At 41.1% G+C, this 60,948-nt stretch overlaps 2 protein-coding genes across 3 annotated transcripts; both read left to right on the top strand.

Annotated features, from left to right (window-relative positions):
• Positions 1–1,201: 1,201 nt before the first annotated feature.
• LOC131738193 (uncharacterized) lies at positions 1,202–23,573 on the top strand. The gene is made up of 24 exons (XM_059032560.1): positions 1,202–1,261; positions 1,841–1,911; positions 3,522–3,615; positions 3,833–3,995; positions 4,782–4,918; positions 5,274–5,347; positions 5,700–5,879; positions 6,157–6,350; positions 6,759–6,877; positions 7,853–7,953; positions 9,034–9,192; positions 10,359–10,564; positions 11,389–11,519; positions 11,825–11,955; positions 12,542–12,712; positions 13,799–14,013; positions 14,844–14,980; positions 17,643–17,763; positions 18,078–21,026; positions 21,186–21,289; positions 21,507–21,610; positions 22,174–22,373; positions 22,797–22,927; positions 23,393–23,573. Exons 2-24 carry the CDS (start codon positions 1,843–1,845, stop codon positions 23,569–23,571), a joined length of 6,069 nt encoding a protein of 2,022 aa, XP_058888543.1. The 5' UTR covers positions 1,202–1,261; positions 1,841–1,842; the 3' UTR covers positions 23,572–23,573.
• Positions 23,574–23,843: 270 nt separating this feature from the next.
• Positions 23,844–59,692, top strand: LOC117413121 (glucosylceramide transporter ABCA12). Of its 2 annotated transcripts, none has more exons than XM_034924513.2 (50): positions 23,844–23,915; positions 24,328–24,504; positions 24,866–25,065; positions 25,297–25,433; positions 25,845–25,959; positions 26,248–27,291; positions 27,521–27,624; positions 28,263–28,369; positions 28,494–28,753; positions 29,341–29,420; positions 30,088–30,218; positions 30,752–30,922; positions 31,259–31,423; positions 31,788–31,983; positions 33,075–33,214; positions 33,534–33,653; positions 34,051–34,141; positions 34,606–34,785; positions 35,042–35,357; positions 36,935–37,049; positions 37,631–37,960; positions 39,147–39,216; positions 39,390–39,524; positions 39,801–39,956; positions 40,242–40,425; positions 40,860–41,078; positions 41,448–41,644; positions 42,073–42,230; positions 42,721–42,957; positions 46,374–46,512; positions 46,871–47,117; positions 47,682–47,771; positions 48,671–48,764; positions 49,121–49,248; positions 50,157–50,244; positions 50,852–50,960; positions 51,234–51,288; positions 51,602–51,779; positions 52,193–52,308; positions 53,334–53,493; positions 53,668–53,921; positions 54,355–54,556; positions 54,649–54,758; positions 55,090–55,240; positions 55,594–55,728; positions 56,237–56,340; positions 56,880–56,972; positions 57,059–57,164; positions 57,891–58,028; positions 58,172–59,692. In XM_034924513.2, exons 2-50 carry the CDS (start codon positions 24,385–24,387, stop codon positions 58,253–58,255), a joined length of 8,259 nt encoding a protein of 2,752 aa, XP_034780404.2. In that variant the 5' UTR covers positions 23,844–23,915; positions 24,328–24,384; the 3' UTR covers positions 58,256–59,692. The 2 variants fall into 2 exon arrangements, with proteins under 2 accessions (XP_034780404.2, XP_058888542.1); XM_059032559.1 differs by having other exon boundaries at positions 24,328–24,516.
• The last annotated feature ends 1,256 nt before the right edge of the window (positions 59,693–60,948 follow it).

The raw sequence follows: 60,948 nt of genomic DNA, 5'->3' as shown, positions 1-60,948 counted from the left end.
TCCAGTAAAAACCCAACTGTATAAATGGGTAATTGTATGTAAAAAAAATAATAATGTGAAATCTTGTAACAATTGTAAGTCGCCCTGGATAAGGGCGTCTGCTAAGAAATAAATAATAATAATAATAATACTGCCTTACACATTTTGTGAGTCATTGCATTAGTGGAGATGAGGGAGAAGGTGCGCAATGAATAATAAGGAATGACAGGAATTGTAGCATATTTTAGAAACGTATTTATGTAGGAAAAATATATAACTTCGCTTTTTAAATAAATGTTTCCCCAGAGCCTGCAGCAGGCGAAAAACAGCTGGTTTTCAGCGGGTTCCTGTCATTAGTAAAACCCGGCATAACTTGAAACGGTGTCCTCGTATTTCATGGTGATATTTTATCGGTTTTGATCTGCTTTTCCGTGGCGGAACATCATGTGCCTGTTACTCCCCGTCAATTATACATGTTCTTTTAACTGGTTGAACTCTAAATTGACTGAGTGTAACGACGGATTTGTTTGTGTATTGCTTCGATTTTCCGATAAAATGCTAAAAAATGTGTTCGGTGAAATGTTTACCACAACACTGAAATACCGACACTTGAGTATAGAGCCCAGTGTCACACAGGCTTAATACAGAGTTATTTAATAAGTATAGTGTAATATATAAAATATAATAAGCCTAAATATTAAAGGAAATTGTGACAAACCTGACAATCAGTACTGGCATCTAAAGAAACAGCAACACAAAGAAAGTACACCAGCAGAGCTAGCGTACAGATACTGCTAGAAGATGTAAGCTACGCATTTTAATAAGGACACCTTTTTTTTAAGAGGATGAACAGGACTGACAATTGCAAATAAAACAAATGCTGCTAGCGGGCCATAACATGAAACCAAGCTAAAAAAAAAACAAAACAAAAAGGGGACAGGTAATAGCAGGTAGTGTTTCTCCAAGTTCAATGGCGGAAACAACTGTGGTCCTTCTGTCGTATTTTAAACGCCAGGTAAATTAACAGGAGTGTAGTAGTGTGAGCAACGTTATATAAAACGATACCTCTGTCCTATATTCTGCAGCTGACGTCGTACTAACCTGATAGGACATCGTCCTGGTATACAGAAACGAGCCCAGATGTCTTATTGCGTCACACATAGGTACAGTGTGGGCGGTGTAGGTATAAAACAGGTGCACTACTAACTCGAATTCTATTCACCTGGTCTGTTTTGGGTAGACGGTAAAACCAGTTAAGCGTGATACATTGGTGGAAAACAAGGTAAAGATATTTTTTATTTGCTATTGTTATTATTTCCATGTAATCAAAGACCAGTGTTCAAATCACTTCAGTGAAACAACATATTGAAGCGGGTGGGTAATCGTATGACATTACAAAGATAGCAGCTTAGATTAAAAAATAAAACCATCATTGCAATCCCGCTTTTGTTTGCTGTTGATGCGTTTCCTGCGGATACTGTGCGAAATATTTAATAATATGGTTGTTATTGCTGTGTTTTTGTTTTTAGTTAAGAATTTAAGTAATTTGCACGAAAATTTCAGTTTCTCCAAATCAAATGTAACACAGAATAAACAGTTTATATTGATATTTTAGACTTGAGTCAGTGTCACGTGAGGTTTTTATTGTTGTTTAACGAAATCATCTTTTTTGACGTGGTTCCCAAATCAAATTATCATATGTTATTGCATAAGTTATTTTCTAACGCTGTTTATTTTACCTATTATTCATGGAAACACAGCCTGTTCGAATTATTGTGTGTAGCGAGAAATGTGCTTTGTTTTTAATTTAATGGACAGTAATTTTTATTTTTCATTTATTTCTTATTTTATTTTCGTTTAGAAATGGCTTCATTTCTGCAGCAGTTGCGACTGCTACTGTGGAAAAACTGTCTGAGTGTTTGGAGACAGCCGGTAAGAAAACTTTATATATAAGTGTTTGGCAATTAATTATAAATACATTTTAAAACAAAATAAATGAAAACATATTTAATTAATTTATTATTATTATTATTATTATTATTATTATTATTATTATTATTATTATTATAGATTCCAAAATGTTGTTAATTATTAGTGTTATTCCTGTTAATGTGAATTGTGTAATGCTGTCCCATTTGAAGACAGGAACCTGTGAATTGTGTAATACTGTTCCAGTTGAAGACAGCATCCTGTGAATTGTGTAATGCTGTCCCAGTTGAAGACAGCATCCTGTGAATTGTGTAATGCTGTTCCAGTTGAAGACAGCATCCTGTGAATTGTGTAATGCTGTCCAAGTTGAAGACAACAGCCTGTGAATTGTGTAATGCTGCCCCAGTTGAAGACATCATCCTGTGAATTGTGTAATGCTGTCCCAGTTGAAGACAGCATCCTGTGAATTGTGTAATGCTGTTCCAGTTGAAGACATCATCCTGTGAATTGTGTAATGCTGTCCCAGTTGAAGACAGCATCCTGTGAATTGTGTAATGCTGTCCCAGTTGAAGACAGCAGCCTGTGAATTGTGTAATGCTGCCCCAGTTGAAGACATCATCCTGTGAATTGTGTAATGCTGTCCCAGTTGAAGACAGCATCCTGTGAATTGTGTAATGCTGTCCCAGTTGAAGACAGCATCCTGTGAATTGTGTAATGCTGTCCCAGTTGAAGACAGCATCCTGTGAATTGTGTAATGCTGTTCCAGTTGAAGACAGCATCCTGTGAATTGTGTAATGCTGTCCCAGTTGAAGATAGCATCCTGTGAATTGTGTAATGCTGTCCCAGTTGAAGACAGCATCCTGTGAATTGTGTAATGCTGTCCCAGTTGAAGACAGCATCCTGTGAATTGTGTAATGCTGTTCCAGTTGAAGACATCATCCTGTGAATTGTGTAATGCTGTCCCAGTTGAAGACAGCATCCTGTGAATTGTGTAATGCTGTCCCAGTTGAAGACAGCATCCTGTGAATTGTGTAATGCTGTCCCAGTTGAAGACAGCATCCTGTGAATTGTGTAATGCTGTCCCAGTTGAAGACAGCATCCTGTGAATTGTGTAATGCTGTTCCAGTTGAAGACAGCATCCTGTGAATTGTGTAATGCTGTTCCAGTTGAAGACAGCATCCTGTGAATTGTGTAATGCTGTTCCACTTGAAGACAGCATCCTGTGAATTGTGTAATGCTGTTCCAGTTGAAGACAGCATCCTCTGAATTGTGTAATGCTGTCCCAGTTGAAGACAGCATCCTCTGAATTGTGTAATGCTGTTCCAGTTGAAGACAGCATCCTGTGAATTGTGTAATGCTGTCCCAGTTGAAGACAGCATCCTGTGAATTGTGTAATGCTGTCCCAGTTGAAGACAGCATCCTGTGAATTGTGTAATGCTGTTCCAGTTGAAGACAGCATCCTGTGAATTGTGTAATGCTGTTCCAGTTGAAGACAGCATCCTGTGAATTGTGTAATGCTGTCCCAGTTGAAGACAGCATCCTGTGAATTGTGTAATGCTGTCCCAGTTGAAGGTGCTCATGACTTGGACCTGTCATTTTCTTATCTATTGCAGGTCTGGTCTCTAGCACTTATCATCTGGCCTCTAATAATCTTTATAATCCTAGCCATCACCCGGTCCAAGTTCCCACCTGAAAAACAATCTGCCTGTGAGTACCTGATTCATGTTAGTGGTGATTTGTATTCTCAGTGGCAAACTGAGAATGGCTGATTTAGTTTTAAAGAGGGGTTGTGTTTGAGAGGCCTCTGTGACGGATTGTATATTTTTCAGAGGGTTGTGTTTGAGAGGCCGCTGTGTTGTATATTTTTCAGAGGGTTGTGTTTGAAAAGCCTCTGTGACGGATTACCCTTTGTTTTTCTTTGCAGGTTATGTGGCCCCTCGTAACCTCCCCAGCGCCGGCTTCTTCCCCTTCCTCCAGACACTCTTGTGTGACGCTGACAGCTCTTGCAAGAACAAATCGCTTCAGCCACAGACTAATAAGATGATGTTCTCAAAAAGTTTAAACTGGACCCCTGAAGATGCCAATTGGTAAGACAATTGAGAAGGGAGGGAGGGAGTATAGTAGGACAGCAGTTATCTTTCTCCTCCCATTAAATACCAGGCTATTAAACTGAAAACAAATTACCAGTTGCACACCACCCAATAATATGTCAGGTGATCTGTCCTTCACTCACCGTTACAGCTGAGTACCAATCAATTGCAATTGACTTCCATATTGAGGGAAGGACAGCTTTTCTTGTTTTGAAATCAACACATTAGTGAATGGATTTATTTAATACCAAATGATCTCCTGCTGGTTGAAATTGATGTTCCTGTTTCTTACATTTAAACTACCAATATTACATTACTGATAACTACCAGTATCAACATCCTTAAAGCAGATCCCTTACAAATACCAGTATCAACATCCTTAAAGCAGATCCCTTACAAATACCAGTATCAACATCCTTAAAGCAGGACCCTTACAAATACCAGTATCAACATCCTTAAAGCAGGTCCCTTACAAATACCACCCGTAGCATCCAATCTGGAGCTTCTATCTGGCTGATGATTTGAAAGTCTTAGTAGAATCAAGTTGTTTCAGTGGCTATTTATACTTCTTGCTGCTCTTTTAGTGAGGAATTCTGCACTGAATTAATGACTTATATACAATTGTGTTGATAATAAATAAGAATTATTAGCCCATTCCTTAAACTCAGTTGTACACAGATTTTACTAATGTTACCTCTAGGGCAGCTGTAGGTGTTGTTGGTGTGTGACCTTCAGCCCCTCATCTCAGTGACCTCTTGCCTTGCTTTCTTGGTATTTTTGCAGGATGGCCAGCTTTCCCTTAAACGGAGAGTTTTTTGAGAAACTGGGCATTGGTGGGGGACGATCGGCTGAGCAGAGGAGCAGTTCGGAGTTACTCACACAGCTGACTGACATGCATAACATCTGGACCACAATGATAAGTATGCTACATTATTGATATATTTTCTTCTGAATGAAAGTATTTGAGTATTCAGAATTTAAACAGCATTGAGGCTGCATGTAAACGTAATGAACGTGTGTAGTCTGTACAAAACAGTAAGTCACAATTTAGGGAACTGTTATCCGGTTGTGATAATACTCCGTTAGGACATTCGCATGTGAATGTTGATGAGGTACCACCCCCTGCAGGACGAAGGCCAGTGGTGCAGGTGCACCATGCAGAGAGTCCTGTGGAATCCCCTGCGGTGTCAAAGCCAGGGTGCAATCCTGCTCTGACTCAGTCTGCACAACATGCACTCATGCCAGCTCTGGTAACAGACTCCTTTCATCTTTCAGATGCTGATTTCCAAAGCCTGGCAAACATCACCTCCAATATTGACACACTCAACCAGACAGTACAGGTTGAACAGGTACTGGTCATGTGTAACAGATTCAGTGCAGGGTCTACCAGTGAAATGAGATGGTCTTTAAAATAACAGCATCATATTTAACAGATAAACCAGACAGTACAGGTTGATCAGGTACTGGTCATGTGTAACAGATTCAGTGCAGGGTCTACCAGTGAAATGAGATGGTCTTTAAAATAACAGCATTATATTTAACAGATAAAGTGATTTAGATTATGCTAAATATTTAAACCACCTTAAGTTTTGAAAGAGAGACACACAAAGAAAAAAAAGAAATATTCCCTTGGTTAAAAGAAAGTTTCTCTCATTTATTTTTGGTGAGTTTGTAATGATCCCCTCTTGTTTTGAAATGCAGGACGGGGTAAATGAAATGCTGGTCTCTGCTGATTTTCTGAAGAAGGTTTTGTGCAATTACACTCTCCCCTATGTCAAAAAGACTGGCAACAGCGCTGTGGACTTCATGGGGGACAGTTACATGACGTTCTGTCTGTCAAATGGCCCTTTCCTAGAAGCATGCCTCTTTACAATGAATCAGGTGGAGTTATGTTTTATTGGTCTGAACATTAACCAAGAAATAAAAATATTAGGACCATGAGTTATTTTCACTCCAAGCTATATATGGGAATTGGGAGCAGGGGGTGTTTGGATAACCAAATTACAACTGTGAAATTGTTTCAATGACTTTCACAAACAAGACATGCTACTTAAAAAATGATTCAGCCCCTTTCATTGGAATATACTTTACTAGGATACAAATCCTGTTAATTAGTGGGGGTGCTGGTTACTGACTTGATATTTGTTATTATTCTCAGATGTTCACAAGGGTTATGACGGAAAATCCAGTGGAGGTTTTAAACACAAGCGTGATAGTCCTGGGGGTGATAGCAGAGCTGCAGAACAAGTCTGTTGTCTGGGAGACGCTGCTAGACTTGCCCTATCTCTTCCTTCCTGGGAGTCTGGATGAGAAAGTGCAGCTAGGGATTAAACTGCTGGAGAATATGAACAGGTGAGAGAAGCAGGCTGACATCCATAGCATTAGAAACAAACCACTCGGGAATGTAATTCAAGATCTCTTTAACAGGCTCATGTTCTAAAAAAAAAAAAAAAACTGCATATGAGTTTATTAAAGACTGCAGCAAACGCTTACTCACAGATGCACTGAAATGAAACACAGTAGTACAATTAGACCACAGTAGTTCATTCATTCATTCCCAGAAATAAATAAATAAAAATAACCTGGTTATGTGTATTATTTAAATAATTTCAATGAAACTGTACAGTCAAAGTATACTGTTATCAATAGCAATGTTCACAAGCGGACAAGTATCTTTCTGTCCTTTGTCAGTTTTGCACTTTTCTCTATTCTTTTTATTTGCACCTCAACGTGAACATGTCTTCCCACTCCTTGCTTTAGCATACTGCAGATTGTACAGAAAGGATACCCCCAGGCTAATATCCCTCTGAAGTCTGTGACCCCCACCATCGATGAAGCCATTCACTTCCTACAGTACATTCTCCACTGGCCTGGAAGAGGTATACCACTTTATTACATTATTTATGTTTGTACTACTGGTAAGTATTTCTATAAGTGCTGTCCCACGCTTTACCACGTTGTCCCACACTGTCCCACACTGTACCACGCTGTCCCTGCTTTACCATCCTCTCCCAGGCGGTACAGCGTGGGACAGCAAGGAACAGTCTGGGAGAGGATGGTAAAGCATGGGGCAGCATGGGACAGCAAGGAACAATGATGTCCCATGCTGTCCTTTCCTGTCCTATGCTATGTCATGCTTCCCCGCACTTTACCGTGCTGTCCCATGCTTTACCATGCTGCCCCATGCTTTACCATCCTCTCCCAGACTGTCCCACGCTGTACCATGATGTCCCATGCTGTCCCTTCCTGTCCCATGCTATGTCACACTGCCCTGCGCTTTACCATGCTGTCCCACACTGTCCCTTGCTGTCCCATGCTTTACCGTGCTGTCCCATGCTTTACCATGCTGTCCCGTGCTGTCCCATACTTTACCATGCTTTACTGTGCTGTCCCATGCTTCCCCGTGCTTTACCTTACTGTCCCACTCTGTCCCTTCCTGTTCCATGCTGTCCCATGCTATATCATGCTGCCCTACGCTTTACCGTGTTGTCCCATGCTGTCCAACACCGTCCCATGCTTTACCGCGCTGTCCCATCCTGTCCCACGCTTACAATTCTCATGCATTAAGTGATGCATCTCCACTGGAACTGTTTGTGTTTGTATTAGACAGAAGTGCTGTAGTATAAGACTATGTTGCTGTACTGTGACCTTGGCATACTGCTTCAAGTTTGGTGAACTCCAGTATAAAACCTTTGTTTAGATATGCTCTGCAATTTTAAATTTTTTTAAAAGTCCTAGCACAGACCCCTACTGCTTGGAACAAAACAAGAACCATCTTCTGAAGTCTTCTTTGTAATCACTCTATGTATATGTTGTACATCCTATATAACATATATGTGCATGTTTCTTTTCAGGTGTTAATATTTCCCTGCAAGATGTTCTGAGTGGACAGCCTCACATTTCAACCAGCCAAGAACAAGCTCTGCTGGACACTGTTGTCATTCCGTTAGACAAGGTTGGTTCTTTTCTGTCAGATATGGTATGCTTTTAATACTGTTTATAGTTGAAGTCCGTCTCTCACATAAAAAATCATTTTTTGGTTTTGGGGTCATACTTGGTTTACTTTCACAATGAGCAAGAAATTAAATCTCCAATTTTGTGATCAATTTTATGCCACTGAGAGACGTAAAACTATCAATAATTCCGGAAAATACCGACAACGCACAGATGATGCACGAAGTTGGCGTGACGTCACTAGGGGAACACATACCAGGAGTAGAGGAGAGATATACATTGCTTCAGACTGAAAGCGATCATTACGAATTTCTCCAACGTTTTGAGTAGTCTGTGTCACAATAAGGACAGCGGGAGTGTGGTGTGTAATGAAATAAATTGTGGGGAGGAAGAATAAGTGGTTTGAGGCCCGATTCTGAACTGTTTTGAACCTCCAGCAGGAGATAATAACAACGCTGGCATGATTGTTACAGTTACAGCGCAAAGGTATAAATGATTTTGTTATATATATTAGAACACTTTTCTAGTGTAGTTTAATAAAATCTAATCAATTGTAATGTGAAATAGGTGACATATGGACTTTAAGGGACAACAGGGTGCATTGACTATAAAAGGAGATAACCCTCTTGCCCTCTGGTGAGTGGATACAACTTGATGGTTTTATACTAGAAAGGGATGTATCCTTTTAGATGTTATATGAGAAGTGCTTGGGTCCTTCCCTTTAAGGTCCTGGATTTTAATAGAAACCTCAGTTAGGGGCTTTGTGTCTTCCCTGGGTATCAGAAGTAAACAGTGCCCTTTATGTTGCAAGGCAAAAGTCAACTGTAAAGACATTCATATGGGTATAAGAACTTAAGAAAAGTTTGGGAAGGAGAAGAGGCCGTTTGGCACATGAATGCTTGTTCGGTGGATCTAATTTAATAGGACGGACTCTAGTTGTTTTTAATTGTTTTAATGCTGCTCTGTTGATTGTTTAATCTGTTGCTACTTCACTCGGTATGCTGCTACATGCCTCCTGGCATGGTCCGTGGTCTTGACGGGTAACAAAGATAGCATGTGTGTTTTTTTGGGTTTTTTTTAGGCGCTTCTTCTGGTGGATTTCAATGCCTTCAGTTCTTATATCTGCCTGGGTCTTAATGGATCTGGGGCTCCAACAAAAGACAGCCTCAACAGTCTCTGCGCAAACAACGGGCTGCAGCCTGTATTTGAGAGGATCGACAGGAACAAAGTGGCAGAGCAGGTATGAGGATGGCATGCACAGTGCAGAACATCTGAGAGTTAGTAGCTTGTCATGTGAATTTTATTCATTTATTTTACATTTCCATATTTGAGGGTGTTTCCCTTCATTCCGAGTGGGTCTGAGTTATGTTGCTCCAGCACTGAGTTAATATATGTATATATTTTATAAATCTGCCTTTACCTGTCATTGAGCTTGACAATCCTAAATATTGGGACTGAACACCCACCCTCATTCCATTCAAATCAATTCTGCCAGCCCACCTACAGTCCCTGCTCTGTCTAGGTATACTGTGAGTATAGAGTAGGAGGTGCTGGAAGAGATCAAAGCCAGGCAAAGGGATATTTAGAGAGAAATGAGAATTTCTGTGCAACAGAACCCAGAACTGCTCACACTGAACATGAAGATACATATTAGATAAATGTAAAAATTCACACATGACATTAGAAGCTTTTAACTCATTCAAACAAAACACTTTATAACCAAACCAGAAATAAACAACTTGGATATTAATATTGGTTGCTTCTAAGTATACTTAAGTTGTTTCTTATTTATTTTGAATTGGATATTGATTTTTTTTTCTCCTTCTAGAAAAAAAGGCTCTACAGGTGATTTGAAATAAATATCTTCTAGAATCTGTGGCTGGTTGTATAAAACACCTTGAGAGTTGTGTTTAAGTGCATCACTTAAAGATAGCATTTCCACGTAACTCTGGTATTGACTGAAATGTGTTGAGCTGCTAGCTTTCTGCAACACCCTTAAACTCAAGGAAGAGTTAAGGGAAACGTTTAAGGGGCAGGGACTTCAGGTGTTTTATGCAACTGGCCACTGGCCCTTTAAATTAATTTTTATTTAAATATTATTTTAAATCTTTTTTCCAGGAGAGAACGTATTGAAGTTGACATTGATTGTGTCCCCTGTAGCGGGCAGTGTTGTGCGATTGTGTCCCCTGTAGCAGGCAGTGTTGTGCGATTGTGTCCCCAGTAGCGGGCAGTGTTGTGCGATTGTGTCCATTGTCGCTGAGATGAGATGAGGTTAAAAGCTCTATAACCAGGAATGCAGACGAGCCTGGCTCTTTTGCATTGTGGTTAAGACGCTTGGAAGACACATAGGAAAACTGCCACTCTGCACTCCTAACATACTCTGCTGTCTTTGCTTTCATTGTGCAGATCTTTCTGGCGTGGAGCCGAGGAGTCTCCAGGTCAGATGTGCGCTTTGCTATTCTCAGAGTGAACAACCTGCTGAGTCTCTTCCTACCTGGCAGTGAAGACATCACCTCCACCCTCACCAACACCAGCACGGTGCTCAACGACTGGCTCCTGGCTGTTACCGACAGCATCCTGCTGTCCATGAACAAGACAACCAGGGAAATCACGTGAGAAACAGAAACACACATCTGCAATATCTGCTTTTACTGCATTCTCTGTGATCTGCTGTGGCTGTGGACGGAGGGTTAATTGGTTCAGGGTTGGAACAAAGGCCAGGAGTGGAAAGGCCAGCTTTTGGCACCCCGGATCTAGAGAGCCCTGTAGAGCTTGTTTCTCCAGCGCTTACAATTAAATTAAACAACAACAACAAACCCCATCGCATGCTGGATTTCATAAAGGAGAATGGCTTAGTTGTCAGTGTCTGCTTTTTGGTCTAATTTATTATTTCTTTCTTAGCAGACGCCCTTATCCAGGGCGACTTAGTCGTAAGCAAAAATACATTTGGATAGTAAATGTAAATGTTGGGCCGAGCACCCTATTTGTACTCTGTGAAGAAAATATTCCATTGTCGAGTGTGCCTTTATCATATCTGGACTATGATTATGATGATAACATACAGACAGATCTCTAGAAAAACAAGCACAAATCTATTGGATATTGGGCTCCCTTGCATCACAGTACATAAATCGTAATTATTTCATATTCATTTTCACACAAGAATCATCATAATTGTTTTAATTAAAAATTCTCCTGTCTAGAGCAGCATGTAGTGAAGCATAGTTAAAGAATCATTATGCATAGGTAATCATTGTAAAGCTCAAAGAGAAGTGGTAAAGCAGGGTGTGAAACATGGAAAACCATAATAAAGTATTGCAAATGCATAGCATTAGGAAAACTTGGGACATTGCATTATTTTTGTTGCATCGTTTTTATCAGGCTGTCCAAAGCAAGCAGTACATGTTGTGGTTTGTGTCTTGGCTGTCTGGTGCAGATTCGTGGACATGACGACCGCAGTGCTCCATACCCTGAGAGAGCTCCCAGGCTGGCCCTCCGTTCAGAGGGCGCTCGGGGTGGCAGTGGGGATAATGGAGTTCGCCACTGACCTCCTGAAGACACAGACAGGTGAGGGGCACGGGCTCCTAGCACTGCAAGGAAAAGGAATAGAGAACCTCACTGGATATCTTCAGTTTGATCTGTTTCGGTTGCGCTGCTAGATGACCATACAGATCACTGCACGCTGGTGTCAGATGCCAACAGGAAGGCAATTTATTGAACTTGATCTATTTTTACATCACCTGCTTTACAGAATACTTATTGTAAACCAGCTGGATATCCTAGTATGTGTTTCTCGTCAGATTCTCTATTACAGTTTAATTAATGTATTATTATTATTATTATTATTATTATTATTATATTACCCTATACAGATATCCTGAGCCATGCAGAGGCAGTTGCCATCAATGTGCAGAGCATGATTCAGTCATTGCTAAGCAACAACACTTTTTTTGATGCCTGGGTTGGAAAGAACATAAATGCAACCTTGGAAACAATACAGGAGGTGAGGTGTTTTTTATATATATTTACACCGGAAGTAAAAAAAAAAATAAATAAATAAATTCTTGTGTTACATGCAAAAAAAATTGCCATCCTCATATGAGATCATTGTGTTACCTTTCCTGCATAGTGACCTCATGTGAGGATGCCAAAACCAGGCCATTGCAGTGAATTCCAAATAACATAAAGATATGCATGCATGGGCATACCATAGTAAGTCTAAACTGGCTAAAAGACTTACTATCTGCTGTCCTCATATGATGCTACCTTGCATTTGAGTGGAAGACATTTTTAACCCTGAAGCAATTGAAAGCCTTTTTTTAAACATCCTCATTTGAGGTCCTTATGCAGGAGAGGTTTCATGTGTTCTCAGTAGCTCAGTCTTTTATTTTCCATATGCAATCTGCCAGTGCTAAGCTACTGTCTATAAATGATCCCATCTTGCAATCCAGTTGCAGGAGGGCAGGCGATGCATGTGAATGGTGCTGTTCAGAATCGTTATGTGTTCCTCAAGGCGCTGCAGTCAGTAGAGCAGGCGATGCATGTGAGTGATGCTGTTCATTTCTCAGAATCGTTATGTGTTCTTCAAGGTGCTGCAGCCAGGGCGGCAGGTGGCCTGTTCCAGCCTCACTGCTCCGTGGGCTGACCTCTTTACCCAGGTAACCCTTGTGAAGGAAGACTGGCCTGCCTTGTTATGCAACCAGAATCCGTCCCTCCTGCTCATGAGGCTTCAGAAAACAGTGGACCCACTCATCACTAAAGTAAGTGAACAGAGGAAACAAAAGAGTTTCCATGGAGGCATTTGCACCTAAGAAGCAATCAAGCCATTCACACTATGAGTAAATACACTTCACACTATGAGTAAATACACTTAAGCCAATAATACATTCATCTGATTGAATGGGGTTTCCATATATTTTTTTTTTATGTGTTTCAATTATGGAAGGATAAAGAAGTCCTGTATTAAATGGATTCCATTTTTTTTTTATCCCTGTGACAATGAGAATCGAACAGCTTTGTTGTTCATTCATTATTATTTTGTTATAGAAGGAGAAACAAGTTACATACACTTTGTCTTTTACAGTGTTACAACATGCTGACTCACAGTAGGGTGTAGGCTTTATTTTAAGAAACACTTTGTGTGTTGTAACAGCCTTGCCAGAGACAGGAGCGGCTTACTGTAATGCCAAGAATGTGAAAATAATATGGAACCAGTTTTTTGGCCCAAAACCAAAGCGCTTTAATAGAAGGATTTTCAGCTGAACACCTTTGCAATGACTTGTCATGTTTTACCGTGCTTACGGCCGTTGAACATAGAGGTGCAACACCAGAACACTAGATTGTGGGTGAAATTTCCATTCTTTATTATTTATTATTGAAAGAACAAAGTTAAAAACAAAGCAAACTGTTTGTTCATACCACGTTTCTCTGTGCAATTCCAGATTTGCTTTGTGCACAAATATGTGTTATGGTCCTTTCAGTTGTGCTTTTACCATAGTTCTTTTTTTACTATACTCTGCTTGTATTAACAATAAACAAACACACTTCAACCCAAGCTTCAATAAGTAACAGGATAAGAAAAAAATATATATAGAATGCAATGTTATAGCCCAAAATGTGAGATGGGGTGCTCATGATCTTGCATCTAAACTGTTGTATAGATGGACACTGTTGCCCTGTACAGTAGCTGTGCAGGCACCCTTGCATTTCCTGTCATGCGGTAGCGTTGTCGATATCGGCTGCAGTTGATTGAGTTGAATAAATATTTGAACAGCCCTCGACCATTGCTGTACGGTATCTCATTCGTTACAATGCCAGAGTGTGACTCTTTTCTGTATGTTCTGTAGGTGTACATGCTGATTGATTTGATTAATGGAACTCAAACAAGTGAGGTGACCGCTCCCCAGATCCTCTCTGCATGGGAAACTCTGGAAACATCCTATCTGAAGTGCATTGAGGTCATCGGCAGGGTCACTCAGATCCTGGGCTCGGAGTACTGGCGAGCCTGGGCTAGAAACACCGGAGCCATGACTGCGAACTGGACTGCAATGCTGCAGGAGAGGTCAGCATCTGAAACCCACTGGAGCTGCTCGCTAATATAATATCATATGCAAGTGCATAAGAACACTAGAAATGTGGGGAACTGGAACAGGCAATCCTGACCTATCGAGTTTAGTCCCTTGCTAGGAAACTATTTTCTCTGTGTGATGAAATCTAATGCCTAGGACAGAATCAGATTTTTTTTTTTAATGTTCCACGTATTCCACACATTCATAACCCTACCTTTCCACTTTCTGCTCTGAGCTCATGTTTACTCACCTTCTGTTTGTGTTCCCACGTCTCCTGCTGACTGTTCCAGGTTCTAAGTGTGGTTCTTAAGGTCTTTATATAACCCTTTAGGGTTTTTACTCAAATTAAAGTGGTTGCAGCTAATGAAATAACCAAAAGAAAGAAATCCATATTATAAAACTAGCACTAAAGTGAGCTGCAGGTACGAGCATTTAAACAGGTTCCAAAAGGCAAATAATCTGTTGCAATTCTTTTGACAAATGTTTGGATTGGAGGAAGCTGATGACAAAACGTAATAGTTTCTTCTAGGATTTCTAGAGGTGAAACGTAACATAAGCACACATTTGAGGTAATTGTTAAATATATTTTTTACCTAAAGAAAGAAAATTTGAACAAATTTTCATTAACATGTAAAGGGATTTATTTAAATGTAGCCCTGTTGATTAAATGGTAATAATAGCACAAGTTTATGGAATTTATTCACACAGTGGTATTTTTAGGTGTTTTTGAGTTTCCTCTTAAGTTTGTAAGTTTAATTGAATAGTATAATCTCTTATAAAAGTGTCCTTTGTGTTTTGTCATGATTTGTCTTCCACCTGCTAGGACACTGGAAGAAGTTGAGCAGCTGGGTTTTGAACTTCAGGCCAGCGTTCTGTGGCCCACAGTGAAACCATACTTTGACACAGCATACTGGATTGTGGCTTACTCCAGTCAGCCGAACGCCACCGTACCACCCAACTGTAAGTTAGCAATAGCAGCTTGAACAATTATTAAATTTACATTATGGGCAATATTTTTGTCCTGTTCTTGAAAAGCAGAAAAAAAATCCTGTTAATGTTACAAAATGTGTTTTACCTCTTCAAAAAATAGGAGTTTATTAAAGACTGGAGTAAAAGCTTTGAAAATATATCCCAAAATTCTGAATGAATGTTATGTCCTGTAATTTATTTCCATGTCATACCTTACTTGCACATTTCATTTTGTTCTGTAAGAAGATTAAATACCCTTCCAAACGCATCAAGTGAAGGCTTATAAATAGGGCTTCTGTTTTTCGGGTTTTATTAATTGTATTTTTCGGGGCTTATTTTGGGCTTATTTCGAGTTTTATGTAAATCGGTTTTCTTCTGGGCTTTCGTTTGATATACTGTATGAAATTAGTGTTTTTGGTTACTTTTCCAAAATGCTTGAGCGTTTTTTTTTTTTTTTGGTGTGTGTGTGTCAAAATATGTATAGTAACTTTACAGTACTTGCACACTTAAGTTGTAACTTCTTTCCTTTGCTGTCTTCCACAACGAAATCCCTCTGGTCTCAGGAACATTCTTCTGGGGTTTTTGTGTGTAGGCATTTTTGTACATTTCGCCACAAGTCTGTTTTAAATCCTCTGTGTCTTAACTGTAATACAGCTTTAAATCCCGCTAACAAGCCTCCATCCTGATTGTAATCTCGTTTTAAATCTCGCAAGCGAAGTCTCCAATAGAAATGTAGGAATGTGCTGTCACTCAGTAGTTGGGGCGGGTTTAAAGTATTCAGAACTAATCAATGATAGATACAAGTCAGGAAGGCGGGACATTGACCAGCAACACAGGGAAATGTATTTATTATTGTTTTTGTAGTAGGTTTTATTTTTTTTAATGTGAAAAGGGTAAAGTCAACGTGAATAGATGAACCATTTCCACAGTTTTTCTGGCGTTTATTGGCTATCCACCAATTTAATTTTTTTTTGTATCTGGGGGGGTGGTGTTTTATCGGGTTTTATCGGTTAAAACCGAACATCAGAAGCCCTACTTGCAGGGTAAAAAAATCTCATTTTTATCAGGAATGCCTGCTTCTTAAAACAAAACAAAAAAAGAGGTTGAACTATATTAACCCTCCTGGTGTTTACCCCCAGGACTCATTTACATTTGACTTACTAACTACAAAATGTAATAAAAAATCCAGAGGAGAAAGGGCTGCAAAAAATGCTCTCAAATGCACAACAACGTATTGCTTGTTATTTTAAAATGGACACATTTCAGGTGAAACAGAGAGCATCACAACACAGTATACAAGTGCTGATGGCTGCTGTTTCTGAAACGTGTTGGTTTTAAATAATAAGCAGCATGTTTCAGTGCTTTGAAATTGACCGTGCAAGTCAATGTGGTTTCGTGATGCACTGTAAAAACTTGTTGACTTTTCCTCACGAGTGTTTTTTTTTTTTTTTACAGGATTGCTTTTCATATTCATGCTCTCTCACTCTCTTGTTGTTCATCTTGAATCTGAAAAAAAACAAAAACAAATTTGCAACTTGCATAGATTACAAGATAATGTGCTATGGGAATATCTGTGCAAGATACAAAGATTACAGATTCATCCCATGCAAAGCCAATCCCTTCATTAGTGTTATGTGTATCAGTAAAGGGGCTTCGCACCATGTCATGTATTCCTCACCTGTTTATTACCCTAATTAATTGCATTCTGTAATTGATGTTTCTGCTTACATCATTATTGTCGCTGAATTACTAATTAATCATTTTTTCAACCATCTACAAACTTCACTTAACACGTTTTTATAAAATGATCCAATTTGTCTGCTAGACTTGTCTATGTATTTAGCTATGTGATAGCATTACCACAGTCCTTGTAATTGCATATTGTAAGTCACATCCCCATGGGAGCCTATTAGCAACAACTACACTTATACTTTCGCTGAGTGTAGATCTCACACTCGGAATGTCAATGACAACACATTCTAAACGTTTAAACCACAACAGGTTCTGTATAAACAGATTAAGTATCTTAATGTCAGAATGTCGTCTGTTTTAATGACATATAATGTGTTTGGTGGCTACCTCTAATCAAGAGGGTGCTTTCTCTTGCACTCTTTGAATGACAGACCCTGACACATCCAAGACTGTGCGAGGAATACACTCTCAACTTGATTACACGTAGCCACTGAACACTTAGAAACATACAGAGTGGTTTGGAACAGTGAATGTTTCCTGAGTTCTGGAATGATCAAGTATCATGAAGATTTATGGGCAGTACAGTATTAAGAATAGTAGACCTTGAAGAGTAAGTAGCAGGGTTTTGAAAAATATAGCGTTATACTTCCCCATGTGTTGCTACAACTGTTTAAATAATGTACCTGTAATTCTTCTTTTCATTAACATCCTGACAACTTTTTACACTTATAACTTTAAAGTGTCTTTCAAAGCGCTTTTCAAAATGTCTGCTGTAGTCCTGATAAGAATGAAAAGAAAAATTACAGATATGATATTTAAACAGTTTTCAGAACCCCGCTACTTGCTCTACAGTCACTGTGAAAATTATCCTATTATATACTATATATAGCTTTATTGAGAAATACAGATTTTGCAGCATGTTCTTGTTTGATATGCACTATAGATCCCTTGTGTCTTTTAGGTACTTTCATCAATTCAGCCATGTCCCTGGATTGCAGCTCTGCGTTCAGCTGGAAGCAGTTTGTCCTAATGACTGTGGCGCTCTGTGAAGAAGTGGCCAAAGATCAGACATCGCTACTGAGGTAGCCAGATCATATCTATCAAGAGCATTCCTTTGTATAAACTACGTGTCCAGCCTGTGTACCTGTTCATTGTACCGAGGTGACCCTGTAGCTTCTGGAGAGTAGTTCATAATACAAGTACAGGCTGTGTGGATTGGGGAAACTTATACAAGAGAAAATCAAGTTTACCTGATCCGTGGTGCTCCAAAATCTCTTACATTTCTTAGAATAGTAACTTTATTTCTATGTACTAATTAAGTCATTGTTTTATTACTCAGTTTGTTTGGGGTGACTATTTTATTAACGCAACCTTTTTTTTTTTTTTTTAACTGTAGGATACTTCGTGCAAGTGTATTATTTGTTCAGGACAGTTTCCAGAATTATGCGGCTGAGCTGCTAAGGCAGTATTTGACTGAGCAAGCGAATAACCAGCCCCTTAGGAATGAAGTCCTCAAAGAGCTAATGGGGATAATCGTGCAGCTGGGGGAATCGAGCATTGAGTTACTGGCCAACGCAACTTCACTGGATCATCTCAACAGCAACATCTCCACAACGTTCCTACACAGCATGCTGGAGACCTTCCACTTGCTGCCTTTGGAGGCCATATGGAAGGAAGGGGGTTCCAGCAGCACAGAGATTGTCAGCAGTGTTTTACAGGCCGTGGAAAACAACAAGAAGTTGTTGGCAGCTTTAAATATGGGTCCCATAAACAGTACTAACCCCTCAATCCACAAGCTGGATTCGTTGCTTGAAAAATGGCTGTCAGGGGGTGGCGGTCTCCGGCCGCTAACTTTTAGCATTGGAGAAACCCTCATCAAGTTCTCCTCCTTGAATTTATCTGAACAGGCCTTCTTCAAAGAAGTGCTGCAGCCCTTGTTGCAAGCTAATCTAAACGGGTCTCAAGCTACTCAGCTTGTGCTGCAGATTCTTGGGGTGTTCGATCAAGTGGCCCAATCCCGGGATGAGCCTCTAGCGCTACTGAACGGGTATCTCAAGCAACTTCAAAACTTCCTCAACTCTGATGTGAAACCAGAGGCTCTGCTGCTAATACAGAACCCTTACATCCAAACTAACAGCAACTTCTCCCTGCTGCTCAGTTATGACCAACATCAAGTCGCCCTGGACATGCTCCCTTTCCTCTCCCCCGCTGCTGTGCAGAAATGGGTCTCAATCGGTGCCGATGCTCCCTTGACAGTGCTGCAGCAATTTGTTCTATTCCTACCTGACAGCCAAGCAGTGGAATTGGGAAACATAGTCAACAACACAGCAAGGCTATTTGAGGCAGTGAACTTGTGCACAATGACTTCTCCCAACTGCACGGCTGTCATTTACGAAACTTTGAACGTGCTTATGCAGGCTGCAGAAGCTTTACATGACATCAACAACAACAACAACAGTTTATCCATTCTGGTTGAACTAGCCTCCCGATTCAATAATTCCGAATTCAGTTTAAAACTGCAGGAAAACATGTCCCTTGTTTTGACCACTGATCTGATTTCCATGCTCATTCCTCTGGGAGCAACAACAAACAGTTCTGTTCCAGCATCCGCTGTGTACCTGACAGTAGCTCAAACACTCGCCTTCCTTAAACAGGTTGTGTCTACCCCGGATTTCAATATGATCACTCTTCAGGAGGCACTGGAAACCTCAAACCTCAACATAACTGAACTCAACAATATTCTCCATGCAGTGGGTGCGCCCAATGCATCAGAGCTGGTTTTAGAAATTAGCAACATTGTTGGCGTTCAAGAGTGCTATAAGCTAAGACCAAATGACTCTTTGTCTTGTACTCTGGAGCTTGCAAACAAGCTGATGGATTTGCTTCAGCAAATGGACTTAACAAAGGAAATCAAAGGCAGGATTTCAGCTGTGAAGTCCATATTGCAGTACTGGACAGAAGAATTAAACGGGAAGAGCAGTTTGCCAAGACAGCTGGAAGGTCTTTATGATTTTACGTCGGTGTCCTTGCAAGATGGATCTCTGGTTAACGGGATCAGAACAACCGTGACCTTGATTTCCGATAGCCTGATGAAAATAAAATCCAGCATGGGACAGCTTGGCATTGAATCCCCAGAGCAGTTTGATACTGGAGTTCAGATATTGGATGAGTTCATTCAGATGTTTGTAAATGGAACCTATCCCTACAATATGACCACCAAGACCGCCATTAACAATCTGCGATTGGAAGACATCGGACTGTACCTGGAAATAACAGAATGGTACCTCAACAAGCTGGAAAACATAACCCTCCAAAACAACATTTCAGGGAGTCTCTATCCACTTTTTCGAATTACTGAAATGGCTTTGGCAAATGCGGTATCCAGCATTCAGCTGTCTTCTAGCCTGCTTTCTATGGTGAACTTGACCAAAGACTTCGTTCAGTCTATTCTTCCTTTTGATGTGTCAGACCTGAGGAAGGTCCTACAGTTCTTTACCCAGACCATCATGCCAAATGTGAAGATATTCATGGACCGGCTCTTAAGTACTTTGCCTCAAAACAGCACAGACCCATTCTTAAAAGAACAGTTCAGACAAGACTATTCAGAACTGCTAGACTTTGCTTCAGCCTTGCTGGAACCTTTAGCTCTGGTCAACATCTCCACTGCCTCGGTTTCTATTGAGGACATTGTCACCCGACTAGAAACCATGAGAAAAAACGATTCTGAATATAACATGGATCCACTTTTCAGTCTACTGTCAAAAGATGTTGAAATGGCAGTGAAAGTGTTTAAATTATTACAAGAAGGGATAAAAGTCCTTGCCACATTCAAGTCAGAAGGAGACGCCAACCAGACTCTGTTCAATCTGTCAAGCCAGATGATGGCGTTTGACAAGTTAATTGATTATATACAGCTACTCCTACCTGCTGAAAAAAGCCCATATGTTGACATGGCTGTCCGCATTTTTGAAATGCTTTGGGACACTGTGATTGTAGCCACCGGACCAGGAGAGCGCAACACCGAAGACATCCAAAGCTTGTTTTTAGATGAAGCAAAGCTCCTTCTGAACAGCACGGCTCCCCTCACAGAGCAGCTGCCTGAAGCTGTGGTCACTGACTTGTTTGCTGTGCTGCAAGGCTCCATGCAGCTGGCCCTCTCTTCCAGCGAGTCAGGCTTTCCCAAAGACAGGAACCTCACCACTGAAGTGATTGGAAGACTCCAGAACCTTGTGAGAGCACTCATCCCACAGCCTGCTGCTTCCATTCTAATACCCATGTTAGAAACTGTGAAAATATACTTTAAGACTATCTCCCAAGATGATGGCCCTGACACTTGGAACCTGATGTACGTGAGATGTATTTATTTGTTAATTTATTAAATATTGAATATATACATTTTCCCATACAGTGTAGTTAAATATATGCTTTTACAAAATGTGTATCAACTTTGAAGACAACTGTGTATTATTACATTTAAATATCAACATTTTCTTTTTTTTTTCAGTATTGAGCAAGAATTGCATTACTTTTTGCCAAATGACAGTAACTGGAGTGACTACATCAGCCTGCTTCAGAATATCTCAGCATGGCTGTCCCAACAAAGCCAAGGTACAGTAACATGAGTACCGGAATACAGCTGTTTGGGTACCAAGCTGAAATCCCAAAGATCACAGGAAGTGTATTGAAATGTCCTCCTGGTAAACAGTAGATTTAACAGTGTTGTAACCCTGTCGTGGAGGGGACGGGGCGGTAGTGTGCAAGAACAGCATCATGCTTCCAGAATAGTTGTCGGGGAAATAAAGGGAGATTTTGCTTTCATTGACAGGGAATACCACGAGTCTGGGAATCGCTGGCTATCTCCTGGAGAGGATCCTTGATGGTGAAGGAATATCAGACAATACATCACTTACTGAGATGCTCTTTGAGAAGGTATCATGTGTCCACTTTACTAACAATCTCTTTTTAGTTTTATTCAGATTTTATGACACAACCTGGAAAGTATTTCAACACACACAAAAAAAAAGTCTGGCTGCCCAGTGATTGCTATAATCAATTAAGTTCAAGCATCACTATGAACATAAGAACTATCTCATGGGTCTCAGCTGTCAAGTGGCATATTAAAATGCAAATGTTCCGGACTATTGCATTGTTAAACACAATTAACATAGATATGGTAAATGCACATGTAGTTAAATAGAAACTCTGTTTCATCTACTGTCCTGCTGCTTTACTGTGTAGCTACATTGAAATGTGGTTCTCTTAAAATGACATGTTACCTACATTTCCTGATCTCTATTTTTGTCAGATACGGATAGTACTTGAGAAACGGTGAGGAATTTGACAAAAAATGTAAGGAATATGATTATGGCTGCCTAGAAACAACCAACTGGTGAAGTCATTATACTGTCCTGGAGCTTTCAAGATCTCCTCCATTGTACTGTGCTGGAGCCCTCGAGGTCTAATCAGATCATGCGTTTGCGCTATGTTTGCAGGCGTTGGCAGGCTGGGGAGATGCCTCTCATGAGAGTCCCAGCCCCCTGCTCCAGACTTGGCTCCACACTCTTGCTTCACTCTTTCCTGATGTGGGGCATGCTATGGGACCGCTTAACATCACAGAAGCTAGGGCTGAGAGAATTCTCCCAGTTCTCATCCGGCTAGCGAGTGGGGCCGTGGAGAAGGATCTCTGGAAAATGTGAGCCTAACCTCCTTTTTTTTTTTTGTGGGTATTTTAATAATTCACACAGATTACATTGTTTTGTTGCAAACCTTATATATTTGTGGATAAACTTTATTCTCCACCCAAACAAGCTTTATTCGCTGCATATAAATTATTATCCATAACTATAAAACAATAGAAGACTATATAGAAATACTAAAAGAACCTTCGTTTTAAACATAAATCGGATTTGTTTTATTATTTTTAGTTGAACATCATGGGTCAGAAATAACCTGGGGAATTCCACATTTCTTCACTTCTGCAGATTTCCCCACTGGAAAGATGCTTGTGTTTTTTTCTGTTCCCGCGATGTGCAATTAACATAGTAACATGTGTATTAAAAATATTTATTTTGAAAAAGAACTAATAATAATAGTAACACATTTTGTCTATGTAAAGGATGTCAGCTATCCTGGAGGCAGTGTTATCTTCGTTAAAGGAGACTCCAGCCTGGGAACCAGTACAGGACATTCTGTCCCTAGAACAAGCCCTCTCCAGTGTGGTTGTCCAGTCTCTCAAAGTGGAAACAGGTAAGATAGACAACTATTCTTTTTAAATGAATTTGTAGACCTGTTAATCATCCTTTGGAATTCCCCTACATAATCTTCCATGTAGAACAATGAAACTATTAGATTAGTCACAATATAATTGTCTTGTTTAACAGATGTCAAAATAGACTAACTTATAATGAGCTGCCAGGACGACACCAAAGGCATGTAACCTGTTCCTGGATGCAGGTAGAAATGTGCCATTGTGTTCCTTTGTTGCTGTTATCCAAAGGAATGTGGTAACACTGGTATTCTCTCACTTCTCACCTGTGTAGTTGTTTGTTTGTAGATGGGAGTGAGGTTAAAGTCATTCTATCATCACCATGTCTTGCTAACTACAGTTTCAATGTCATTCTGCCAATGTAATGTAACCCAGCTGTGTTGTGTTTGTTTTAATGAAGACGTCAAAGACAACACCCATGCTAAACAAGTGGCTTCTCCCCTCAGAACTCAATCTGTATGTGAAAGTATTTCTGGGTAATCTCACCGCCAGCCTGAAACGAGTCATACAGGACAGTGGTGGCATTTTGACTGAATCCATTCGACCAATCCTACATGCAGTGTCCGAAACCGCCAGCATCATTAGGGAGGTAAGGTCTGCTTTACCGACAGATCTGTCAATTTGACTGAATCCATTCGACCAATCCTACATGCAGTGTCCGAAACCGCCAGCATCATTAGGGAGGTAAGGTCTGCTTTACCGACAGATCTGTCAATTTGACTGAATCCATTCGACCAATCCTACATGCAGTGTCCGAAACCGCCAGCATCATTAGGGAGGTAAGGTCTGCTTTACCGACAGATCTGTCAATTTGACTGAATCCATTCGACCAATCCTACATGCAGTGTCCGAAACCGCCAGCATCATTAGGGAGGTAAGGTCTGCTTTACCGACAGATCTGTCAATTTGACTGAATCCATTCGACCAATCCTACATGCAGTGTCCGAAACCGCCAGCATCATTAGGGAGGTAAGGTCTGCTTTACCGACAGATCTGTCAATTGCAGTAGGCTTCCTCATTAAGTGAATCAAGAGAAGTCTCCCTGCTGCTTAACCTTGTCCATGCAAGTTATATTATAACAGCTGCATTAATGCAATTCTCATATTGCTGAAGAGATCTATCATTACAGATGGGATATAGTTCCTTTTTTTTCCCCCGCAAACACCAGTCTAGTTACACAGTAGTACAGTAGTTGTGTGTGTCTCAATACAATGCCCTTGTAGAAAGGTGATTGGGTGGAGCAGTACTCAGTTGTTTAGTTTTATTTCCACCCATATTGTGCCATTATTTATGCTGCTTTTCAAGTCTCCTATTATTTGCAGGCTTTGCCTTTTGTGAATTCATACCTGTTTTTGATTGTACTAAATGTGTCTTTTAACAGGATCTGCTGTCAGGAAGAACTGTGAGCTGTGGAGACATAAGCAGCACATGGACTGATATGATGCATGATGAACTTGCACTCAACCAGACCCTGATGGAGGAGTTGTGCAACCAGACCTGCTTCCCGGATGACTTGATCTCTGCAGCAGGCATCCTCAGGCAGCTTATAAACACAACCGTGAGTCAGCAGGTACCCTAGGAGTCACCTTCACGGGTGTGCTAACACCTGCAGAGATCAAGCACCTGTCGGTTACATTTCTGGCCATTATGTGATCAGTTATGGATACCCTGAACGGAAAGATTTTATTGGCTTAAATGTGTGACACTCTGTGTTATTTTCAAATCAGTGTTCCCTCAGAAACAGAATTTTGTTTCAGTATTTTGGCTGTAGGCATGTCATTGCCATTGTATTAACTTTGGGACCACACTTGTGCAGGTTACGTAATATTCATGATTTAAAACTACTGTGAAATCACGGTGAAGCACAGGCGCAGATGGGACCAGCTACAACATACTGTATCTAATTTTTTTGCTCGTAGGTCAGTGGTTTGGGAAAGGTGGACAGCATCGACGGGAAAGAGTTAACAAAGGAACTGAAGACCCTTTACCAAGCAGTTGTGAGTTACTATGAGAGCCCGAGGCACTTCTATACAGAGATCTCAGCAGCCACAATCAACAGCAGCACTTCAGTGGACTCCAGCATTCCTGCTCTCATCGATGACCTCTCCACCCAACACATGTGTGTTACTTTGCAATATGTCTCTGTTGTTCATATTATTATTATTATTATTATTATTATTATTAGCATGTACTTGCCTCTAGTGTCCTTCTATGATTATGTTTCAAATTTATAAAAAAACAGAAAACACTTTAATTATATAGGTGAGATATGCTTTTTCATTTCTTATACTACTGGTGTATGCATTTACTCCACATTAATTCACATTTTGTTTTGTTTTTTGCCCCCTAGAGTTTTGGGCGTCTCGGTTGCTCTCAACCCCTTTTTGCAGCAGGCCAGCGTGCTGCCAGGGCTGAAGCAGCACATCGAAGCAGCTGACTGGATAATGAATTATGCAATGCAAAACAACTACACCGGGCAAGACAACTGTACGTCACTTCAGCATTAGTACTTTCAGATCTTCCCAAGGATAAGCTGTGTATCATACAAGGAGTAGTCAGGGGTAGTGCAAGTGAATAAATGCCTTTCCTCTCCGGGTCTCTGGTCTGCTTCTGCCTAGGTTTGTAGTCATGGATAGACATTTCAGTCCGATGGGAATGTATTTCTGGTGGTCCAGCTCCCAGTAGACAGCTGCCGTCATCACAAATAAATAGAATAATGTATGTCATGAGACAGTAAGTATTCAGTACATTTCCAGATTATAAGTCTAATATTATTTTTAATTATTATTGACTGCATCAGTATTAAATATTATAGGCACATTCATGTATAGATTTATGTATGTCAATTGCACCTTTTTACATTTTAATTAATTAATTAATTTATTTATTTATTGCCAGGTGACAACTCGTCCATGAGCTGGAGCTGTAAGGGCACAAATGAACTTGAGATGCATTCGGAGAAGATGATTGGGATTCTCTTAGCCGTCACCAAGGACCCAGTCCTCGCTGGCAGGTATGGGTCAAAGATTTTGCACATTTAGCCAAATTAGAATGGGCGGAATGATGCTTTGTGGCACAATTTGGGCCATTGTGGTGTAGAATATTTATACTGCCTCATACAAAACCCCTTCCAGTAAGATTGTCATTACCAGATCAAACAGAGATCTTGGGTTTTTTTCTGTCTTTAGCCTGTTGTACAGCAAATATAATTAGCAGCTAACTTCTGTGCAACTTCTTACATTATTTTTTAGGCCAGTTATAATGAAATATTAACCAACTCCTCTTTTAACTTTTTTGTCAGATTGCTGCAAGGAACCTGGGAATGGGTTTCTCACAACAGCACTCTTTTCAGTGCATACAACTCCACTGCTGGTGCAGTGATGCACCTTCTCAAGGATGACATTGAACTATTCCTGAATCTTTCACTCAGTCTCATTATGGATGCAGAAGCAAATCCCTCACAGCTATGGAAAGAAGCTCTCAGCTGCCTCCTAAAGGACCTCCTTAAGAACGTTAACAGCAGCTCCCTTCACCAAATCTGGAATGGAGACATCTTGAAAGATATTGAGGATCCGATGCAGCTTGCCAATAAGTTAATAAACAACTTGGCATCTTGCCTACCTGTCGAGCAAAGATCTCTCAATGTAACTCTTCTCAGAATATTAGAAACACTTCCAGCTCTGTCTAGTGGTACTAACATCACAGGTAATGTCTTCAGTCTCACCAGAGCAGCTTCACACGTCCTGCTGGAGATGCTTCATGTCACCAGTTTCCCTATTTCCAACGTGACTTCAGCCGGAAACATTGTGGACAATTTGCTCCAGATCTCAGAACTGGTAACCAATGCACTTTTGGCAAGACTTCCTTCTAATCAGCTGATGGGCATAGCTGAGACATTTAAAGCAGTAGAGCAGTTGGTGACAACCTTAACACCCCTGTTGACTTCAAAGCAAAGCCACTACCTGAATGCTACAGTTCAAATCCTAAAGACTCTGGTAATCCACCTGTACAACAACGCTGATGCATTGGACATCAGTGTTACCATATCTGAATCCCTTCTGAAGCTTTTGGGGATCATCCCCGATCCCACAGCGCAGTCAGTGAGCAGCAGTGCTTTTAAGAATCTTGGAGCTTCCATCAGAAGAGTGACAGAAGTCTACTTCTCCAATGCAACCGATTTAGTAAAAGCAGGAGGCATTACTGTCATTGTGGCAAGTGAGCTGCAGAATGTGCTGAAAATGGTTCCCCCCAGTTATGAGGTGAACAAAACTCTGGAGGTGATCAAGGTCATCAAAGACAACGTGGGCAGTTTTCTGGGAATAAATTCCACAAACTGGGCTAATGCGTAAGTATATTCCATTTCTATCTTTCACTTTTTACGTGGCTGTTCCATTCAACAAAGTATGCAACTGATGTGTTTGGAATCTTTAGGTAGGCGTCGGTACTCATCAGGTGCCCATTGGCACTGTCTAATAAAAGCTTAGTTCCATTCTGATTTATGCAGAGGCAATTGGTATTCATTGTTTATGCCAAACTGAATGAACTTTAAAGAGACACATCATTTGATTTTGCAGGGTTCTCCAGTTGCTGGCTAACACTGCAGAGCTGGTGCCACCAGAGCTTCCATATGCACACCAGTTCATGAACCTGATGATAAACCTAGCTAAAGAGGCTCAAGGTACAGTATAAGAGCTGTCTGTCTGTCTCTATCTGTCTGTCTGACTCGTAGCAAGCATTCTAAGACTGCGTACAAGCTGCATAGGTGTAAACAGTATGCTGTGTCTCAGTGCTCCACCAATAAGACGGTTTTATGAACCCACTCATTTTAATTTAGAATTGTATTTATTCAGCAGATTTTATTTGCCTGTAATTGGATCGCATGTTTGTAATTTGCATTTAGTATATTATTTATACAACAGGTTTTTAAGTGGTAACTTATGGAACCACCAGGGTTTGTGGTGGTGGTTAGATTTAGATTTAGGGTGTGATTGCATCTTTTGAAAGTAGAATTGCCAAATATGAGTGAATTATACTACAGTAACATAAAAATAAGAATGATGGGAGTGTAAAGGATTAAAAAAGGGTTGAGTAAATCTTAAAGGCAAATCATATTTTGTGCCCATTTACTTAACAACATAACTGAGAAATCGAAATAATACATTTACTCAAAAGCCACTTGTTTTGAGAACAAAGTGCAAAGTGCAGCTTGTATTACAACCCATTTCTGTGTAACTGGGGTTGTTTTTATACTGGCTCAGAATAGCAATACGGTGTACAAGTTTCACTTCCTCTTTTTGCCTTTTTGTCCCTCTGCAGAAGAATTCCATGTGCTGTCAGAGTTAAGCCAGATTCTGCAAACGATGTTCACTACAAATTGGGCGGCAGACAACGTCACAGCGGCTCTTGAAAACCTGAAAATCAAGGTAGGAATTATGTGGATGAATGGATACTGCATGCCCCCCCCCCCCATATCTACATGGAGTTCTGTAACCTTTTACATTAAATCAATGCATCGTGTAACAATGGGATCTTATGTTTTCCTTGCAGAAGGCTCAGATGAGTACTGTGACTGGCATTGTGTGTGAGTTGGAGAAGTTGAGGTCTGTGCAGGCTCTGTATGATCTGGTGCCCATGAATTCGGGGATAATGTGCCAGACCGTTTCTCCAGCCATCCAGGCTGTTTTCTCGCTCTCCTACAGCACTCTGAACTGGGGGAGAAACCTCACCTTCAGCCTGAACACTCTGCTGTACACTCTGTACAACGTGGTAGTCGGAGACCTCAACAACTACAACCTGAACGCAAACTGGTATGGGTTTACAGAAATGTCTGTCTGTCTTTCTTTCTTTCTTTCTTTCTTTCTTTCTTTCTTTCCTGGTTGTCAATGCAAACTAGTGTGGGTTTATGGCAATTTATTTTTCTTTCTGTTCCCTCTTTCCAGCTTTATACTGTGGCGATTTAAAGTAGCCAACCAATCACTTGTTTAAGGGCTGATTGGTACTCGCACACTTAACTTGAAACTCAATTAAGTCCTTCTACACCTTAAGCCCATGGTTTCAGCACAGGTGTTCCAACAGCCTTGTGTAGCTGGCTTCTCGGTTTGTGAATTGGGCTAATTTGCTTGTTAGGATCTGCTGCAACAGGAGGGAGAGAAGGAGAGTAAAATGCATTTGTAACCCTCTTTCTGCCAGATCAAAAGTTAAACACCATATATACACATATTTACAACAGTGTTGTATGTACAAACCTATGTATAGGCTGCCTTGACTATCCAGACTCTTTACACAGGATATGGACTTTTAAACAGCCCTGGGTTCCTGTTTTAGCACTGTGGGGTCTATACACCCCGTCACATGTCCATTCTTGAAATCAGTTCTAACTGTACGTTTGTTTCAGGTCGTCTGTACTTGTGGACAGCACATTAAATTTCAACACCAGTGCTTTCAACTTCCTGAACATTACGAACACTACTGCAGGTAACCGTATTTGTTTTAATAAGTTTTGATTCAAAGTTTTTAGAATTCTTTAGTGAACCCTTTTTGAATGATATGATCCTGTTCACAATGCTTCAACCCATGCATCATTAATGAAGTCAGTTTATGAGTATTAAAGTATAATATTAACAAAAAGGTTCTTAATCTAGAGTGATGTTGGCTTTTTAATGGATATTAAACTTGTATTTATTAATAAAACAGAGCCTTTGAATTGGAACAATGACACAAAGCCCTGTTTTATTGGTTTCTAGTCTGTTTGCCGTGTTGTAACAGACTTAATATACTGTATATATCTGTGTTATTCGTGGTGGAAATCTCAGCTCAAGGCATTATGGCAAGGGTGGCCAAAGGTGACCCGTCCAGTCCTGGTCTTTGTTCCAATCTTGTTCTAAATTGTTTATTTGAACCAATTTTAACCTCCAACCAGCCCCTGAAGTAGTTCATGATCTCATTTCACCTGTTGCATGTGCAGCGGAATGGCCCTCCAGAACACCATTATCTTTACTTCTTTCCAGTCCACTGTTAATTTACAGTAGCTACGATCAGATTTTAAATCCACATGCATGTTGGAATAAGTTTGGAATGGAATGATTCAGCATGGAGTGATTCAGGTGTAACAGTCTCATTTTACATTTTCTTTTTTTTCTAGCTCCTACAAAAGTGTCTGACCTGATTCTTAACCCAGCAGCCTTCGTGTCAGAGATTCACAAACGAACAGGAATGCCAATGGATGCCACAGATGCTATGATGCAGACAATTATTCCTGACAACTCTTCACAGGTGAAATACGTACCAAAACAGACCTGTATAGTGTTTTATATGAGCTTCTAAGCATTTAGAAGACAATATTTTATTTAATATTCAGTATTCATTCCATAAATACAGATTTTATATATATATATACTCTGTGTATATATATATATATATATATATATATATATATATATATATATATATATATATATATATATATACACACAGTGTTGTGCTAAATAGTTTTATACACACTAATATTGAAGTCAACTTTTTTTAACATCTTGATCTGAGTGGTTACCAACATTTCAAATGTGTTAAGGTTTAAATGTTCTAGCATGTTTGATCTTAAAGTTTAATCTAGCACCTTAAAGCAGGACTTTACATCCAATTCTACAGTGACCTATTTACTTGTAAAGCGTCACTGCCGTGAGATTGTGCAGACCAGCTTTTTATCAATGTGAACTGGACCCGTAAGGATGAATGCCACCTTGAAAACACATGTAAGGGTGTCAAACTGCAGACCGCGCATTGAGAAGTGCTTCTTGTTTCCCCTGCAGTTGCTTGCTTGGTTGATGGAACTGCGGTACTGTGACTCCCCAGGGAAGCTCAACCTGACCCAGTCAGGGGAGCTGGTGTATCGGGCATTCTGCAAGCTGGGACCCTTGCAGCAGTACAACTTCGTGGTCATAGTCCTTGAACACCTGGATTTGATTGAGTTCATTTACAAGGTTTTTATATTTTGTTTATATACCCTGAGCTCATGAGTCTTTGTAAGTTTCCTCTCTCTGGTGATTTTATATATATATATATATACTGTATTTTTTATATATATATATATATATATATATATATATATATATATATATATATATATATATATATATATACACACACACATACAGTGTGTATATATATATATATATATATATATTACTGTATGTGTGTATATATATATATATATATATATATATATATATATATATATATATATATATATATACTGTATATTGATATGTAGGGCACTGCACCTTATCTAAAGACTGCTCCTGTTCTCCCTCACTCAGATCATACTGACCTCGGACATGCAGAACGTCATTGAAGCGCTGATGCAGCTCTTCCAGTTTATAATGGAGATGTTTCAGAAGATGACCCCTGCCATCAAGCTGTTGATCAGCTACCTGCAACAGATCCAGAGGCTCAACCTGGTCGCAAACTCGGAATTCAAGGAAGTGAGCTGCGGGGCTGGCTTTAATGCTTTTGTTTGTTTGAACAATATAGTCACAAAGTCATACAAATGAACAATCAATTAGTTATGAAGTAGAGAGTATTAAAATGTAATTATCTTCTATTCCTTTTTTTTAATTCAAACATCAACAGTGGTAAAGTTTAAATAGTAAAGGTCTTACACAAAGGGTTTTAAGTGTTTAATGCCTAATTCAGAGGAATGACCAGAGAATGGCCTGTTTTATACACTGCAGTTGTATTGAATTGATTCTGCGTGTCACATGTAACCCTGACCCTGCTTGTAGGATCTGGTGGAGATGAACCTCTGTGATGAAAATGTTAATACCGTACGGTTTGATTCTTTCCCAGTTGGTTGCTGGGAATAGGGCCACAATGTCGAGCAAGGCCACATTCAACACGCTCGCCGGCGCCATGTGTTCCAGGGGATTCTTCTCCCTCTTCGGGGTCTCGCAGACCCCCAGTTTCATGGACTCGAAGCCCTCCACCCAGGACGACCTTAACGTGGACGAGATCATTGAGAAATTCGACATCCCCAGGAACGCAAGTGAGTCTCATTGGGTTTGTTTGAGGATACATTTTGAAGAAACAAAGGCAATTACACATAATTATAACCGTACAAAACAAGCCAGAAACTGCTCAAAAGAAACCGCTCTAGCAATTTCAACTGCTCCATCCTGCAACTGAGTTTTATACCTTTTCAGGTGTGTTATTCATCTTCGAAAAAGTGGCATTTGTCTTTGTGCTTCTATAAGAAGCATTAGAATTAGTGCAAAAATTGATTTAGATGCCCTCCTGTAACAGGGTTCTTGCTTATGGGTGCGTGCATTCGCTGCTGAGTGACAGGCAGGAGACCAAGACAGGTTGAAGTTGACACGCCACAGGCGCGCAGGATTTATTTACACACACACACACACACACACACACACACACACAGAACAGCTCACGTGACACTACCAACCATGGTAGCTCACGGAGTGCATACAGCCAACGTACGAAAAAACAAAATAAAACACAGTACAAAAAACTATAAAATAAAAGGTGCCGTAAAAATGGCGTGCGCTACTCCCTAATGCATGGAGGTCCCGCTTGCTCACCTCGCTATACTTTAAGGGGATCTACCATCTCCGAACTAATCTTTATATATCAACACAAACCCCGACTCCGGCCGTCGGCGGTTTTGGCAGCTTCTTTTGGCTCCGATCCCGGTTTACCATCACGGCGATCGGAGGATTTCAGCAACTTATTTCTCTCACTATGCTCGGGTAGCGTGGACGATCTTCAGCCCGTTGTCTGTGGCTTTGCAGCAGCCCAGAGGTGAACAAACAGGACCTCTTTATACCTGACGCCGTGCTGGAACACACCTACCCGGTGATCATCCACAGCTGGCAATCACACACAGCAGGCAGGCTATCCCAGGAGCGTCAGGTACTGCAATAAATTAAATGACAACAATTACACAATATTATTTACAATGCATACACACACAAACCCGCTCTTCATGTGCAGGGCTCCTGCCCTGAACACCTCCCTAAAGTTTTATATTAAAATACATTAATGTATAGTTAAGTTACCTGTGCTGTAGGCTTGTATATCTTGAGTTTCAGATATTAACACAACGATCCTGCTTGCTTGCAGCACCCTTCTGCCTTGCATTGTACCTGGACATGGTGAACACCACTGGTGGAGCTGTGGCCTGGGCGTTCATCAAGCCCATGCTGCTGGGCAAGATCCTGTACACCCCAGACACGCTCGAGACCAGGGCCATCATGGAGAAGGTACCCTCTTAACAGTGTATAGTTTTCCAAAAAGAAATGGCTAAACTAACCTCTTTGGTGTGCATGGTAGACACTGAAACCTTTTTTGCACTGTACAAGGAGTGCGTTTATTACAATATTTATAGGTTAGAAAGAATTATTAATGCTGTAGTTGCATGTTTTTATTATAGCATGTTAATATTAATGACGGTCTACAATGTGTAACGCATTTATAGATGTAGTATTAATTGTTCAACGTGGATCCTAAATTTTTAAAAAATTGTCAAGATTTATTATATAATTTTTATGGTTGCTGTATTCTTTCTATTTTTTTTTTCAGTCTAATGACACATTGCAGCAGCTGGACAAACTTAAAATGTACTCCCAGGACTGGATAGATGACATCAAATTAATCTTTGATTCTGCCCAGCTACTTGAAAAGACTCTTCCACTACTTCTGGTATAAAACTATCAATCCTACAGTTCTTGTTTGCAGGGCAAGGGGGAGATTATATGCCAGCATTCTATGTTCTATCCCAGTTCTGTGCTAGCATTCTGTCAAGAGCAGTACTGTTTAAAAATAAGGTCTCGTGATATTTTGCCATTGTTGTGTACAGGGAGTGTCCTCATATGACTGTACATTTAATCCACATGAACATTTTGGGTCCTAGAAGGCATTTAAGGGGAACCATCAAGCAATCTAGGTCCCAGCACTTTGCATGATTTACATGTAAACTCATAAGGAATGCTATTAATGATTGACCAACTCAATATTCCTTTGAAGTATCTAACGGAAGAGGATCCCTTGTAATATAATCTGTTGTCTGATGTTTTCCTCTATTATCTTTTCCCTGCAGCGCTCCCTACAAAACCCTTTTGTACAGAATTTTATTAAGTTACAAACAAACGTTAACGTGACCGACGTCTTAAACATACTCCAAACGTACTGTGAGTATTCTGAAATGAGTATGAAGTTGAAGACTCTTAAAGATTTTTTTCTTTCTTGTGACTGTATTAGTACTGTTCAGGTTAGAGGAGCTGCTGTTTATTTAGCAGCGTCCCAAAGACACAGTTCACTGAACCTGCACCAGTATAGAAACTAGAGTGGGAAACTAGCTACCTTAACACTCATGACAACCAATGCAGAAGTCCATATTTCTTTCTTTCTTTCTTTCTTTCTTTCTTTCTTTCTTTCTTTCTTTCTTTCTTTCTTTCAATAGTAAGAGTCAGTCTCGCCTGCTAAAACTACTTTAGAGAAATGTAAACTGTACTGTCAACATTACTGTTTCCATGCATAGCATGTAATCCATGATTGCTTCAAAATAAGCACAAGAGTTGCCAACTTCTTGACTAGGCCACGCCATGCTGAGGCCTTGAAGGTTCGAAACCTGATTTTCTCTTCACTTGTACAGCAAACTTGACTAAAATGTTGGAAGAGAACCGGAAAGTGATGGACCAGCTGACTGTCCTCTCCACGCTGATGCTCAACCTGTCCTCCTGTGTGAATTTCAACCGCATACAGCCGTTCAGCAGCATAGCGGAGATGAACGCCATGGCCAAAGAGCTCCTCAAGACCAAGGAGCTGTACGCTAGTAAGTGCTGAACACATTGAATTACTCACATTGCATCTCCCCAGCCACAAAGATATACTGTAGTCAAGCCACTCATACATATGTCACGCTATATGCAAGAGAGTTTTCAATATATCTAGATAAATGTTTGTCTTATTGGGTACAAGCTTACTTAGCAAAAATGTTTTATCCATAACTTCAAAAACTTATAAGAAACTTTAAGAAAGAGTCTTCATCTGTGTCGTCTTCCTGATCTATTATCTTCCTACAATTTCAGGTATCATTTTTAAAATGCCTTCGAAAACCAGTCGTCGAAAGAGGTCAGCTGGTGCTGGCATCTCCCTGCCCCCTGAGATGAAATACACCATACGCATGGTTGTGCAGAACTCCATGAGGACTGACAGAATAAGAAACCCTTCCTGGACACCCGGATCCTACGTCTCATCCAACAAAAACCAGCGCTACAACCGTGGCTTTATCAACCTGCAGGAGAGCATCGACAGGGCCATCATCGACATCCAAGCAGGCAAGAAGGTTAAGGAGCCATCCGTCCAGCTACAGGCCTTCCCCTACCCCTGCTACTTCAAAGACAAGTAAGCCCCAGCGATACAAAGTCATTTCTCATTCCTCACTGGGAATGCAAAACCAGGAATATAGCAGAGGTTTTTTAATTTCTCATTCGCTGGGAATTAAAAACCAGGGATATAGCAGAGGTTTTTTAATTTCTCATTCGCTGGGAATTAAAAACCAGGGATATTGCAGAGGTTTTTTTAATTTCTCATTCGCTGGGAATGCAAAACCAGGGATATAGCAGAGGTTTTTTAATTTCTCATTCGCTGGGAATTAAAAACCAGGGATATAGCAGAGGTTTTTTAATTTCTCATTCGCTGGGAATTAAAAACCAGGGATATTGCAGAGGTTTTTTAATTTCTCATTCGCTGAGAATTAAAAACCAGGGATATTGCAGAGGTTTTTTAATTTCTCATTCGCTGGGAATGCAAAACCAGGGATATTGCAGAGGTTTTTTTAATTTCTCATTCGCTGGGAATGCAAAACCAGGGATATTGCAGAGGTTTTTTAATTTCTCATTCGCTGGGAATTAAAAACCAGGGATATAGCAGAGGTTTTTTAATTTCTCATTCGCTGGGAATTAAAAACCAGGGATATTGCAGAGGTTTTTTTAATTTCTCATTCGCTGGGAATGCAAAACCAGGGATATAGCAGAGGTTTTTTAATTTCTCATTCGCTGGGAATTAAAAACCAGGGATATAGCAGAGGTTTTTTAATTTCTCATTCGCTGGGAATTAAAAACCAGGGATATTGCAGAGGTTTTTTAATTTCTCATTCGCTGGGAATTAAAAACCAGGGATATTGCAGAGGTTTTTTTAATTTCTCATTCGCTGGGAATGCAAAACCAGGGATATTGCAGAGGTTTTTTAATTTCTCATTCGCTGGGAATTAAAAACCAGGGATATAGCAGAGGTTTTTTAATTTCTCATTCGCTGGGAATTAAAAACCAGGGATATTGCAGAGGTTTTTTTAATTTCTCATTCGCTGGGAATGCAAAACCAGGGATATAGCAGAGGTTTTTTAATTTCTCATTCGCTGGGAATTAAAAACCAGGGATATAGCAGAGGTTTTTTAATTTCTCATTCGCTGGGAATTAAAAACCAGGGATATTGCAGAGGTTTTTTAATTTCTCATTCGCTGGGAATTAAAAACCAGGGATATTGCAGAGGTTTTTTTAATTTCTCATTCGCTGGGAATGCAAAACCAGGGATATAGCAGAGGTTTTCTTGTGCCCTCAGGCTTGCTAAGGACATTATGAAGGGTCACTGAGAATATCAGAATGTGGGGATATCAGGAGGTTCACAATCGCATGTCACACTAACTTATAACGAGATAACTGATTTTCCAATTGTGATTTAAATTTGATTAAAACAATTTTGACCACAGGTTATTGAGCGTATCAGAGTCTGGGAGTACATAGTGGAGCCTATCCGTCTGTGTGTTACACTTACATTTTGACTGGTAAATGCTGTGAATGTTGGCTATGGCTATGGTTATGGTGATCTACATTTATACTAACACAAAAACTAACCTGCTTTATTGGGTCAATTCCTAGTTGGTCTGTAGTGTTAAAACATTTTCTCCATACCTGTGTTTCCAGTTTCCTCAACAGCATGTCAAGTAGCTTCCCCATTGTCCTCATGGTCGCTTGGGTCCTTTTCATCGCTGCCTTTGTCAAAAAGCTGGTTCACGAGAGAGAGCTGAGACTTCACGAGGTAGGAAAGGAACTGCTGATTGTGTGCCCATGTTGTTTATCCTTCAGACTTTGTCATTGTCAACAGGATTGTTTCTCAGCTTAAGCTACAAGACTGCACAGATATTTTCACTCACTAAAATAGAATTCTGTTTGCAGACATTTGTACCTCAGTGCAAAGAGTTGCAACAGCGATTTATTTAATTCATGCATTTCATTTCACTTCCAGATTTAAGCCTTTTGAGGAAAATGTCAAAAAGTTAACATACAAACCTTAATGAGGATAGTCTTTAACATTTTCAATGAAATATGAATTTTAAATATAAAATATTATAATTATCTAATGGTTATTGCATATCTTTTTTTCACTGCTTGCACAACACAATAGCCGAGCTCTATCTGGTGACTTCACTAAGAAATTAAAGAAAGAAGCAGTAACATCCGTCCCTGATGTGGGACCTCCTTAAAAAAATAATGAAAAACTGAAGAATTTGGAGCTCTTTACTCTTTCGTGACTATAGCAATAGAATAAGATAATTAAAATAATAGTGACGTCACAACTGTAAGCATTTTAAATATGGGCTCCTACCTCCCCCTCCCCAGTACATGAAGATGATGGGAGTGAACCCCAGCAGTCACTTCTTTGCCTGGTTCATAGAGAGCGCCTGCTTCCTCCTGGTCACCATCATCATCATGACCATCATCCTGAAGGCGGGTAAGGTCTTCCCCAACAGCGATGGCTTTATTATGTTCCTGTTCCTGTGCGACTACGGCTTCTCCATCCTGGCCATGAGCTTCCTCATCAGCGCCTTCTTCGACCGCACCAACGTGGCCGGCCTCAGCGGCAGCCTTGTCTACATCATCTGCTTCTTCCCATTCATCATCATGGTGACCATCGAGTCCAGCCTCACCTTCTCAACCAAGAACCTCCTGGTAAGACAGCCTCTCCCACCCTCCCTCCCTCTGTGCCCCTGCTGCTTTAACCTCCTGGTACAACAGCCTCTCCCTGCCCTGCCCCATCCCTCTGTGCCCCTGCTGCTCTAACCCCCTGGTAAGACAGCCTCTCCCTGCCCTGCCCCATCCCTCTGTGCCCCTGCTGCTCCAGTCTCCTGGTAAGACAGCCTCTCCCTGCCCTGCCCCATCCCTCTGTGCCCCTGCTGCTCCAGTCTCCTGGTAAGACAGCCTGTCCCTGCCCTGCCCCATACCTCTGTGCCCCTGCTGCTCTAGCTCTGTTCACACACTCCCGCCTGGGAGGTTAACTTTGAACGCAGTTCAGCCTGTTTCCATCAGCAGCAGACTGAGATCAGACAGGATTCGAAGTCGCAGTTACAACAGAAGGCTGGTAAAAAATCAGCCTCACTAATGTATCGGTGTCGTGTGAAGGATGCCCTCTAATTGCAGACATTTAATATATCTTGCAGGGCTCAATCAGAAGCTGTAACACCCAGGTTATATCTCAGCTTTATAGTTTCTATTTAACTATTGTGGTAATGTGACTGGCGGTGAAGGCTGGCCAGCAGCAGAAATCCACCAGAGACAGTACTGCAGTTCAGCGCATTCTGAGCACTTTTTTAATAAACACAACAAACAAAACACAGGAACAAAATAAAGGTTTCTAAACAAAACACTACAAAACTTCAAAACACACAAAACAAAACAGCAGCCAAGCACAGCCATCCCAGTGCACACTTTCTTGTTTTTCTCTCTCATCTAAACTCTCTCACTACCTCTCCATCTCCACTTCCAAACAAACACTCCTTTGTCCTTTTTTTATAGGTTGTGACCAGTGGTAATTGACAAGCAATCATTCAATGATCACCTGGCCACATTCCGCACTTTTCAATCAACCATCAATCACTCAATTAATCACTTAACATTGAAACACAACTTCCATCACCAGATACACACACGTGCACCCATGTGCAGAGCCTCTGCACTGTACACATCCTCCCCCTACTCTCTCATACTATATACCAGTCTGTAGTTCCAATTCAGTCTCCCTGGATAATTCTCTCTCCCTGCCTCCGTCTCTCTCCTGTGCCAGGCCATTGTTTATTTATTTTTTTGGTCCATGATATTATGATTATTAACAAGCTTCTTTTCTCTTTCTACTTTACAGTGCCTGTTTGCCCCAACTTGTTTCAGTTATGCAGGCCAATACATTGGTTACTATGAAGGGCAGAACATAGGTTGGTCTCCTATTTTGGTGTTACTTTTTTATTTTTACTTGCTCACATACAGTAACATCTGATTACCAGGTGTGACTACTTTAGAAGCTGCACTGAATCTTTCTTTCCTAAACTAATGTGCTCTGGGTCTTGGTTAACTTATTTTTTCCTGCTTGTTTTCCCTCTGTTTTCAGGAATCCAGTGGGATAACTCCTATGTCTCCCCATTGTCTAATGATACCACCTCCTTCGGCTGGCTCTGCTGGCTGCTGCTCATCGATTCCCTCATCTATTTCACTGTCGGCTGGTACATCCGGATTGTCTTTCCAGGTACAGGAGCTCTTTTTGAGACGGATGGAAAATAATTTAGTGGATAACACATTATATGACAACTTTAAAATATATATATACCAAGTCAAGTAGACAAAACTGAAGAGACACTAGCCAGAACATTTGTCTGATCAGACTGTACTGAAGAGACACTAGCTGAAACGTTTGTCAACTTAACTGTTCCTTATAATAGTCATGTTATTAGCAATGCAGGCATGGATATGTGACACCATACCAGGGTGAAGTTCTTATCCCTGTTTGCTCCTGTCTCTCCAGGGAAGTACGGCATTGCCTCCCCATGGTATTTCCCAGTCCTGCCCTCGTTCTGGGCAGAGTGCTGCGGTTTTAACACACGCAGAAAAGACAGTGGAAGAGGGCTCCTGTTCACCAACATCATGCTGCAGAGCGGGAACATCGATCACAAGAACAAAGGTATTCCTTTTACCTGACATAGGAAATAGATACCACACTGTATGAAAGTAATAATTCTGTGGTGTTACACTCAATATTAATGATCTAAACACTGACACCCTACAATTTTATAAACGTGCCTTTTTCTGCTGACAGCATTTCACAATAAATTTTTCCTTGGTCAATAAATGAGAGTTCAAGAGTGTTGGGATTTTGATGCAGTACTATTTCTCTCTCTCTCTCTCTCTCTCTCTCTCTCTCTCTCTCTCTCTCTCTCTCTCTTCCCCCCCCCCCCCCCCCCTGCAGGTAATGAGGGCTTTACCTCCGAGGGGGAGGCTGAGCTGGAAGGCCTGCCTGTGGGCGTGTCTCTCCACAGCCTCACCAAGCTCTACGGCCAAACCATCGCCATCCAGAACCTCAACCTCAACTTCTACGAGGGCCATGTGACCGCGCTGCTGGGGCACAATGGAGCGGGCAAAACCACCACCATGTGAGAATCTGTCCTTGCAGCACTGACCTATGCGCTCCCTTTTCGCTAGTTTTTATCCCTTACACAAGTTTACCATAGTAAAATCATACAGAAGTGTAATAAAGTATGGTGAAAGCATGGTGAAACAAAGGTAAGCGTTGTAAAGAATAGCGAGGTGTGGTAAAGAATATAAATGAACATAGCAAACCAGGGTAGAGTATTCAAATTCAAACCTTTATTTAACCAGGTAAAGACATTGAGAACAAGTTCTCATTTAAAATGCCAACCTGGCCAAGAGGCAACATAAATACAACAAACAACAATACACAGACAGTTAGAAACATATATATTTTTTATTTTTAGCAAAAGATAATTATTTGCCTTATCACGGTACATGTGGAGCATCTCGGTGCTGTTTCCTCCAGGTGATGTCTGATCCGTGTTCTCCTGTTCAGGTCCCTGCTGACTGGGCTCTACAGTCCCTCATCTGGCTCCGTCCTGGTGTATGGGAAGGACATGCAGACACACATGGATGCGGTGCACAGAGACATGGGGGTGTGTATGCAGTACGACGTTCTCTTTGAACACCTCACTGTCAAAGAGCACCTCTTGCTGTACGGACAGATCAAGAGCCCTGGCTGGAACAAGGATGAACTGAACCAGCAAGTGCGCAAGTAAGGATCTCCTGCAGAACCAAGGGAAGGGCTATTAGTGTCTGAAATCAAAACAGAGCAATGCATAACGTTGTTGTTGTTTTTTAATACCGAAAATGTGTTTACTGTTTTAAAAAAAAAAACTATCGGAGGATTTTCAAAGACTTTTACTCCTAAAAGTAAATTTGTGGTTTTTTAAAAAAAATTAGAAAAAAAAAACACAGCAGATATGTATTTAAGGCAGTTTATATAAGTTAGATATTTTATTTTGACAAAAAATATAAATAAATTAGTAAATAGAAGTAATACAAGTAAAAATAATTTACACTTTGGTTGTGATTTTTGCCCTGGCACTGTATCTGACCCCTTGCTGCCTCTTCCCTTGCCCAGCACCCTGAAGGAGACTGGTATATACGCCCATCGGCACAAGCGCGTGGGCATGCTTTCGGGCGGGATGAAGAGGAAGCTCTCCATCTCCATCGCGTTCATCGGCGGCTCTAAGACGGTGGTCCTGGACGAGCCCACCACGGGCGTGGACCCCTGCTCCCGGAGGAGCATCTGGGACATTGTCACCAGACACAAAACAGGTGAGGGTGCGTGGCCAGCACTGCCCAGCACAGCTGCCTGAGTGCACAGGGTGCTCAAGCAGGACATGCTGGGTTATACAGAGCTGTAATGAGAAACGCTTCTACATGTCCTATGACTGGGTTTGAAAGTAGAAGGCAGTGGTTTAGAGGCATTGGGAATGGATTCCTCCAGATTGTCATTACCACGCGTTTTTAGACAGTCTAAAATGCTGAAGAGCAAAGGAGTCTGACACTGCAACCGTTCACCTTCTAAAGCTCCCATGCCGTTGTACAATGTCATTGCAGTTTTTGAGCCTAGTAGTGAACACTTGAACCACGAATTAACAAAGAAGTGTCTTCTAAAATGTAATCCTGGTCTTGGCTATCCACTTGCACGCCTGCGTCCCTCCAGACACATAACCCTGTGAAACACCTTGTTGTGTTCCCAGGGCGCACCATCATCCTGTCCACTCACCACCTGGATGAGGCGGAGGTCCTGAGTGATCGCATTGCCTTCCTGGAGCGCGGGGGGCTCAAGTGCTGCGGCTCCCCCTTCTACCTGAAAGAGAAGCTGGGCCAGGGCTACAACCTGACACTGACCAGGAGGGTAAGTGACTGACAGCGCCTCCACACCAGGCAAACGCTTAATCTGGCTGCCTGCCTGCTCCTCTAACATCCATTCACCCATCCGTATCAGTCAATCTGTGTGTCTGTTACTCTCTCACTCTCTCTTTCACTCACTGACACCCTTTTCACAACAATTTTTTAAACGATGTTCAATATATTGGTTTATCTACTGCAACTCATGTCGTCCTTGGCAGAAGTGAATATTTCCTTCTTTCTTTATATATATCCCAGTTTGTCAGTAAAGGCTAAAGAACCTTTAACTCTGTGTAATGTCATTGTCCATCTTCTTAACACCACTAAATACAATGAAACGTGGAGTTTGGTGATATAATAAGTTAACAGTTTTTTCAGGCGCCGATATTCAGACCTGTCACTGTTTAGATCACTGCAATAACCTCCCCCCACTCTCTGTGTCTCTCTCTCTTTCTCTCTCTCTCTCTCTCTCTCTCTCTCTCTCACACACACTGCAGGTGCCGCCCCCCGGCTCAGAAGATTACTGTGTCCCTGATACCGTCACTAGGTTCATCCAGTCCCACTTGCCTGAGGCTCAGTTGAAGGAGAAGGTGGGGGCAGACCTGGTCTACGCCCTGCCCCCCTTCGGAGCCCAGCGAGCCGATGCTTACCGATCCCTCCTGAGTGAGCTGGACAGGAGCCTGGACACCCTGCGGCTCGGCTGCTACGGCATCTCTGACACCACTCTGGAGGAGGTGAGCCAGGCACCACTCTCAAATGAGCCGCAGCGCTACACAGCCACCAGGGCTCCAGTTGCCAGCCATAGACAACATGTCACATATCTGCCATTGCTGTGCCATACATTCTGAGGTGAACAGGAACCAAAGTGAGGTTCAGTAGCAATGCAAGTAAAAGCCAGTTGCTTGTGTTTCGGAACTAGGAGGGCGTATTTTACAAGTGTATTGCTGTGTAAGCTCCCTTTTGTTTGTGGTTAAGGTAGGGAGTACTGTGATCTGTTGTGACTGTGGATCACGGTCTCTTTAAGGATTGGCCTACTCTGTACTGCAGGGGGTCTGGAAGTCTCTGAGCCAGAGCACGGGTGCCAACATGGACTTAAGACCTCACTTCCTCAATCTCTCTCTCTCTCTCTCTCTCAATTCAATTCAATTCAATTCAATTCAATGGTGCTTTATTGGCATGACTTACAATAGCAGGTGTTGCCAAAGCAATTATACAATACATACATGTATATATACAATGCATCATGAATACATATATATATATATATATATAAACAAACTGATTTATAAAGTACAGTAAAAAAAACAAAACATCACTACTAACAATAAACATGTATCAGTACAATAAGTATTTACATAATACATAGATGCCTACATACACAACAACATACATACTGTATATACATAAGTGTGTGTGTGTCTCTGTGCAGAGCTCTCAATGTGTGTCCCTCAGTCTGTGACATGCAGACACATACTGGGCTGCTAGTTGGGCTGTGCTTCCCTCCTCTCCCAGGAGGATTGGGACTTTTTCAGGGTTGGTCATGTTTGGGAAATTTTGGGAGGGAATTTGCAAATTTTTTAAAATAAGTTTGTCTATTTTCTGAGTATTTCTTACATTGAAGAAGGAAGTGCATCTCTGTCTCGACCTCTACTGTCTCACAGTGACCACAGAGCCTTTCTTCTTTAGGAAGCCAGGTCTGCCGGTGACAGCCTTTCTCAATGGCCAGGCTGTGGTCACTGAGCCTGTACTTGGTCAGGATCTGTCTCTGCTTTGTATCTCTGACAGTAGAGAGATACTCTGCCAGAGTGTAATCTCTTTTTAGGGCCCGATAACAATCCAGTTTATTTTGAGATTTTGTTTCTGTGTCCCAATGTTTCAGATAGCAGTTTTTGGTTAGTTTTATAATTTGGTTAACTCTGATTGGGGGCTGGTAAGCAGTGCTGACCTGAAGCTGGTTTGTTTTAGTATTATTAGTTGGGTTCAGTGCAGTGAGCTTCAGGGCCAGCTGGCTTAGAGGACTCTTTTCAGGGCTGAGCTCTTGGGTTTGCATGGCCTCATACTGGAGGGAGTCTGATTCACTTTTCACTTTTCTTTAGGTGCATCCAAAACTTTAGTGCTCTTTTCTTTATATTTATGAGTGTTGGGTAACGGCCTAATTCTGCCCTGCATGCATGATTTGGTGTTTTTCTTTGCACCTGTAGGATGTTTTTGTAGAGTTCAGCATGCAGGGTTTCGATTGGGTGTTTGTCCCATTTAGTGTAGTCCTGTTGACTGAGTGGACCCCATATCTCACTACCGTACAGCGCAATGGGCTGGATGACACTGTCAATTAATTTTAGTCATATTTTGATAGGAATATTTATTTTATAGAATCTTCTTTTGATGGCATAGAAAGCTCTTCTGGCTTTTTCCTTTAGTGCATTCACTGCTAGGTTAAAGCTCCCTGACGCACTGATAGTCCGGCCCAGGTAAGTGTAGTCTGAGGTGTGTTCTAGTGTAGTGTTGTTTAGGGTGAAGTGGTATCTGTTTCCCTGAGTTCTGGCCTTTTTTTGAAAAATCATTATTTTGGTCTTTTTAAAGTTTACTGCCAGGGCCCAGGTCTGACCATACTGCTCCAGCAGTGCCAGGTTCCGCTGCAGCCCCTGCTCTGTGGGCAACAGCAGGACAAGGTCATCTGCATAGAGCAGGAACTTGACTTCGGTGTCGTGTAGAGTAAGGCCGGGGTCTGCAGACTGCTCCAACATCGTAGCCAACTCGTTAATATAAATATTGAACAGTGCAGCCCTGCCTCACCCCCTGCCCCTGAGTGAAGAAATCAGTTCTTTTGTTTCCAATTTTGACTGCACATTTGTTTTCTGTGTACATTGATTTTATTATATCATAGATTTGACCCCCTACACCACTTTGAAGAATTCTGTAATACAAACCTTCATGCCAAATAGAATCAAATGCTTTTTTTAAAGTCAATGAAGCAGGTGAAAATGTTGCCTTTATTTTTTTGGTGTACGTGTTTGTTTATTAGGGTGTGTAGGGTGTAAATATGATCTGTTGTGCGGTGATTTGGTAGGAATCCAATTTGACTCTTACTCAGGACATTGTGTTCGGTAAGGAAGGCCAGTATCCGGGCGTTAATGATACTGCAGAATACCTTCCCCAGGTTACTGCTCACACAGATGCCTCGGTAGTTGTTGGGGTCGAATTTGTCTCCACTCTTGTGAATTGGGGATATAAGCCCTTGGTTCCAGATGTCAGGGAAGTAACCAGTACTTAGTACCATGTTGAACAATTTAAGCATTGCCTCCTGTAATTTAGGGCTGCTGTGTTTGAGCATCTCAGTGCTGATGCTGTCAGGGCTGCAGGCTTTTCTGGTTTTCAGTGCCTGCAGCTTCTTAGTTAATTCTTGTAGGGTGATTGGAACATCAATTGTATTTTGGTTATCTTTAATTGATTGTTCAAGTAATTTCAGTTTTTCTCTAGTTTCATTTTGTTTATCTGTTAGATCTTTTTGTTGAATATCTTTATAAAGGTTTTCAAAATAATTTTTCCAAACTGTTCCATTTTGTATCGTCAATTCTTGTTGTTTTGTTGGGTTTAAATTGTTCCACATTTCCCAGAACTGATTTTGGTCAACAGATTTTTCAATGTCTGTGAGGGTTTTGTTTGTGTGTTTTTGTTTTTTCTGTTTGAGGGTGTGTTTGTAGTGTTTTAGAGTCTCGCAGTACCTCAGACGTAAGTCTGTGTCTTGTGGTTGATGGTGTTTTTGATTAGATAATTTTCTTAGATTTGTTCGTATTGATTTACATTCATCATCAAACCATGACTGTGTGTTTTTGTTTCCGATTGATCTTCTTTTTGGTCTTTTTAATATTTGCCATTATGGCTGCTTTTTCAAATATCTGATTGATGTCATTAACAGACAGATTTAGTCCTGTCATATTAGGTTGGTACAGAGTGTTGAGGAAAGTGTTAATGGTGTTAGTTATTTCAGTGGAACTGATTGCTTTGATATATTCCTCAGTGCTGTTTGGAGCCCATCTGTATGTTTGATTCAGATTGTACAGCTTACTGGGCTGTGTCCGTGTGTTGCTTGCCTGACTTCCTCTTTTCAGGAACACACCCTCACTCACTCTCTCTCTCTCTCTCTCTCTAGGTCTTCCTCCAAATGACAAAGGATGATGAAAACAAGGACACAGCCTGGTCCAACACGCAAATGGTGGTCCAGGTCCCCTCTGTGGACACTATGGTCTCCAAAGACTCCACCACCAGCAATAACGTCAGTGATAGACAAGGTAGGGCTGTGCGTTTAAATCCAAAAGTGTATTGTGTGTCTATCCACATCTCCAACATTAAAACTATGAAGCTGTTACTCAAACTCTTTGTTATGTAACTGATGTTTTTAATACTAATTTTAAATTCAAATTTTAATTAAAAAGAGATACATTTATATATATATTTTAAATTTGGTTATTATGCATGAGCTAGGGCAATGGCAAATTGGCACTTATGGCATTGTAAAAAAAAAAAAAAAAACAGGCTTACAAACCGCACCACAACACAGCTGGCACAAAGGAGAAAAGCATTAACCAAAATGTTTTCCTGCGTAATTTAGTTCCTCAAAGTCTTGCATTGAATTGTCCCTGCCCACAGCCCTGACTGGCTCCTCCTCTCTCGGGGGGGCCCGCCTCTTCGCACAGAAGGTGATGGGGATGCTGGTGAAGAGGATCCACCACTCACGGAGGGACTGGAAGGGCCTGCTTGCCCAGATTATACTGCCCGTGCTGTTCGTCATCGCTGCCATGGGGATGGGCACCATCAAGAATGGGATCCAGGAATATCCCGAAATTAATCTCTCACCTGCCTTGTACGGATACGACGGCCAGTCTGTTTTCTTTGGGTAAGAGAGTCACAGCCACAACTAGCTGACATCAAAACGTTGCGTTACTGTGGATTCATTTTAAACTTGTGTTTGAGTCCCCGTTTTACAAGTTATTTCAATTAATTCCGCTAGAATTTCAGGAATTTAATACAGTTAAAAATTGACCCAGTTTCATAATGATTTGCGGTGGAATGAATCCACCCTTGAATTAGAAATCATCCTCACTACTGGTATTCGCAAGACGGTTCAAACACTGTCTGAGCTAGCCTCTGTAGTTATCTATAGGCAGGCAACTGGAACTGAAGTTCAGTTTCCAAACTCAGACTTTAACACAGACTTATCAAAAAATAACAAGAAACTAAGGGGCAGTCTAAACAAATTACCATGACATGAAATGTGAAGTCACTAACACATTATTATTATTATTATTATTATTATTATTATTATTATTATTATTATTATTATTATTATTATTAATAATTTGATTGTATTAGATTAGAAGAGAAAATAGCATATTGAAAGTAGACTGTTAAAGAAGATTAGTTGAATGAACTCATGGCTTCTCTCTCCCCTCCCCAACAGGCTTGGAAACCCCAGTGCCAGTGATTTGGTCTCTAAGATGATGTCATTTCCTGGAATAGACAACGTCTGCTTGTATAACCCTGGTAATGAGTATGTACACACTCTGTGGTAGGGGTGTTAGACTGCATTTCATTTTCAAAACCATTTCAACAGTAGCATGTTTGAATTGCTGGCCACCACTAATACAGTCCATAACAAACAGACTTTCAAAGAAATGACTACAGTGTTATAGTGAATAAGACAATATATATGTATATGGAACATGATTCAGTACTGCTATGAAATAAATAACCATACCCTCTATAGCTACTACTGCATAAACACTAAGGACACACACTATGACTAATCATGTTTGTATTACAATCTGGAATGGGTGAAACTGCTATGCAGTTAGAGTCTTATTTCCATCCCTGTAAACTCTAAACTACTAAAACTCCAAACTTTGCAGCACTATTTTGGTTTATTAAGAGAGACAATGTTTTATACATAGCAAATACTGACTGCACGGTTAAGTATTTAACAATGACTTTTATCAAGTGAAGATCAGTTTCTAATCAGTTTTATATAACATCTGAAACACAATGGTGACCAATAGCAACATGTTGTCACAGCATGTGCTACTGTTGGAGATACCTGAAACTGATCAGGATTTAATAATCATTTTAATTTAAAGGTATTTTATATGATTCAGTTTTCCACAAACATTAGTTTTCGGAAAACGCTTTGTCATGTAAACGTACTGAATGTGTCACCTTGTGGTGAATTCCAGTACTGTACCTGTATGATTGTTGAACTGGTATTGCACCATGCACAATATACATGCTGTTACTTGCACCCTCGTGAGGTGTGGCAAAAAATGGCAAAGTCAAGATCGCAAGATAATGGATGTGCAGGAATCCTAGTTTAAAAGTCTGTGTAAGAGATCTGAAGTCCAATTCAGCATGTTGCTTTTCAGGAGATCTGAAATACAGACCGTGTTGTTTTTCCAGGCAGTGTCTGAATAAAGAGGGGTCTGGAGACTGGACTTCAAGTGGAATAGCTCCTGCCTCATACAAGCCATGTAACTGCAATACTACTGTTCAGGTAAGAGGGGCAGAGTCCCAAACACCCGGTCCACTGAATCTGCGCCGTACTGAAACCAGCGTGAACCAGCTACCTCCTTTTCTTTCTTTCTTTCTATGGTTAACCCCACCTTAATAAGTTTACCATGGTATTTTTGCATGGGCATTTTGCAGTTTTCCCATAGTTATACTATGCATTTACCATAGTTAACTATGTGTTGCCATGTTTGTTAATATGCTTTGCTTTACCATACCTCTCTGGGCTTTACAGTGCTTACCTATGCTTTGATCACACTGTGCTGTTCTTTTACTAAAGAAACATTTACATCAGTTCTTGTCATATGTATCAACAGTTCCTTCTATATATTTTTTTTTCAGGTCTGCCCAAGAGATGATTATGTACCCCCTCATAAAAAGGCCACCTCCTTACAAACAGTGTACAACGTGAGTCAATTGGACGTGGAAAACTACCTGCTCTCTACAGCAAACAGCTTCATCCAGAACAGGTATGGGAGCGCCATCGTTGGGGTTATTCAGAGTCAGCGGACGTCTTGCTTTCGGAAAGCCTGTTTCCATTCATTCAGTGAAAGGGTTCGGGTTAGGATTTGATATCCAGGACATTTTTCAGGTCTTTGTGGTTTGCAGTTTATGAATTCAATTAAATTCAGTAGGGACAGCTAAATGAAAATGGGGAAAGGGAATCATTTTGGAAATCCTGGCACTAAAGAACATAAGAATGTTTACAAACGAGAGGAGGCCATTCGGCCCATCTTGCTCGTTTGGTTGTTAGTAGCTTATTGATTCCAGAATCTCATCAAGTAGCTTCTTGAAGGATCCCAGTGTCAGCTTCAACAACATTACTGGAGAGTTGGTAACTAACTTGTTGTTAGTGTTTCCGGCGCATTAGATAATTGTTCTCCTGCTGTGGGCTGTGTTGAAATAATGACAGCGTGTAGTAAAGACGAGCAAAAGCATTACTGTCGCAAAGAAGAATCAGGCTGGTGGTGAAGCATTGTAAACCACTCAGTTCATCCATATTAGAAATAACCTAGGAGAGATTAAGTGCTAAGGATGCCATCTTGACAATACTAAAATTCTTACCAATGGTTTTTGTTTTATGTTTCATACTAGCTCCTGAGTACAGGCTTTATTTTTGCTAACAAGTTACAAGTTCATTTGTAGGATGCCTCTTATTATAACAGAACTCTTTTCATACAGTTTGAAAGCATTGCATCCTGCACAGCTTCACAGTCCCTCTTGTCCAAACCGCATGAGAGGACATCTCTCTTCACACATCCTATTAAATGACAGTAAAAGCTTTGTGACAGTGTGTAAATAGGAAACGTACCATTGCAAAGTTCTGCTACAGCGCTTCTGCAAGCACACTGATCTCCGCGCTCTGTTCGGATCACAGGTATGGCGGCTGGGTCTTTGGCAATCCTCTCCCAGTTGATCTCCGGATGGATTTTGACCCTGTTCCAGCAAACAGGACGCTGACAAAGGTAAGGAGTGAACATGACGCATTGCATTGCAGGCAGTCACCTGCACGGGAAGCTTTACATTTTTCACCTTGTATTTTACCTTTTTAACGCCTGTAGACTGAGAAAATGAATCATCACTCCAGTTAAATTCCCGGCGCAGTCAAATCTTTATTATCAAGACTAATTGAGACCCGGAGGTGTAAATACAATTCAGTTTGTTCAAATTGAAGATTTGCTGTAATTGTTCACTAAGTGATAATTGAAGGGCTTTTAAGGCTCTGAGTGGATAAAATCCTAGGCAGAGACAAGGTTCTGATACTAGTGTGGGAGACTGTTGCCTTGAAGTATGCTGAGTGGACACGTGCTGTGGAGCATTGGATTTTAATAATAAAAAAGCAGTTATGTGCTGCTTCCACAGTACTGTAAATAGAAAATCTAGATACGGTTCACGAACAGCCACACAAATGAAATCTTATTCTACAGGAAATGTTAAAGATTATTGGAAATCGGCATTATAATGTGTGAAAATCCACTATGGCAAGCTGCCATATCATTAACATACCGTACTCACATGCAATAATAACACCAGTGGAGAATACTGCAAGGGCTGTATTCTTTTTATTTGTAGGTCTGGTACAACCCTGAAGGGTACCACACGATGCCAGCCTACCTGAACAGCCTTAATAACTTCATTCTTAGGGCCAACCTGCCCCCTGGTGTGGATTCACAGAAGTACGGTACGGCCTTCATCTTCTGCTGATTTACACATATCTGAGATATCTGTCTATTTATCTGTCTACCTCTATGGTGATTTAGAAAGTAAGTTTACCACATCAATGCACCATATCTCCTATGGTAAACTTACTTTCTAATCCATCCTGTGTGTGTGTGTGTGTATATATATATATATATATATATATAATATATTATAATCTCGCACAATAATTTGTTCTACCAGTTCTTGCATGTAGGAAACCTAATGTTTCCCTTGTTTTCTTTTTACGTTGCAGATATTTCTGTGTACAGTCAACCATATACAGGAGGCGTCCTAGATGAGGATACTATGTAAGTATACCTCTCTGGGGTTCCAGCCACTGGCGGTGAGACTGAACCCTGAGCAGGAGGGAACCAGGATTCAGTCTCACCACCCCTCTCTCTGTCTCTCCCGCTCAGGGTTCAGTCTCACCGCCCCTCTCTCTGTCTCTCCTGCTCAGGGTTCAGTCTCACCGCCCCTCTCTGTGTCTCTCCCGCCCAGGGTTCAGTCTCACCGCCCCTCTCTGTGTCTCTCCCGCTCAGGGTTCAGTCTCACCGCCCCTCTCTGTGTCTCTCCCGCTCAGGGTTCAGTCTCACCACCCCTATCTCTGTCTCTTCCCTTCAGGGTTCAGAGTCTGGTGGGCATGCTGGTCGCCCTCTGCATTCTCACGGGATACTCCATCATGACAGCCAGCTTTGTTATTTATGAGGTCATGGAGTATCAGACGGGTGCCAAGCGTCTCCAGCACATTTCTGGTGTTGGGGAGATCTTCTATTGGATAGTCAATTTCATCTATGATATGGTAAGCACGCTCCCTTCCCTGCAACCCCTACCATTCTCCACATGTCCAATTGTCCCACTGAAGGCAGTGAAATTCCAGCTTTTCTAGCAATTTCTCCTTTGTACGAAATTAAAACAAATAATACTAGTCATAGCCATGAAAATTGCTTTACAATGGTTTTTAACAGTTGCCTGAAAAAAAGTCGGCTAAAACTCATGGAAACTGATGTTAAGTACTGCAAGTCTAAATTTAGAAGTGCAAAAATAAATATGATTTTTCACTATTGAAAATGTAAATGTTCTCCGCATTACCTAACCATACAGGGTGATCAAGAAGCGCTTGTTCATGTACAGACCCCCTTCATTCTACTGTTACTGTTGCGTATATTTAATCAGGAGGTAACTGTCTGTGTCCACGCTGTTTATCCCTTTCAGACGCTGTACCTGCTCCCAGTAGCCTTGTCCATAGCTGTCATTGCTGCCTTCCAGCTGCCCGCCTTCAATAACAGACAGAACCTGGGGGCCGTGTCTCTACTGCTGGTGCTGTTTGGGTAAGCAATTACCATGGAAACAAGGATCCTTCAAACCCCACGAGTGCTTGACTGAGTTGGTTCATGTGAATAGTTAACCAATGTGCAGCCGGGGATTCAAAGGGACCGAGGTTCTTTCTTCTGTTGAAGATCTTTTGGCTCTGATTGTATCCTTCAGTTGTGTTAATAAGCTGCTGCTGTTTTCTAGTAACTCATCACTTCAGAATCACCGCAGTGGACCACGTGACCTACAGTAAAAACACCAGGAAGCAGCAGTGAGTGCGTAGCACTGCATTTGAATTATTGGCTGAACGCTACCCCTGCCTCGTGTTTTTTACTGCAGCTGCATATTCTCCTAAGGCTGCCCTGGAGCATGTGAACAAGGACCCAATTGTTTAAAAGGAGTATAAATGAGTTTCCAAGATTTGTAATTAGTTCAGAAACACTCAGGGCTTTTGATAATACTAAATCGAATCTCAAAGAGTGCAGGGCTTTCAGTAACCTCAGCGCGACCTCCATTTATCAAACACAAGCTAATTCGTGGTAATAAATAACAATAGAAACGGGCAGGCTGCCTGCACTCACCTGGAAATGTTTAATTGCTTTTGTTCAGCTTCTCGCTCTGAGAAGCCAGTGCGTCCCTTTGGTTCTTTCTCTCCTCCATATGTTATACTGCATTGCCTCAGTCGACTCCAGCTCCTCAGTCAATGCGCATAATACAAGTAAATAAATAAATACATAAATAAAAACTAAACAAAAAAAAGCAGGCAAGTGTTGAATAAAGAGAGTCATCATCAAGCCAAATAAATCTTTAGGGGAGCAGAAACAAAGGCTTTCTTTCTTTCTTTCTTTCCTTCCAACTTGCAGACTTGTCTGTAAGCTCTTGAGTGGGGTTTCTGATGGAAAATATGATGGTTAAACAATTTTGAACAAAGAAGAAAAACAATGTCATCAAGTAAACAGAGTATTTTTTCTTTTCTTTTACACAATGTAACATTATACTGTAGTGAACAGCAGCCTGGTAAATGCCTTGCTCTCCTCCTCAGCTTCGGAACGTTCCCGTGGATGTATCTCCTAGCTGGTACCTTCAAGAACGCAGAGATGGCCTTCATCTGTTACGTCTCCATCAACCTCTTCATCGCCATCAACACCATCATCTCCACCTCGGTGGTCTACTTCCTGTCTGAGCTGAAGAAAGACGACTTGGTAAGTAATGCGAGGAGGCAAGTGGAGATTCTGATAAGAGAGAGAAACTCTGTCCATGTGCCGGGCCCCAGCCCTGCCAGTGCTGTTATACAGTACAGATGTACAGCTGGGGTGCTAATCTGACTGACTGACGGGACTGGCCTCCCTCTGCTTTCCCTGTATTCCCCTCCACAGAACGTTAAAGAGGTGTACCGTGTGATGAGCTACGTGTTCCTGATCTTCCCGCAGTTCAACTTTGGGAACGGCCTGATGGAGCTGTCCCGCGTGCAGTTACAGGTGGATATTCTGGCCGTGTTCGGGATCGACGGCTACAAGAACCCCTTCAGCATGGATGTCCTCGGATGGATGTTTGTAGCGTTGGCCATCCAGGGCAGCCTCTGCTTCCTGCTGAGGCTGCTGCTCAACACCTGGCTGCTGCGCAAGATGAGGTAGGCCCTGACATTGCTGGTCAAGGGGCCCTGTCGTTAACACTCTGTGGAAATAAGTCTCCTAATGCAGAGCAGTTCCATCCATTCCATTTATTAGAAGCTTGATTAGCCAAAGTGTACAGGGAACAAGCTCAGGTGTGTCTTATTAAACTCCTAGTAAAAGCAGGAATGGATCAAACTGCTTTGCAATAGGAGTCTGGGGTAACATTACTAAATTCCCAGTTTTATCCTTCCAGCATTACTGATACAATAGAATTGAACAAGCCAGTGGTAGAAAGGTACCCCAGTGTTTTGAAAATGGTACCTCAATGGTTTGGTACAACTTTGAATTACAGTGAAGAAATGTTGATTGACAGTCTGAAAGTAAAGCTGTGCAATGGTATTGCCTATCGATAGCTAGCACTTGCCCCTCCCCTCTCTTGACCCTCCCTAGGATCTTGATGTGCAGGATGACAGCAGTGATGTTCCATGCTGCGGATGAGGACCCCGATGTGAAGGCTGAGCAGGACAGGGTGGACAGCGGTCAAGCCAGCGGAGACCTGCTGCAGCTCAACAAGCTCAGCAAACTGTATCAGAACATCCACAAGAAAGTGCTGGCGGTCAACAACATCTCTGTGGGCATTCCTGCTGGAGAGGTAAGAGTACAGACTCTTCCACACTATACTGCATGTGTGTGCTTTACACCATTGGTCTGGGATTCAACAGAAGCCTTTGTCACCCATACCAGTGCTTCGGGCTGCTGGGTGTGAATGGAGCAGGGAAGACAACCACCTTTAAGATGCTGACCGCCGAGATCTTCCCCTCCAATGGAAACGCACTCGTCAAGGACACGGACGGGTATCTACTGCTTGAACTATTGATTTATAGAAGAGATATACTGTTACAAGACGTGATGAGATATTCTGTAGTTTGGAATATAGGGGCTAACCTGGATCAGCTGCTGTGGGGTTTGTTTTTCTTGTTTTTTCTTTGGTTGAGGGGGATCAGGAAAGGACCAGGACATTTATTAGCTTTGTTTTAAATATAGAATGCAAGGAGGGTATAGGATGTCAGAGAATACAGGTGCAAAGGAGTGTTTTTGGGTGGTAAAAAAAGGGAAATCTATGAATATTTCTATGTTAGTCAACTGTTGGCCCTAAAGCAGAATATCCACTGGGTTTGATTGCAGGAGTGTGGTGGACATTATGGACGGCAGCATGGAAGGGATCAATATTGGCTACTGCCCGCAGGTGGATGCTCTGGATGATCTGCTGACAGGAGAGGAGCACCTGTACTACTACGCCAGGATCCGCGGCATTCCCAGCCAACAAATTCACAATGTGAGCAGCACAAGATCTCTGCAAAGCTTACCCAGTTATGAGAGAAAAGAAAGTTTGTCACTAATATATAATATCACCCACGGAGCCTTTAGAAAAGTGCTCATTATAATCCTGTAATTTAGACTAAAAAGAGGAAAAACAAAAAGGATACCTCATTAAATTATTACGTTTAAGGGGCCAAAATGAGAACAAATTAGTCAGTTTTAGTTCTCTAATAAAAAAAGGAAAAAAAAAGAAATAGGAGGCACAGTTTAATTGATATTGGAGGTTATTTGGCAGTTTAAGTGTGATTTGTGATGACAGATTGACAGCATTGTTTGATAATATCAATCGTTCTCTGTTTGCTCTTCAAGGTGGTAATGCACCTCCTTCAAAGACTGGAGCTCCTTCCTCACAAAGACAAGCCCACCTGCCAATACAGCTGTGGCACCAAGAGGAAGCTCTCCACTGCCCTCGCTCTCATCGGCTGCCCTCAGATCCTGCTGCTGGTAAGGGCCTGTGCACACCAGCACTGACCTCAATACCTGGGCACTGCTGCACTGTGCTAAAGCTTGCAAATGATCCTGAACACAGTCTTTAACCAACTGCAGAGATCGCATGCGCTAACGTTCTGGTCACACTGAAGGGGTAGCGTGCTGCTAACACAGGCACGACTGGTGCAGTTTCACTCAGCCCTGTCTTAAGAATCGTTAAGTTAATCCTTTCATCTTGCAAAAATGACTGTATCTTCATATCACCCCTGTGGGAATGAATAGTCACAGCAACAGATACTTAGTGGAGTCCTGATACATAAATCTGCATGGGCATCACTCTTTCAATGAATTCATTGTTGCTCCATTCAAACAGTTATTGCCACTGCACGACTGAATGAGTCGCTAAAGGCTGTATCTTAGCAATCCCCTATGGTAGAGGAAGTCTATCAGATTGTGTTTCATCTCGTCCACTCCTTTCTTCATTGAGAACAGCCCGTGGTAACTGTTTCCTCTTTACCCAAAGGATGAACCAAGCTCTGGGATGGATCCCAAATCCAAACGTCATCTCTGGAACATCATTTCAGAGGAACTGAAAGAGAAGTGTGCCGTGGTTCTAACCTCCCACAGGTAGGGGGCACTGTGATATCATTCACCCTAAGATGCCAGATAAGCACACACTTCTAGCAGTTGACGTTGTTGGGGCAGTAACCATAACCAAAGTTTTTTGCAGGTTTATAGTAAATGAATTAATACCTTTAATGAAACGAGGACATGCATTAGTCTACTATTGCAACATACTACGCTTGTCTAAAAAGATTTGTTATGAAAGAAACACTTAGTAATACTTAGTAAAGGTATCATGAAATTGTATTAAAATACTATTGTGTGAGTGTCTACCGTATGGGGAAACTTTTAGGATTTTGCCCCATGATTTCCTGGCGGATTAGAATCATAGGAGTCATACTCCCATGTGATCTGATTGGAAGTGAGCTACAAAAGGTTGCTTTGTCTCACTGCTGACAACACCGCTGGACAGTACAAAAGTGGCACTGCCATGAAACAACAGTTAGGTGTCACATACAATGGGCTGAGAAAACAGCAAGTATTCCATTAAACATCTTACAGCTGTGAGCATTTTGTCAAGTAGACATGGTCTTATCTTACAGCATGGAAGAGTGTGAGGCGCTCTGCACCAGACTGGCAATAATGGTGAAAGGACGATTCAGGTGTCTTGGTTCTCTACAGCACATCAAGAACAGGCCAGTCTCTACCCATGTTTTTTTTTTCACCTTTTCTAAACTTTTAAAAAGAAAAGCACAATGCTAACACGTCTGTTTCGTTGTAGATTTGGAAGTGGCTTCACTGTGAAAATGCACCTTGCCTCGAGCAGCCTGGGAGTGGAACACATCACCACGTTCATGCAGTCACACTTCCCAAGCACTTTCATGAAGGTGAGTGGCAGGCACAGTAACACAGCCCTGTCACGTGCAGTAGCTGAGGCAGTAGAGCTGGTTCATACCATTGGTAAATGAAAATGTGGTGCCATTCTACCAGTGGCTCATGTTCCATTGTAACCGGAAAACAACTACTATAATAAATATGCAACCTTAGATAAGAATATGAGGTAAGGTAAATAGATAAGAAAATGATATGTGTGTGTGTGTGTGTCTAATTATATTGCTCACCCTTTATAACGCTATAGTGGGGAGCCATAGTTACAGGACTCTGGTATTTGTGCTCCACCTTATAACGAGTATAAAAGGGCTACTGTAATGGCATTATGGAGCAAATGGGAGCCACGACCGTGTTATAACCGATTCAGCACTATAACGAGGCGTGTTATAATGGGTGAGCAGTATGTGTGTGTGTGTGTGTGTATGTATGTATGTGTATGTATATGTGTGTGTGTATATATATACAATTATATACATATCCAACTGATCCTATAAAAGGTATGGCTATTAAAAAAAAAAAAAAAAAAAAAAAAAAAAAAGTTTTATAGTAAAAATGTTAATCATTCCATGACCGAATCTAAAGACAGGACAGGTCGTTAACCAATAAACAATTCCCAGGTCTTTGCAAACAAAACTGACCTTTTCTTTGGAGCACAGGACACGAGAACAGCTCCCTGTACACAAGGAACCTCCAAAATACTCCCTGTTCCTGTCTCTCCACAGGGCCACCACTCTGGCACGGTGGAGTACCACGTCCCTGTGGCTCCGGGGGGCGTTGCTGATATTTTTGACCAGCTGGAGTGCAACAAAGCATCTCTGAGCATCAAACACTTTTCTGTGAGCCAGACCACACTGGATGAGGTAGGTGGCATGCTTATTCATTTAGGGTATAGTTGGAACAAAAAACAGGAGGGACAAAGGCCCTCCAGGACCAGGATTGGAGACCCCTGCTGTAGGGGGTTATTTTGAAAGTTGACTGTATTTGTTTTTTTCTTCATGTTCAGGTCTTCATTAACTTTGCCAAAGAGTCGAGCGCAGAGGAATCTGAAGCCAGCAGTGAGCTCAGCGGTCAGTCTGTGAACACATAGCGCAGTGAAGCAGAAGAAGTCTCTACGCCCCTCAATCCAAACAAGCGAACTCATGATTGACTTTTTTTTTCTTTTATACACAATACTTGATCACATTTTTCATTTTTCAACTGAATTTTTTTCTTACTGTCATTTAATTGTTTTAAGTTGTTTAGAAATGCTGTACTGTATTTATGAGATCGCACTTTGGATCCTTAAGTTTGCTGCAGTACATAAAAAGCATAGCAAAGTGTAATATAGCATTGATATACTACTGTGATAGAATGGTAAGAAGTGGTAAAGTGGAAAAGCATGATAAATGCAATATACAATGGCAACCTTTTATAAGGGAGTGTATTACTTTAATATTCCACATTTGTATTAGAACATAAGAAAATTTACATATGAAAGGAGGCCATTCGGCCCGTCTTGCTCGTTTGGTTGTTAGTAGCTTATTGATCCCAGAATCTCATCAAGCAGCTTCTTGAAGGATCCCAGGGTTTCACCTTCAACAACATCACTGGGGAGTTGGTCTGACTCCCACAATTCTCTGTGTAAAAAAGTGCCTCCTATTTTCTGTTCTGAGTGCCCCTTTATCTAGTCTCCATTTGTGACCCCTGGTCCTTGTTTTGTTTTTTCAGGTCGAAAAAGTCCCCTGGGTCGACATTGTCAATACCTTTTAGAATTAGAAGTCTTCTTTGTTCAAGACTGAATAGATTCCGTTTTTTAATCCTGTCTGCATACGACATGCCATTTAAACCCGGAATAATTCTGGTTGCTCTTCTTTGCACTCTTTCTAGAGCAGCAATATCCTTTTCGTAGCGAGGTGAACTGAAGACAATATTCTAGATGAGGTCTTACTAATGCATTGTAAAGTTTTAACATTACTTCTCTTGATTTAAATTCAACACTTTTTACTATATATCTGAGTATCTTGTCATTTTTATAGCTTCCCCACGTTGTCTAGATGAAGACATTTCAACATAAACTCCTAGGTCTTTTATGTATTGATTTGTAGTAACATACTGTTCTGCTTGATTAACTACTGATCAGTGATTTTGTAAAGCTATTTTTTCAGGGCAGTGTCCAAGGATTTTTGAAGAACTGCATTTATTACCGCCTCTAGTGTATGGGCAGTACTGTTTAAGAGGTGCCTATGTCAGGTATCCACACAGTCTGTTTATCCCAAACATTAGGAAGCTGCTGCATTGGCAAAGCACTCCTGTACAGCGATCTTGATAAATGTGTTCTTCAAATAGAATTCAGACTGGAACCTGATTCAAACTTCCATTCTGAAGTCCTCACAGCACTCCAGTGTTTCAGCATTCCCAACACCTGCTACAACCATGCTAGTTTTGCTTGATATGTTTAACTGTAATTATATGATATATTGTAAAATATATTTTATTTAATACAAAATATGTATTTTTCAAAAACTATTAAAGTGTCAGTTATTTATATATGTGTCCATATGTTGCTTTTTCTTTGACTTCATTCTGATAAGAGGGGATACAAGCACTGCTTTATTGCTTTGCTGTACTCTGAAGCAAATGCAAACAAAGCCTACAAAGTTTGACTTCTTTCAGAAAAGGGGGGTAAGTTAGGCATACCAGTAGAAAGTGGAGGCTGAAGCAACCAAGCCAGCTCTGAAAGCTGAAGCAGAGAGCAGTTCAACCCTTTCAAACACACACTTTGCTTACTGTAGGTCTGCACTTCACAAAGCCATTCTGCATAATAAATCTGTGCAGAAGCAGCTAAAAGCAGTTAGTACCCTTAGAAAAGGTTACCGTAGTAAAAGCACAGCAAAGTGTAATAAAGCACAGTAAAATCATGGTAAAGCATAGGTGAACATAGGGCAGGATTGTGAGGTATAAAAGCATATTTAGAAACCTGGCAAATCAGGGTATACTATGGTAAATGCATAGTATAACCATGGGGAAAGCATGGTAAAATGACATAGATTCCATTTGAAAATATCATGGTCATCTTTTATAAGGGTAACCAATAGGGGAAGATGACAACTGACATTAAAACCAGTAATTATAACAAACCATCACCAGAATGATTACACACGGTTTACAGTGTGTGTCTACTACAGGGGTGTGGTAGCTTTAACATGCGTGTATGTATGCGTTGTAATGCCCAGTACAGTAAGTGCAGCGTACACCACATGCCAGTATGTGATAAAGCAGCCTGTCTGACTGAATCCCACTGGCTGTGTCCTCACATCCTCTGCTTCTGTGTGTTTCTCATACTAGCTTCTTCCGAGGAATCAATCACAGCAGCTGCAAGATTAATAAGGAGGATTCAGGCTCAGTGGTGGGTGGTTCAGGCATAAAATGTCAGCAAGTCTTATAAACTGCTGTTGGCAACTTTGCTGTGATTTGTATCGCACCCCGAGGGTCGTAACCTGGAAAAGATGAATTTCTACCCCTTACGTTTTTATGTGCTCCAGTAATTGTACCGTAAAAAGAGAAACCCTTTACCAAAGGTTACCTTGTTTTAATAAAAGAAAGCCTTGCTGTGCTATCATCAAATATGGGTCAAATCGGATTGAATTTCCAAATGTTAGCACACTGAAAATAAACACTAGCTCCAATTAATGGCAGATAATGCAGTCTCAAACGTCTGTGTGAAAAAATGTATATATAATATAACGTCAAGGGCAGTGTGAAAAAGCTACTTACACATGATGTACAGGTTAAAGGAGTTTC

Source organism: Acipenser ruthenus, chromosome 10 (assembly GCF_902713425.1).
Source record: "Acipenser ruthenus chromosome 10, fAciRut3.2 maternal haplotype, whole genome shotgun sequence".
NCBI classification, from domain to species: domain Eukaryota; kingdom Metazoa; phylum Chordata; class Actinopteri; order Acipenseriformes; family Acipenseridae; genus Acipenser; species Acipenser ruthenus.
Note: the sequence above shows the minus strand (reverse complement) of the source record. Positions and strands in the feature narration are given on the sequence as shown.

Coding starts and splice junctions, on each gene's coding strand:
- LOC131738193 (XM_059032560.1), top strand. CDS start 1,843: ATGGCTTCATTTCTGCAGCAGTTGCGACTGCTACTGTGGAAAAACTGT. Junction 7,954..9,033: donor TTGTCATTCCGTTAGACAAG/GTTGGTTCTTTT, acceptor GGTTTTTTTTAG/GCGCTTCTTCTGGTGGATTT. Junction 21,611..22,173: donor CTGAGATGCTCTTTGAGAAG/GTATCATGTGTC, acceptor CTATGTTTGCAG/GCGTTGGCAGGCTGGGGAGA.
- LOC117413121 (XM_059032559.1), top strand. CDS start 24,385: ATGATGCATGATGAACTTGCACTCAACCAGACCCTGATGGAGGAGTTG. Junction 52,309..53,333: donor CTACTGCTGGTGCTGTTTGG/GTAAGCAATTAC, acceptor TCTCCTCCTCAG/CTTCGGAACGTTCCCGTGGA. Junction 53,922..54,354: donor TGGCTGCTGCGCAAGATGAG/GTAGGCCCTGAC, acceptor GACCCTCCCTAG/GATCTTGATGTGCAGGATGA.